Genomic DNA, 70801 nt, shown 5'->3' on the forward strand with positions numbered 1-70801 from the left:
TCTTTCCCAGCCAGCAAAGCCCTATGTTTTGCTCTTATTGATTGGATTAATCCCTGTGGATAGAGAAATTCATGTGCCAACTGGCTTAAGTTTGGTTATACTACCTATTCCTGAACCAATTACTATGGCAAGGGAACTGAGATAATGCTCACTAGTCTATGCATCAAGACCCACTGAAAAATGTAATTGTCATTAGTCGTTTAAATATCATTTATTTTTGAACTGGTTGTGTGCTTCCCAACATTTAGCTATATTCTATTTCCTGGGGATAAAATCTTTGAAGACAGTGGGAGGGAAAGCTAATCTGACCCATTCTTTCAAACAGCAAGGGATTGAGGATTTCCTTGATTTTGACACAGGCATTTGAATATGAGCAGACTATACCTGGTAAACACACTAGACAAGATTCCTGCCCTTATGGAGCTGACAGGCCACTGGGGGCTGGATGGAGGCAGGGATGGTAGCTGTCTCCAAGATAGTCACTATCTTAGAGACATCTCATATGCACATGACATTGGATCACCAAGATATGTAAGTTGGGTATCATGGCACATGCTTGTAGTTCCAGCTACTTGGGATGCTAAGGTAGGAGGATTGCCTGAGCCCAGGAGTTGGAGGCTGCAGTGAGCTATGATCACACCACTGCACTCCAGCCTGGGGGACACAGTGAGATCTTCATCTAAAAAAAAAAAAAAACGCCGGGCGTGGTGGCTCACACCTGCAATCCCAGCAATTTGGGAGGCCGAGGCGGGCAGATCACCTGAGGTCAGGAGTTCAAGACTAGCCTAACCAACATGGAGAAACCACGTCTCTACTAAAAATACAAAATTAACTGGGTGTGGTGGCACATGCCTGTAATCCCAGTTATTTGGGAGGCTGAGGCAGGTGTATCACTTGGGGCTAGGAGTTCAAGACTAGCTTGGCCAACATGGCAAAAGTCTGTCTCTACTAAAAATACAAATATTAGCCGGGTGTGGTGGCAGGTACCTGTAATCCCAGCTACTCAGGAGGCTGAGACAGGAGAATCGCTTGAACCCAGGAGGCGGAGGTTGCAGCAAGCCAAGATTGTGCCACTGCACTCCAGCCTGGGCAACAGAGCAAAACTCTGAAGAAAAAAAAAAAAATTCTCTTCAAATATAGTCACATTGGGGGTTAAAATTCCAAAACATGAGTTGGGAGCTGTGTGTATGTGGTGGGCAGAGTGGACAGAACTTGGTCCATAATGATGTCCAACTACTCTACTATGCAACTCCATAAAAGGGGAGTGGGCTCACTGAGGCCATCCTTCCAGCCATTCCCTGACAAAAGCATGAGGATTGTCAATAAAGAGCAGCCCAATTGCCAAATTGATATATTCTGAGTCGCCAGTCAGTGCCAGGTGTAACAGAAAAATCATCCCAGTGAGCCCTACCTGTTGGGCAGTTTGTTATACAGTATGAAATAATCAGAACAAGGACTGGTATTCAGTTATTAATCAAATCAATATGTGGTTACTAATTGTGACAAGTGCTATGAAGGACGAGACAGGATGCTATGAAAAAGAATAACACAGTGGGTGGGAATGGCATCCCTAACTAGTTGCAAGGGAGAAATAATTGAAGGACCTAGAGATGTTGGGCCTGAGGAAGATTTCAATGCTTTTGTGAGCTCTGGAACCATTTCTCTTCCCTTTCTGAGCTAAACTCCTTGAATAAGCAGGTGCCTCCGCTTTCCTTCCACGTGACCACTCCCTCCAGATCAGCCTCTCATAAAACTTTTCCCATCTTCCTAGGTCACAGCAATTTTTCCCTTTTTAACATTGTATTAGGCTGTGCCTGCACTGCTATAAAGAAATACCTGAGGGCCAGGTGTGGTGGCTCACGCCTGTAATGCCAGCACTTTGGGAGGCTGAGGTGGGCGGATCACTTGAGGTCAGGAGTTTGAGACCAGTCTGGCCAACATAGTGAAACGCCATCTCTACTAAAAATATAAAAAGTTAGCTGTGTGTGGTGGCACATGCCTGTAATCCCAGCTACTTGGGAAGCTAAGGCAGGAGAATCGCTGGAACTTGGGAGGCGGAGGTTGTAGTGAGCCGAGATTGTGTCACTGTACTCCATCCAGCCTTGGCAACACAGAGAGAGACTCCGTCTCAAAACAAAACAAAACAAAACAAAAAAAGAGAGACACCTGAGACTGCGTAATTTTAAGAAAAGAGTGTTAATTGGTTCATGATTCTGCAGGTTATACAGGAAGCATAGTGGCAGCTGCTTCTGCAGAGGCCTTGGGAAACTTCTGTTTTTTTTTTTTTTTTTTTTTTTTTTGAGACGGGGTTTCGCTCTTGTTGCGCAGGCTGGAGTGCAATGGCGCTGTCCTGGCTCACACCACACCTGGCTAATTTTGTGTTTTTTTAGTAGAGACCGGTTTCACCCTGTTGATCAGGCTGGTCTCGAACTCCTGACCTCAAGTGATCCACCTGCCTCGGCCTCCCAAAGTGCTGGGATTACAAGCTTGAGCCACTGCGCCTGGCCTAGGAAACTTCTAATCATGGAGGAAGACAAAGAGGGAGCAGGTACGTCGCCTGGCTAGAATGGAGGAAGGAGGCCCCACCAGACCCCACCTCCAATATTGGGGATTACATCTCAATATGAGACAGATATCCAATTTGAGTGGGGACAAATATCCAAACTATATCAAACATTTTTAGAGTTTATGCTGTAGAGCATTTAATTGACATTAAATTATAAACTGTCTCATATTGTTAATTTATTGAAGTAAAATATACATAAAGTGCACAAGCCTTCAGTGTATAAGCTAATGAATTGTTACATGTGTGTAGCCACCATCCAGATCAAGAGGAAGAATATTTTCAGCATCCAGGAAGGCTCTCTCGTGCCTCTTTCCTTCAGTATCCACTCCCAGAGGTTACTTAGAAAAAAATCACTGTTCCAAATTTCTAGAAGGATTGATTAATTCTGCCTGTTCTTGAACTTCATATACATAGATTCGTATCATAAGCACGTACTGGGTTGTTTTAAGTTGTTGTCTGTTGTTAATAAAGCTGCCCTGAACGTTCTGGTGGTATATGTCTGTTCATGGACAAACGCCCTCATTTCTAGGATTGGAATTGCTAGTAGGCATACGTTTAGTTTTTTAGATAATGCCAAAGAATGTTCCATAGTGAATGTGCTAATTAACACTTCTAGCAGCAATGCATGAGAATTCTAGTTGCTGCACATATTACACCAACACTTGGTACAGCATATGTGTTTTAAAATATTTTAACTGTTCAGGTGGATTTGTAGTGGTATCTCATTGTAGTTTTAATTTAAATTTTATATTTCCCTGGTAATCAATGATACTGAGCACATTTTCAAATTTTCTTTTGCTGGAGTGCAGTTATGCAATCATTACCCAGTGCAGCCTCAACTTCCCAGGCTCACATGATCCTCCCACCTCAGCCTCCTGAATAGCTCGGACTACAGGCACACACCACCATGCCTGGCTAATTTTTTTTTTTTTTCTAGAGATGGTGGGGTGGGGGTAATCTCACTATGTTGCCCAGGCTGGTCTGTAACTCCTGTGCTCAAGTAATCCTCCCACCTCCTGAAGTGCTGGTGGCATTACAGCATGAGCCATCATCCCTGGCCTCATATGTTCACTGACTATTTGAATGAGTCTAGTGAAGTTCCTGATCAAGTCTTTCGTCATTAAAAAAAACTATTTGTCTTTTTCTTGTTGATTTACAATAGTGCTTTGCATCTTTAGGATGAGTCCTTTCTCGGGTATGTATTTTGCAAATGTTTCCTGCAATTTGTGGCTTCCATTTTTCATTTTTTTTTTCTTTTTTCTTTTCTTTTCTTTTCTTTTTTTTTTGAGACAGAGTCTCGCTCTGTTGCCAGGCTAGAGTACAGTGGCACAATCTCAGCTCACTGCTACCTCTGCCTCCTGGGTTCAAGCGATTCTCCTGCCTCAGCCTCCTGAGTAGCTGGGACTACAGGTGTGCACCACCACACTCAGCTAATTTTTGTATTTTTAGTAGAGACAGGGTTTCACTATGTTGGCCACGATGGTCTCGATCTCTTGACCTTGTGATCCGCCTGCCTTGGCCTCCCAAAATGCTGGGATTACAGGCGTGAGCCACTGCACCCAGCCTCCATTTTTTATTTTCTTAATGCTGTTTTTGGTGAATAGAAGTTTCTAGTTTTGATGAATTTTATTCATTGACTTTATTGATTTATTTTTAAAATTTTTACATTTATTTATTTATTTATTTATTTAATAGATATGGGGTCTCGCTGTGTTGCCCAGGCCAGAGTGCAGTGGCTGTTCACAGGTGCTATCATTGTGCACTATGACCTCAATTTCCTGGGCCCAAGTGATCCTCCCACCTCAAGCCTCCTGAGTAGCTGGAACTACAGGTGGGTGCCTGGCTAACCTTTTTTTTTCATTTTGGCTACTCCTTCCTGATTTTGAAATCTTTGTGTACCTTACGTTCATTAACATATTCTCTTTCTAGAAGCTGTACTTTCCCTGTCATACTTAGGTGTATGGTCCATTATTAATTCATTTTTGATTTTGGTGTGAGGCAAAGGTCCAGATTTAATTTTTTTCCCCAATTGGTCCAGCACCTTTTATTGAAAAGTTATATCATAAATTTGTAAGTGCATTTATGTTTGTTCACCTCATTTTAACCACTGCGTCCAAAAAGGAGAAAATAGGTGCACTAATGGAAAACCAATTCACCAGATTTACTTGGTTTTTTTTTTGGACAGAGTGTCCCTCTGTCGCCCAGGCTGGAGTGCAAATGGCATGATCTCGGCTTACTGCAACCTCCTGCCTCCTGGGTTCAAGCAATTTCCCTGCCTCAGCCTCCCGAGTAGCTGGGACTACAGGTGTGCACCACCGTGCCTGGCTATTTTTTTGTATTTTTAGTACAGATGGGGTTTCACCGTGTTGGCCAGGGTGTTCTCAAACTCCTGATCTCAAGTGATACGCCCGCCTCAGCCTCCCAAAGTGCTGGGATTACAGGTGTGAGCCACCATGCCTGGCCTACTTGTTCTTTTTAACTAATTATAAAATTTATAACAACTCATATGTTGAAGTGATTTTAACAGCTTTAAAAGATTTCTGTGGCATTATCATTGACCTGTTTTTACTTTGTCTCAGTGATAGCTTTGTAGGGAAGATTAATTTTTCCTGAGCCCAGCAGAGAGAGGTGAGACTGATGGACATAAAAATAATATACTCAAGAAAATGTATTAATCAATAATGTATTTTATTATTAGAATACATCCATAAGAATCCTTTATATTTATGCATATGCTCTTCATGAATCTCTTCTTGTGGATATATTTATTTACTTATACATTTGTTAATTCAACGTATATTTATTGAATAAATTTTTGAATATGGTAATATACATTCATATTTATTATCATTATTATTATTATGAGACAGAGTTTCATTCTGTTGCCCAGGGTGGAGTGCAATGGCACCATCTCAGCTCACTGCAACCTCTGCCTCACAGGTTCAAGGGATAAGTAGTTGGGAATACAGGGGCCTGCCACCACGCCCATCTATTTTTTGTATTTTTAGTAGAGATGGGGGTTTCACTATTTTGGCCAGGCTGGTCTCGAACTCCTGACCTCAGGCAATCCGCCCGCCTTGGCCTTCCAAAGTGCTGGGATTTGGGGCGTGAGCCACCGCACCTGGCCTCATATGTATAATTTTTGGTTGAATTAATATTTATAGTTTTCATCATTATGACTTTGTAATATTTTTCACAGCTGAGCTACATGGTATACCATAATTACCTTCTTTGACAACCTTTTGTTCTTCCTGGGATTAATAATTGCCTCCTGTTCTTTGCTTACTTTTCTAAATATTTATTCCTAATTCAATACCAGCTTTCAGAGACTATTTTCTGGTCAAATGCATGAGGCAATATGTCAGTTCCATTTTCCCCCCTTGGAAACAACCGTCGTTTAGCCCTCTTTCTTCTCTTCCACCATAGACTGATTGCCTTCTAGGCTGGTAGCTCAGCAAGTGCCCTGGAATTTTTTCCTTTACCTTTCTCCTGTGTTAGATCCCTAGTCACTGGATTTCATATTTCCGTTGTCTTAGTTTAGTTCCCTGTTTAGTGGACAATTCTCCAGAAGCTTTCTGAGAAAGGATACATGGGAGATAATGTCCTGAAAATGTCCATTCACATTTGATTGGTAATTTGGCTGGGTTCAGAAATCTAGTTGTGGACACTATTTTCCTTTATTGAAATGATTTAGAACGCATTGCCTCATTGTCTTTCAGCTTTTGGTGTTGGTGTTGCTGTGGAGGAAAAAAGATGTCATTCTAATTCATAATCCTTTCTATGCAATCTTTTTGGTTTGTTTTCTTTCTGGAAACATTTAGGATCTTCACTTTATTCCTCTGACATTTCGCGATGACAAGCTTTCTTGTGGGGGTTTGCCACATGCTGTGCAGGGTAGTTGGTGGGCCTTTTAAATCTGGAGATTTAAGGTCTTTGGTTCTGAAAAATAATCTTATATTACATCTTTTTTTTTTTTTTTTTGAGACGGAGTCTCGCTCTGCCGCCCAGGCTGGAGTGCAGTGGCCGGATCTCAGCTCACTGCAAGCTCCGCCTCCCGGGTTCACGCCATTCTCCTGCCTCAGCCTCCCGAGTAGCTGGGACTACAGGCGCCCGCCACCGCGCCCGGCTAGTTTTTTGTACTTTTTAGTAGAGACGGGGTTTCACCGTGTTAGCCAGGATGGTCTCGATCTCCTGACCTCGTGATCCGCCCATCTCGGCCTCCCAAAGTGCTGGGATTACAGGCTTGAGCCACCGCGCCCGGCCTATATTACATCTTTATCTCCTTTATTCCACTTTCTCCTTCTCTTTTCCCAGAATCCCTGTTAACTTGTTGGCATATCTTCTATTACACACCCTTCTGTTTTCTTATCAATTCTCTGCCATTTTCCATCATTCACCCCAAACTTTCCAGATTTCTACAACCTTATTTAAAAATTTTAGGCCGGGCGCAGTGGCTCACGACTGTAATTCTAGCACTTTGGGAGGCTGAGGCGGGCGTATCAACTGAGGTCGGGAGTTCGAGACCAGCCTGACCAAAATGGAGAAACCCCGTCTTAACTAAAAACATAAAACTAGCCGGGCGTGGTGGCGCATGCCTGTAATCCCAGGTACTCCGGAGGCAGGAGAACCGGTTGAACCTGGGAGGCGGAGGTTGTTGTGAGCCGAGATTGCGCCACTGCACTCCAGTCTGGGCAATAAGAGCCAAACTCCGTCTCAAGAATAAAAAAAAAAAAAAAAAAAAAAAAAAGAAAAATTTAAAACTCTGGCCATTATAATATTATTAATAATATTAAGAGCTCCCCCCTCCTTTTTGTTTCATGAGTGCAGCGTATCTTCTCTTACTTTCCCAAGGATTAATTGTAATTTTTTTAAAAATCCAGGTTCCGGCTGGCGCGGTGGCTCACGCCTGTTATCCCAGCACTTTGGGAGGCCGAGGCGGGTGGATCACGAGGTCAGAAGATCGAGACCATCCTGGCTAACATGGTGAAACCCCGTCTCTACTAAAAATACCAAAAAATTAGCTGGGTGTGGTGGCGGACGCCTGTAGTCCCAGCTACTCCTGAGGCTGAGGCAGGAGAATGGCGTGAACCCTGGAGGCGGAGCTTGCAGTGAGCTGAGATCGCGGCACTGCACTCCAGGCTGGGCAACAGAGCGAGAGTCTGTCTCAAAAACAGAAACAAAAACAAACAAACGAAAATCCAGGTTCCTCCACTGTATTTGTTTCCTCTTAGGTTCTTCCTGCCCCCTTCTGTTGGTATTCATCCTTGTCTTATTGTAGAAATGTTTTCACAACCATCTGATTATCCTTGGTTGTCGTACATATTTTAAGTAAGGCACAAAACACCTGATTCTGGAAGCTCTGTGGACCTGGGCCAAGCCTGTAGACTGGAGAGTCTTTGGGGATTCTATGGAGACCCAGCCATTTCTTTGGGAGACCCTGAAATACCAGTGTTTGTCGTTGGTTTAATTTTTATTTTTTCCTCGTAAACTGACTTGGATATCTCATCTGTCTTTCTTTATGTCTGGAAAACTGTATCTCAGTTTCCCTTGACATACTCCTTCAACCTCCTGGGAGAGGTAGTGGGAGGGGAGATGAGCCTGTTTGACTAGTTCTGGGAATGTGGTGAGGGAAGAGATCTGGGGATTTCGGCTCTGTGCTGACATTTCCTTCATGCTAATCTGGTTTTGCGCCCCTGCACTTCACCCTCTTTCAACTCCTGACCAAGTTAACTCTCGTTACTCACATCGGCAGTCATTCTTCATGTTCAAGACCCCATTCATCCCCCAGTCTCCACTAACTCTCCTGCTTCACTTCCGGTCTGCATTGGCTTGCTCATTTCTTCCCTGCTGAGCTCTTTGGTTTGCTAAGCAGCATCTCCGGAACAGCCCCCATGCTATATGTTGTTTCTTGTGCTGGATGTGAGTTTTTTCTTGTCATGCTATGTGTTCTTTCTCGTTCAGGGGAGAGTCGCGGCTGGGTTGTTAGGATGCTCGCGCCCCGTACCCGGGACGTGCAGGGAAGTGTAGAAGGGGGCGAGGGGCGAGAAACGCTGAATTCTAGCCTGAATTGGGAGGAGAGCCTCGCGAGTTGAGTTACGGTTCCTGATTCCATTTAGATAGAACGTTTTGTTAACTTGTAGGAATTTAGGAATTTCCTTTTCCATTTCTTTCATTAAACCGCGAACGTAGTAATGACTTACACTGGTTGCACATTCATTACAATTGAAGATTATATTGATTTGCGAGCGCAAGTGTCCCAGGTGTCAGGATGGCCGAGTGGTCTAAGGCGCCAGACTCAAGCTTGGCTTCCCCGTGTTGAGGATTCTGGTCTCCAATGGAGGCGTGGGTTCGAATCCCACTTCTGACACATGTATTTTATTCTCCTTCCACTCTGCTTTCTCAGCCATTTCTGTGTTTTCACTCTCTCTACTTTTTCTATCCTAACTAAAATTATATACTTTCAATGAGGTCTATCCCCTTCCTTTTCGGTCTTGTTCGCTGTTTAATAGTGAATCACGTTTTGCTCTGCTTTGGTCAGTTCGTTAAAAGGCGCATTCATGAGCACTCACCCAGAGGCGTCCTGGGAGGAAACCAGACTAGGTGGGAGTAGAAAGACATGTATGCAGACTCCACTATTACATACTGGCCCTGAGCTCATAGGTTATTGGGACTGCAGATTACATGTTTTTCCTCATGGCCAGACACCATCAAAAATCTAAGTGATGAAACTGAAATTGAAAGCAGCAAGGTTCACGCTCAAGTTACCGGAAGCAGGGCAAAAATAGAGAACTATGAAAGGTTCCACCGAGATTTGAACTCGGATCGCTGGATTCAGAGTCCAGAGTGCTAACCATTACACCATGGAACCCTCGTTAGCAAAAGCCGAATACTCGATCCATCTGGGATCTCTCTTTTCTTCTACTTACTAATTGATTTAAAGTAATTTGGCAGCGGCAGTTTTTTGTTTTGGAGTGCCAAACACAGGGATGGGAGAGGGAGGGCTCACATACTGTTTCCACTGCGCCTTTCTCCCAGGTTTCTTTCCATCCTTCGGGGCAGCGCAGTATACTGATCTGGGAATATGGTTATTCCTGGAGATTTTTCTTCCGTTTCCAGCCCACGAAAAGATAAATTGAATTTTAGTCTCACGGTTTGAAAGGCAGAAAAGAGAGAAAAGAAAAATATACTATCTACTTTCTACAGTCTCATTTATTCATCGTACGATACCTACAGATGCCTCTAGAACAACCTCCGAGTATCGTGGCACTGCCCCTCAGTTGTAACCATGGGCTTGAATTTTTAAAATCTGTCTCCTGCATTCCTGCAAAATGCCTTAAGTGCAGGACTGAGTCTCACTCCTCTTTGATAGCCCACGGTCTGCTACTTTGTAGAAGCTCAATCAATGTTTGTTGCATGAATGCATAAATGAAAGAATGAGTGAATGAATGAACGAATGAATGAATACTCAGTGGGACAGCCCAACTTAGACTTTTGGGAGACTTTAGACTTCTTTTTTGCCTTCATTCGCTAGGCTAAATTTTACAAGTTCAAAAGGGAACTCCTCCTCCTCCTCCTATCTTCCTCCTATCTTCTTTCGCCTTTCCAGGTCCCGGCTCCCAGGTGGACATCTTAGCGTCCAGATGGCCCCACAAATAGGTGTCCTTTAGTATGGATGACCAAACGAGGATGTAATAGTGCTGGACGTAGTCATTTATTTTTTCAAATCTTAACTTTATTAAGATAACATGGTTCTTTACCTAGTAACTGTAAGAACAACATAAAACAGACCACATACAGGTATAAATTACTACTTTAGTCAATCTTAATATTAATTATTGGTCAATTATGCTTTTTTTTTTTTTTTTTTTCCTTGAGATGGAGTCTCGCTCTTTCATCCAGGCTGGAGTGCAGTGGCGCAACTTCGGCTCACTGCAAGCTCCACCTCCTGGGTTCACGCCATTCTCCTGGCTCAGCCTCCCGAGTTGCTGGGACTACAGGCGTCCGCCACCACGTCCGGCTAATTTTTTGTATTGTTAGTAGAGACGGGGTTTCACCATGTTAGCCGGGATGGTCTCGATCTCCTGACCTCGTGATCCGCCCGTCTCAGCCTCCCAAAGTGCTGGGATTACAGGCGTGAGCCATCGCGGCCGGCCCAGGTCAATTATGCTTAATGTGCCTCTCTAGTCTCTCAAGACTGAATTGCTAAGAAACCCTGGAATCATTTGCTGGTATTCATCCTTTCATTGTATCTCCAACCAAGCAAGGTGCCTGTTACAAAATATCTGCTCAATTAGTATGTATTGGATACATCTTTTGGAAGGTGAGGAAGGAAGCAGTGAAATTAAAAGACTTCTGGCTAGACGACTGTAAAGTGCTCCTAAGCATCTACCCACCTCCCTGCACACACAAACTCTCCATTCTATTTCCTCGAGTCTCCTAGCCTTAAAAGATGGTCTAAACTGCTCCAGATCCGGGTAAATAACGGATCAAGTCCTTCTTCCCTAAAACAGGTGTCATTCTTTTTATTCTATGAGCCTGCACCTTATTTCTTAAAAAAAAAAAAAAAAAAAAAAAAGAAAAGAAAAGAAAAGAAAGAAAAAGTAAAAAGGAAAAAGAAAATAAAAAATGGTTACTGTTTAAGATAATATCAGAATCTCAAAAGCTAACTCTTCAACTGTGTTCAACTAAGGGCCTTAAACTGCTCTCTGAGGACAGGTGAAGGGGGAAAGGCTGTAGGTGTCTGGTGACTGTTTCGTTTGTTGGTTCGTTTGTTTTTTCAGCCTTAGCACATTTATCCTTGGAGAAGACAATGGAAAATAGGGCAGATGAGCGTGCGTGGCTTATTTATTCTTGAGTCTGGAGTTAAGAAGGTTGTACTTTTTCCGTAGAATTGCCCATGGTTGGTTCACAAATCTTGCAAAGTGAATGAAAACACATGAAGGCCACCGAAGGGAATAACTAGGGTAAGAGATTTCTGAACTCCTAAATCGAGAAACAGTTGGGCACTGTTTGGGGGACTGTACATATGGGTGTTACCGGTGGCCCCTTGGGAAACAGAAGAGGAACCTACCTCACTTAGGAGGCAGTGAGAACTGCCCACACAATACTTGAAAATGGACCTCTGCTGGGTCAGAAAAGAAACCCACTCTGGCAGCGGTGGGATTCGAACCCACGCCCCCGAAGAGACTGGAGCCTTAATCCAGCGCCTTAGACCGCTCGGCCACGCTACCGCCCGCAGACTGTGTTACCGCTTGCACTTTCACCCAAGTGACTGTCGCCCCTTTCCAGTCCTTTCATTCCCATTCCCACATCGCTATAAATCCTTCCCTCGGGCCCCTTCTTCAGCATTCCTCGCTTCTCAGCACAGCCCGAGAACCCCCGATCCCCGACACTTTGCTTCCTTTTAGCTCCCAGGTGGATCCCGGACAGGATGCTGCAGGTGGTGCAGGAAGGCAATCTTGCCCCATTCGTCATCAACACAGTGAAAAGGGGTCGAAGAGACCGAGAGCGCCAGAGGACGCCACGGGCTCCACATCCGCTTGGACTCCGGGAAGTAAGCCTCTAGACTTCAGGAATGAGCAAGTCCAACCGTTTGGTTTGAGCCTATTGCTTCCAAGAAAAGCGTGGAAAAATCCTGAGACCTCCTCCCCTCGCCCTTCGTCCATTTCAGGGGACCGAGTGTCTCCACGGAACTTCACCAGGGAGGCAAAGAGTGCACTCATTATTATTTGTCTTGTCTTCGTTTCAGAGGCTATACATCTGCGAAAGCCCTAATCACAGAGGGAACGACTGCTCGTTCCTGGCCCAGAAATGAGATGAGAAATCCAAGGCCCCGTACAGGAAGGACTTTTGCAAAGTCTGGACTCAACTGCCTTTGCAGCCCTTGAAGTCTCTTTAGGAAGGGCTGTGGGAGAACGAGGTTGGTTTAGGAGTTGGCTCCTGCCTTGTACTACGTAGTTTTGTCATCCAAAGTGTTTTAGAAGTGAATTAAATCATATTTCCACCTTATTTTGAAACACTGTAATTCGGATAACTTAAAACCTTATTAATAGTCTTCATAATCACGTTGGTAGAGCCCTTGCTTACACACGAAAGACAGTTGCCTCCTTAGCGCAGTAGGCAGCGCGTCAGTCTCATAATCTGAAGGTCCTGAGTTCGAACCTCAGAGGGGGCAACGCATCCGTTTTGCCATTTTTCTTCCTCTTGACCCAAAATGAGTAAGACAACGAAGGAAGTTGGCAAATCCTTGTTCTTACTCCGCTTTCTCTGTAGAAAAGAGTACAATATGTCTGGTAAGGAAAAAAGAAAAAATCTAAGGAAATTGCTTTGATGGAACAGAACGGGTAATTGCTGCTTAATAGAACCATGTTCAGTTACAAAACAGTGATTTTCATTAAGAATTAAATCTCCAAAATTCTTCTCATCTCCCCTCCCGCCCTGCATACCCATTGGAGATAGAGCTGGTAGCATTTTCAAATGTTTTTCAGATATGCTTGGCATTTGTCTTTGTTTTAAAAACACCAGAGTCAAGAAACTTACCAGTTTTAGAGTGCTAAGAGAAGAAAGAGTGGGTGGAGGGTTGTACTAGGGGTGTGGAAGGTATAGAATCTAATTATCAATTACTGACTTGGTTATCTTTTACCATTCTTCTGGAATGGCTTACGACCAGGTTGCCACCAATAACATTCCATATGAAAAAAGAAAGGAAACAAAAAGCTAACAAAAAACTACCCCCTCAGTCTCATTGCATTGGACCTTTTCTCTTGCTTCCAGTCCTGTTGACTGGATCGAAGTCATCCAAACTACCAGATGCAGGAAGGGGTAAAAAGGGAAACAAGAAGTGAAGAAGACAGGCTGATATTTACAGCCAAGATGAGCCCCTAACTCAAATAGTAATGAACAAGACTGATAATGTGCTGCTCTTGAGTCCTCCTTTGTTCAAAGCTATGTTCATATTAATCCATTCCCTCTCAGCTTTAAAATCACCCTCATATACTTTGTTTTGTGACATTGGGGCTGGGCACCTGCAAATGACATTTCCCAAACTCCTTTGCCCACTGGCTTCCTCTTGTGTTCTGTCAGTAAGAGGAACCAGAAAGAGACTAGAAAGCAAGAGGAGAGAAGCAAGGGCTACTTTCTAAATTTTGTTCTTCCTGTCAGGTCACTCCAACAATGGCAGTTGAGTCCCATCTCTATTTGTTCTCTTCATGCATTCCGAATGTCTCACTGCCCCTTACATAAATAAGTACTAGTCCAGCTGCAGCGTGCGTCCTCTTTAGCACTCCAGGGTGCCTTTCCTCAGTGGTCTCAACCTCTTCCTTTTCATTCTTCCAGCCCCACAAGGTGGTAGCTACTTCCCAGTAGTTATTACCTCTGAGTTACTATGTTGTGCCTAGTTGAAATACCTAGTCTTATTCTTTTTTCTTTTTTTTTTGAGACAGAGTCTTGCTCCGTTGCCCAGGCTAGAGTGCAGTGGCATGGGCTCGGCTCACTGCAACCTCTGCCTCCCAGGTTCAAGCGATTCTCCTGCCTCAGCGTCCCAAATAGCTGGAATTACAGGCGCCCGCCGTGACCACGTCCAGCTAATTTTTGTATTTTTACCAGAGAAGAGGTTTCACCATATTGGCCAGGCTGGTCTTGAACTCCTGACCTCGAGTGATCTGCCCTCTTCCGCCTTCCAAAGTGCTGAGATTACAGACGTGAGCCACTGCGCCAGGCCTTATTTCTTAACTAGATCTGAACCATACATAGTGGGTGCAGGGATAGCACTCCACACAACGGAAAAAGCTTCTGCTCTCATGGAGTTTACATTTTAGTGGGGAATGATAAAGAATAAACTCAACCAGATATATAAAATGTGAGGTAGTGATACATGCCATGAAGAAAAAGAGCAAGAGAATGGAGAACAAAGGGGAGGAGACTGCTTTATAATAAAGGGTGACCAAGGAGGCCTTCCTGATAAGGAGGCATCTGAACAGAGACTTGAAGGAAGTGAGTGAGTGAGTGAGCTGTGAGGCTATCAGGGAAAAGAGAATTTCAGGCCGAGGGAACAGTAATTACAAAAGGCTTGGCCGGAATGCCATTGTCATGTTCAAGGAACGATGGAGGAGAATAGTGCAGCTGAAGATCAGTAAACAAGGGAGAACTTGATAGGAGATGAGGGGGTTAGATACACATAGACCCTACATGATGCACATAGATCATGTAGGGTCTAAGAGGTCACGATCATGTTCAGAGAGGGAATACACTGCATAGGGCAGAGAAAAGATAACAGTGAATTAAGTTGTGGAGGTCAGCCAGACCTTGAGAATATTCTGATTCAGTGAGTCTGAGATAGAATCTGTGAAACTCCTTTTTTTTTTTTTTTTTTTTTCAGATGGAGTTCGCTCTTGTTGCCCAGGCTGGAGTGCAATGGCACCATCTTGGCTCACTGCAACCTCCACCTCGTGGTTCAAGTGATTTTCCTGCCTCAGCCTCCCGAGTAGCTGGGATTACAGGCATGCGCCACCAAGCCCAGCTAATTTTGTATTTTTAGTAGAGATGGGGTTTCTCCATGTTGGTCAAGCTGGTCTCGATCTCCAGACCTCAGATGATCCGCGCACCTGGGCCTCTCAAAGTGCTGGGATTACAGGTGTGAGCCACCACAACCGGCCTGAATCTGGGTTTTTAACAGTGACTCCAGGAGATTTGAATGCCATCAGTGTGGCAACATTTTGGAAGCCCCCGTCAAGGACTTACTCAGCCTGTATTCATTTATCCCATGTTGACTGTCTCTGGAGAGATCACTTCCTCCCAAAATTCTCCTCGTTATTATTTGGTCATCCAGGCCTTGCTTACTGGTTAAAACTAGCAGCAGTTGCCTCAGGTTTTCACAAGGCTCATCAAGAGCAGAATAAATGCTCTATGCTTCCCAGAGAACTCTCAAAAGCTACAAGGTGCCGTTTCCTATTCCCGTTTATTTCTAATTTTTCTTTTTTTGTAGAGGACTACGTGCTCACAAACAGGGTGTTCCCAATAAGTCCTGCTCTTGCAAACGAAGCAGGGTGTCCCCAATAAGTCCTGCTCTTGCAAACGAAGCAGGGCGTTGGGGGCTTGTTTATGTGTAAACATGTTGAAAATCCAGAAAGTCAGGGAAAGGTCAGAAAAACAACAATGTGTCTTGTGACTTGGCAACATTCCACAAATGACTGTATAAAATAAAGCAGAGCGGGCCATTCGAGGCCGCCGCCATGTTTGTCTTGTCTTGTGTGTTCATTCCTTTGTTTAGGAAACACGCGGACCCCAACATTTTTTTTTTTTTTTGAGACGGAGTCTCGCTCTGTCGCCCTGGCTGGAGTGCAGTGGCCGGATCTCGGCTCACTGCAAGCTCCGCCTCCCGGGTTCACGCCATTCTCCTGCCTCAGCCTCCCGAGTAGCTGGGACTACAGGCGCCCGCCACCTCGCCCGGCTAGTTTTTTGTACTTTTTAGTAGAGACGGGGTTTCACCGTGTTAGCCAGGATGGTCTCGATCTCCTGACCTCGTGATCCGCCCGTCTCGGCCTCCCAAAGTGCTGGGATTACAGGCTTGAGCCACCGCACCCGGTCTCTCTTTTTTTTTTTTTTTTTTTTTTTTTTTTGAGATGAAGTCTTGCTCTGTCACCCAGGCTGGAGTGCAGTGGTGTGATGTCGGCTCACTGCAGCCTCTGCCTCCCAGGTTCAAGTGATTCTCTTGCCTCAGCCTCCTGAAGTAGCTGGGACTACAGTCATGTACCACCACACTTGGCTAATTTTTGTATTTTTAGTAGAGACGGAGGGAGTTTCATCATGTTGGCCAGGCTGGTCTGGAACTCCTGACTGCAAGTGATTCGCCCACCTCTGCCTCCCAAAATGTTGGGATTACAGGTGGGAGCCACTGGCCTTGCCCTGTTTTGCTTTATTATTGCCTTTCCCTGTAAAGAGCTTCTTTCGGTAAATAAGCAGCTGAGACATCTTGACACCTCCTGCCCTCCAGATTCCCAGGGGCAGTCTGGGCCCTAATTTTCTTTCTTCTAGCTGTTCCCCAGTTTCTCTGCACCATTCCTCCCCACTGCCACATAGTCGCTAAGCCATGTCTGGATGGCCTTCTTCTGCACAATGGCCTAATTTATGTTTTTGCATCATCTCTTCCTTCACTCTGACTCATTGTTTACATAAAGCCAGTGTACTCTTAAAAGTAATCTCATCATGTCGTTCCTTCCTGCTTAGAATTCCCAGTGGCTTCACATTGCTGCTAGGGTGCCGTCAGCTCTCTGTACTACTAGCCATAACCTCTGAGCCTGTGAGTCACTGGTCTGTCCCTGCCTTCTTGTCCACCTCAGCCCCCACCCTCATCAACACTCTCTTGAGCTCTCTGCACACAAGCTGCTCAGGACTTCTCTCAGGTGTCTGAAATTGCTCTGCTCTTTGATCTTCTTGGAATGCTGGAGTCACATTTTCGTCCAACTAGGCCTTTAGTTTTCAGTTGAAACATCACTTCCTGGGAGAAGTCTTCTCTAAGCTCCTGGAAGGGGTCATCTCCCTTTATAATCCATGCTCTTGAAGACAGGGGACGGAGTGTGATTTGCAGTGTGCATTATTTTGTCTCACCTTACTTTTCTTCCTCTGTGTTCTCTTTATCTTGATTTAAATCTATTAACATTTTTCACTTTATCTTATAGTATAGTTGTGTAGATAACCTTGAATCTGTTTTGCAATAGTAGCATAAATGCATGCCTGATCAGAAATGTACCACATGACAACCATTGTGCTAAACCTAGCCTTTGAGGAAGGGATTTCTGTTGTGAGATTTAAGGAAGTGAAGTGGTTGAGAGATTAAGAAACTTGTCTAAAGTGGCACAACCAAAGTGGTTAAATACATTGTTCTAAATGATCTATTTTACAATAATAAGATTAATAATTGTGATAACACTTAATTTTCGCGGAAATGTCAGCAGGAGTTTGCTTATATTATCTCAATGAATTTGCAAAGTTAAGTCATGAGATTATGCTTGTTTTTCTCAACATTTTGTAACCTAAACTTTTATTGAGAGCATTTATCACAATGGCTGTTTAAACAGAGTGTAATTTGTCCTTTAATTGCTGCCTTTCCCTTTTAAAGTATGAACCCCCCAAGGGCTGAGGTAGTACCTCTGCACTGCAGTAAACCCAGGGCAACAGCTGAGCGCCTTGCTCGAAATAAGTTCTCAAAACCTATTTTTGTGCGCTCTTTGTGCCAGGTAGTTGTTTTTTTTTTTTTTTCCGGAGTCTCACTATGTCACCAGGTTGAAGTGCAAGTGGCGTGATTTCGGTTCCTTGCAACCTTCGCCTCCCGGGTTGAAGCGATTCCCTTGCCTCAGCCTCCCGAGTAGCTGGGACTACAGGCGTGCGCCACCACGCCCGGCTAATTTTTTGTGTTTTAGTGGAGACGAGGTTTCACCATGTTGGCCAGGATTGTCTCGATCTCCTGACCTTGTGATCGCACGCCCCGGCCTCTCAAAGAGTTGGGATTACAGGCGTGAGCCACGGCGCCCGTGTGACAGGTATTCTTAAGGTCGCAGGCAAGACTGGAGAATAACCTTTGAAGACTAAAGACCAGACAAACCCGGCGATTACTCTGTAGTTATACATTACTTTTACAAGTAACTGTTTGGATTACGTTACACAAGGATGGGAGTTAATTTTTTCCATGAGCTGGGGACAAAAATAACTGTGAGCCATATTCAAAGAGGACAAAAGTATAGATGGGAATAAAGAAAAGGGTCGTGGACAGGGTTTAGATTGGAAGATACCGAGTTTGTGCACCTTCTTACTCACTGGAATACTCATGAAGAAGCACTTCTTCAAGAAGCCCGGATAGCTCAGTCGGTAGAGCATCAGACTTTTAATCTGAGGGTCCAGGGTTCAAGTCCCTGTTCGGGCGTAATTTGTGGTTTTTAGCACCTGATTCTCACTTCACGTTTGAAAAAGCCAAAAAGGAAAGTATCATTTCCTTTTTGGACAGATTACATATACTGCAAAATTTCACAAAACCCGTTAGAGCCCCAAATTTCAACCCACAGATAGGTAAGTAACTCTGATGCAAAATAAAAGTAGTGAGGTGAATACATGGGACCTCTACAGTGAGATAGCCCCAGATTTTCGGAAGAAAACTAGCATTTAAGGATAACCTTAGAATACGAAGTATTTAATATTTTATTATTCCTGTTACTCTGTTTACAGGTGCCAGAGTAATCTTCTGTTGTTACTTGCTTTCCAGTACAGAGTTTATTTTACATAGGAGGGAATATACTGATCAATTATCAAGAAAGTTATAATATGTTCATATTCTGGCTTGACATGTTTCTGGCATTTAGTTATTGTGAGTCAGCCCTGCAAGTCTGAAAAACTAGGTGAATTTAAAAATAGTTTCTGACGGGGCACGGTGGCTTACTACGCCTGTAATCCCAACACTTTGGGAGTCCTAGGCGGGCAGATCACCTGCGGTCAGGAGTTGGAGGCCAGCCGGATCAACATGGTGAAACAGTCTCTACTAAAAATACAAAAATTAGGCGGGCGTGGTGGCGCGCGCCTGTAATCCCAGCTACTGGGGAGGCTGAGGCAGGAGAATCGCTGGAATCCGGGAGGCAGAGGTTGCAGTGAGCCGAGATCACGCCGCTCCACTCCATCCTGGTAGACAGAGCGAGACTCAAAATAAATAATACAAATAAATAAATAAAATAAAAATAGTGTCTGATTCTGCAAAGGAGAGGAACAGACTCTGAATTGTGATGGCTCCAATAAAGATAAAGCAGTTTCTGAAGAGCTGCCTGAACAGCCAGACAACCTAGCTCTTAGGCTTCTCCCAAATCTAACAGCATTTCCTTAACTGTGGTTAGCTGCAGACTTCTGGAACCAGAGGCCTAGGGTCCAGAATACACTGTTAAGATGTTCCCTATAAAACATTTCCTTAAGCCGACCCCAGAATGAACTGTTAAGAGAGCTGTCCTGAAATACAGACCCTTAAAGTCCAGACATTTTGGAGGAGATGCCTAATGAGAGCCCTCTCTTTTTCCAGCACAAACTGGGCCAGAGAGGTATAGCCTGCAAGATGAATTTCAGTATGTGTAATGCTGGGGTAATGATTGCAAATAATCTAAGTTTGAAATGTTGATTTTGTGCAGTAAGATAGTGACAGGAAGCATGGAAAGAAAACCATAACATTTAATATGCAAATTAAGTGATTGATTTGAGAAATACTTGTTTATCAGATACTGTACTAGGCACTGAAAATATAGAAGTGGATAAAACAAATTCAGTCTCTACCGGAATTTACAATCTAGGAGGATGGGTGGGCAACAGACAATGAAGACGTTAAAAAATAAAAGAACAAGGAAACTTTATATAGCAAAAATTATATGAAGAAAATAAAACAGCTTGAGGTGACGTGATGGGAGGTTGGTGAGAGAAGGGATAGCGTGTTAGTTTCCTAGGGCTGCCATAACAAATTGAGTATCAGGTTTTCATCTGTCTATTCATTTTTTCAATAGATTAAGTTGCACCGGTAGGAGGATACTGTCCCAAGAGGGAATTGAGATCAGAGGAACTTGGACAAAACAGTATGCCTTCTGGAAAGAGATGGTACTACAAAAACTAAAAGAGATTTACTGGAACTTGATAATCCGTCGGGACTTAGAGAGTTGAGACTTCATTTGTTTGACAACATATACGGGGCCAAGCAATTATAGAGATAATTATATAATGAACAAATACGGTTAGTTTTTTAAGTTGGGGACAAAATAACAGCTGCCCCCTCTGAGGTTCGAACTCAGGACCTTCAGATTATGAGACTGACGCGCTGCCTACTGCGCTAAGGAGGCAGACAGCAAAAAGTTTTCGTCACGTGTTTTCAACACTGATTTTTACTTCATTTAAACTTTTTAATGTCTACCTTTATTTTAAATTTATAAGATAATATATTCTTATGAAACCTCTTAAAAGCTCAACAGCTCCCAAAACTTGAATCAGATGAAGAAAGTCGCTGCTGATCCGCTGCTTTTGCCCTCTTATTCTGAGCTGATGACTCCCCACTTCTCACCTCAAGTAGAAAATTTCCTAAACGTCCTGTCCAGAAACCTGACACTTAACCTGCACGGGCGTCCATCCATTTTGTCTGGAGAGAACAGGAAACCAGCCTGTTTCCTCTCTCCCTCCATACCGGTTCTTTCCCACAGGAAAAGTGATCCAGTGTTTCCCATCGGGAAGCATTGAAGCTTTTACTATCTTAAACAACAAAACAACCTCCTTTGACAGGCGTCTCCACCTGTCGCTATCTCATACGCTCAAACTTCTTGTAAGGCTATCCTAATGTACAGCAAACTTCTTGTAAGGCCGCCTGTTTTAAGAAAATACCTCCCAACTTCTTGTAAGGCCGTCTGTTTTAAGAAAATACCTCCCCAAGTCCCACTGGCTTTTCAACCCACTGCAGTCTTCCCCGATCACGCCTCCTTCTCGGTCTTGAGGAAGTCCAAAGGGATTTGGACAAATGCAACTTCATGGTGTAAAGAATATGGCGCTCTTGGTGCAAACTCTTGGGCATCTGCTAGGATGTGAGAGCGGTCGTAATAAGCAGGAAGGGGTGAAAAGCTTATCTTCTCCACTGACTTTGTTTGCCAGGGGATTATCCGAGGTTTAGCACTCAAAGACCCACCTCCCAGGAAAACCCTACCTGGGATGTGAAAAGTCTGGGCTTTCGGTTTTTGGCGATAGGTTGGAGAGATTACACACACACAAAAAGTGACAACCCCACCCTTGTTCCCACCCCTGCCCCAGGACTGAAAGTAACACTGATTTTATTGCCAATGGATAATAGGGCTTAGGTTATCCCACTTTTGTAGTTGTGGCCGTTTTTCCCCTGGCCCCTGATGGTGACAACCTTGGACCGTGCATCTCTCTGAGTGAGGCGACTTAAATGCGCGATGTTAGCGTTTGTAATCGTGAGCGTAACACTCGATCTTTGACTGTAGACTGTCGTGTCTACATAGTGCTAGTTTGTATTGAGATAGTGCTCGTTGAATTTAATTTAATTATTTATTTATTTTGAGACGGAGTTTCGTTCTTGTCGCCCAGGTTGGAGTGCAATGGCGTGATCTCGGGTCACTGCAATCGCTACCTCCAGGGTTCAAGCGATTCTCCTGCCTCAGCCTCCCGAGTAGCTGGATTACAAACCTGCACCACCACTCCCGGCTAATTTTTTGTATCTTTAGTAGAGACGGGGTTTCACCACGTTGGCCAGGCTAGTCTGGAACTCCTGACCTCAAGTGATCCGCCCGCCTTGACCTCCCAAAGTGGTGGGTTTACAGGCCTGCACCACCGCGCCCGGCCTTAGTTTAATTTTTTTTTTTTTTTTTTGAGACGGAGTCTCACTCTGTCGCCCAGGCTGGAGTGTCGCCCAGGCTGGAGTGCAGTGGCGCGATCTCGGCTCACTGCAAGCTCCGCCTCCCGGGTTCACGCCATTCTCCTGCCTCAGCCTCCCGAGTAGCTGGGACTACAGGCGCCCGCCACCTCGCCTGGCTAGTTTTTTTTATTTTTATTTTTAGTAGAGACGGAGTTTGGTCTCGATCTCCTGACCTGGTGATCCGCCCGTCTCGGCCTCCCAAAGTGCTGGGATTACAGGCTTGAGCCACCGCGCCCGGCCAGTTTAATTTTTAACATTGTGAATACTATGGCCAGATTTTTAGAGTTTAGATAACGAAAATGAGAACGATTATCAGGCGAATGCCAGCATAACTCAGATAGCACTGAAAAAGTCTAAACAGACTGTTACTTGAATGACAGATAGAAGGACTGGATTTGGAGAATATATAATCAAAACGGAGCATACTACACAAAATTCAAAACAGATTTGGATGTGAAAGTACACAGGGACACTGCATCTCTCCAGTCTGGGATGAGAGGCAAGAACTTGTGAACCAATCTAAAGAGTTTTTGTCTCCCAAAAGCGACGCCAACACTCTGTAGAGAATAGCATTGGGTTTGCTTACAAGCAGACCTTAAAGAAAATTAAAATTAAAAATAAATACAAGAAAATAGCATTGGGCAGAATATTAGAAAAGAACACACATTATTTTATGGCTTCCTTAATTACTCTATTTCCTGATGCAGAGGTTGCATCTCGTAGGTGAACAAGAGGAAATTCGGATACCACATATTGATCTCTTGCAGTGGAGAGCTGATTCTATCAGATGACCAGCTGATGTTGAAAATCATCTTTCTTGGTATGTATGAAGACTTAATGAAACCACTTGAAACATAATCATTGATACGTTCGTCAACTACAAGTTAGACCTTGCTCATCTATCTGCATATTTGGCAGACAGTGCAAATGTAAATTTTGGCAAATTCCATTCAGACTATAAACTTTTTACCAAAGAAAACGAAAAGATCTTACATGTGAACTGTTCTGCACACGTTGTTCACAACACTGCTGAGAGGCCCGGCATGAGAGCTCAGGCCTGTAATCCCAGCACTGTGGGAGGCCAAGGCGGGTGATCACCAGAGGTCAGGAGTTTGAGACCAGCCTGGCTAAAATGGTGAAACCCCGTTTCTACTAAAAATACAAAAAATCAGCGGGGCGTGGTAGCACATGCCTGTAATCCCAGCTACTCGGGAGGCCGAGGCAGGAGAATCACTTGAACCCCAGAGGCAGAGGTTGCTGTGAGCCGATATCGCGCCATTGCACTCTAGTTTGGGCAACAAGCGCGAAACTCCGTCTCAAACAAAACAAAACAAAACAAAACAAACAACACTGCTAAGAAGGACTGTGATTTGCTTACTGGTGATATTGAGGCTTTCATGGCTTATTGAGTTTTATGGTCACTTTTTAGTTTCCTCAAAATGTGCAGAAACAATAAGATTTTTCACTTTATAGAAACGAAAGGAGGTAGCCTCCTTAGAAATGTCTAAAGTTGACTATCATTATTGCTGGCCATAGGATAGATGTTAAAATGTTTACTTGGTGTAAAATCATATTTTCAAAGTGTGGGACAAGAGGAATGCTATTCTCTAATTTGAAAATATTTTAAGAGTGAGAATAGAGAAAAGAACTACCGTAAAACAGAAATTTACAGTTTCATTTGTTTGATGTTGTCAAAGAACAAAATTTCAACACATTTAGGTTAAAGATCAGATCAACTTTTTTTTTTTTTTTTTTTTAATTTTTTTTTTTTTTGAGACGGAGTCTCGCTCTGTTGCCCAGGCTGGAGTGCAGTGGCCAGATCTCAGCTCACTGCAAGCTCCGCCTCCCGGGTTCACGCCATTCTCCTGCCTCAGCCTCCCGAGTAGCTGGGACTACAGGCGCCCGCCACCTCGCCCGGCTAAGTTTTTTTTTGTATTTTAGTAGAGACGGGGTTTCACTGTGTTAGCCAGGATGGTCTCGATCTCCTCATCTCGTGATCCGCCCATCTCGGCCTCCCAAAGTGCTGCAGATCAACTTTTATTAGCAATTTATGAATCAGGCAGCATCTCATCTACGAAATAAGAAGGTGCTCTGATGAGGAGATGAGGTTTATAGGTAGAAAAGGCTGAAGAAACTACAAACAAGGAACAATAAGTGGATTGGTAATTTCAAAGTGACTTTCCTTGTAGGTTAAAGTAGAGAATACTTCCTTATCATGCTGGCTGAGGTAGACTGGACCCTTTTCTACTGGTTGCTGTGAATCTCCTGTTTTTTGGAAAACTGACCCATTTTAAAGTTCAGTTTGATCACTTGGTACCCTGCACAAGTGACTCCCTTCTGGTTTGGTCTGGTCTGTTGGAACCTAGTGCAGGAGTTCATTCCAAAACAATAGCCTCCCATTAATTTTAACAATGTTATGTTATGTAGATTGTGACATAAAGATTCATACACTAAGAAAAGATTCTTTTTTTTTTTTTAAAAGACAGCTTCAGAATGCAAGTTAAATAGGACTTTATCAATCTCTTGCTAAAAATACAATTTATTTGTAATCCAAGCTTTGTTTCCCAAGTTTATTATTTATTTATTTCATTTTATTTATGTATTTTTTTGAGATGGAGTCTCCCTCTGTTGCCCAGGCTGGAGTACTGTGGTGCGATCTCAGCTTGCTGCAACAGCCTTCTATTGCTAGTAAGTTAGATACTGAGTATTCAATGCTCAAATGCTTTTGTTGAGACGATATTTAGTGTGATTTTATCACACTAGAATGATACCAGGAATCTAAGTAATATGGGCTTGGTAAGAGAGCAGAGCTGCAATTCAAAGTGAATTTTATCTTTGACTGTATTCACTATTACCACTATATTAAAGAAAATAAAGATGTCTTAAATGTTGCAGACAGATCACAGAAAAAATATTGGAAAAAGAAACAGAAAGGGTAAAGATACTCAATTGTTTCATGGAACAGAAAGAAATGCCATTTTTTTTTCATTAAATATAGGTAATATCTGCTTAAGTAGTTTTATTGTAGTTATGTTCTTCTTTTACATTCTTATTGTATTTTACATTTTTGTATTTATGTTTTTCCTTTATTAACGTACCTTAAAGTTGAAATAATATAGCCTATGAGACTTAAATATCCAATAAAGAGTTTTAAAAAGTTAAATCACTGCATGAGAACAGATAAAAATAATAAAAACATATTGTTATATTTTTCCCAAACATATTATTTATGTAATTAGCCCTACTATAAATTACTACTAATTGCCATTATTAACTAGTCCTATTATTTTGTTTAAATAATAACAGTTATGCAATGGAAAAGCAAATATTACAGAATGATACATAATTTCAAACATCTATTTTTAAAATTTTATGTTAAAGTAATACATGTATATATTATATATTATATAATTATGTTGGATTTATGTTTTTTGGGGGGTGGAAGGGTCTGGTATGGCTATGTCTCAGTTGGCTCCCTAAAAAGTTGAACACCAAAAGCAACTGGTTCACCAAAGTTTGGGGAAACACTATTTATGAAAAGAATAAAGAATTAAGAGGTCCCAGTGAGCTTCAAGGACAACGTCTGGCTTAACAGATAAAAATGGACGGTTTCTGATAGACAATAATGGCTTATAAGTGATTGGAGGTAACAGGATGATTGCCAATGGCTATTCTTTCTTTTCAGATACTCATTCTTTGGGTCATGAGACTGCTTCTCCCTGAATAATAAAACAATTTTAGCAACACTCAAGGAAGTTATGATTTCCTTTCTGCTGTGAAAAAGATTAAAAGAGGTCATCTCGTGAACCTGAGGCTGGTATACTTCAGATCTTTCATTAACACTCAGGGATTTTGTGATAGAAGACCCTCAGGGGTCTAATGAGGAGTATGTTTTCTTTTTTTTTCTTATTTATTTATTTTATTTTATTTTTTTCGAGACAGAGCCTCTCTCTGTCGCCCATGTTGGAGTGCAGTGGTGCCATCTCGGTTCACTGCAAGCTCCGCCTCCCGGGTTCTCGCCATTCTCCTGCCTCAGCCTCCCAAGTAGCTGGGACTGCAGGCGCCCGCCGCCACGCCCAGCTAATTTTTTGTATTTTTAGTAGAGACAGGGTTTAACCGTATTAGCCAGGATGGTCTCAATCTCCTTACCTCGTGATCTGCCTGCCTCGGCCTCCCAAAGTGCTGGGATTACAGGCGCGAGCCACCGCGCCCGGCCGGAATGTGTTTTCATAAAGGGAGAATATCAACTGGGCCAAATGCCATTGAGAGGCTGAGCAAATTGAAGCCTGAAAATTGACCATTGGGAGTGAATTGGGAGCATCATGGCAGACGAGAGACAGGACTAGATTGCACCTCTGACTTGAACGGACGGAGCAGCCTGTGGAGGCCCCCATCATGAATTTTAGCTCCAGAACGACAGCAGGAATAAATCAGCAAAGCCAAGAGGACCCACGGATCCTCTGAAGGAAGCAGAAACACTTGGCTGATAATTGTTTTGTTTGAGGAGGCTGAAGATTGGGCCCCAATCCCTTCTAGTTTGTAGGGTTTCTGCTAAGAAATCTATTGTTAATCTGAAGGAAACACTCCCAAAAATCGCACTAGCTCACTAGTAGTGGATCCAAACCAAGACGAAATCCCTGATTTACCTGAAAAAGAATTCAGGAGGTTAGTTATTAAGCTAATCAGGGAGGTACCAGAGAAAAGTGAAGCTCAACACAAGGAAATCCAAAATATGATACGAGAAGTGAAGGGAGAGACCAGGTGCAGTGGTTCATATCTGTAATCCCTTGGGAGGCCAAGGTGGGCAGATCATTTGAGGTCAGGAGTTTGAGGTCAGCCTGCCTAACATGGTGAAACCCCATCTCTACTAAAAATACAAAAATTACCTGGGCGTGGTGGCATGCACCTGTAATCCCAGCTACTCAGGAGGCCGAGAGGCAGGAGAATCGCTTGAACTCGGGAGGCGGAGGTTGCAGTGAATTGAGATCATGTGGCTGTACTGCAGCCTGAGCAACACAATGAGACTTCTTCTCCGGGAAAAAAAAAAAAAAAAAAAAAAGTGAAGGGAGAACTATTCAATGAAGTAGATAGCATAAATAAAAAACAATAAAAACTTCAGGAAACATTGGACACATATATAGATATGCAAAATGCTCTGGAAAGTCTCACCAATAGAATCAAACAAGTAGAAGAAGGAAATTCAGAGCTTAAAGGCAAGGTCTTTGAATTAACCCAATCCAACAAACACAAAGAAAAAAAATAAGAAAGTATGAACAAAGTCTCCAAGAAGTCTGGGATTATGTAATGACCAAACCTAAGAATAACTGGCGTTCCAGAGTAAAGAGAAATCTAAAAGTTTGGAAAACATATTTGGGGGAATAATCGAGGAAAACTTCCCTGGTCTTGCTAGAGACCTAGAAATCCAAACACAAGAAGCACAAAAAACACCTGGAAAATTCATCATAAAAAGATCATCGCCTAGCCACATTGTCATCAGGCTATCTAAAGTTAAGGCAAAGGAAAGAATCTTCGGAGTTGTGAGACAAAACCACCAGGTAACCTATAAAGTAAAACCTTCAGATTAACAACAGATTTCTTAGCAGAAACCCTACAAGCTAGAAGGGATTGGGGCCAAATCTTCAGCCTCCTCAAACAAAACAATTATCAGCCAAGAATTTGTATCCTGCAAAACTAAGCATCATATATGAAAGAAAGATAGTCTTTTTCAGACAAACCAATGCTGAGAGAATTCGCCACTACCAAGCCACCACTACAAGAACTGCTGAAAGGTTCTCCAAATCTTGTCCGGGCGTGGTGGCTCACGCCTGTAATCCCAGCTCTTTGACAGGCTGAGGCGAGAGGATCATGAGGTCAGGAGATCCAGACCATCCTGGATAACACGGGGAAACCCGTCTCTACTAAAAATACAAAAAAATTAGCCAGGCATGGTGGCGGGCACCTGTGGTCCCAGCTACTCAGGAGGCTGAAGCAGAATGGCATGAACCCGAGAGGTGGAGTTTGCAGTGAGCCGAGATCGCGCCACTGCACTTCAGCCTGGGCGACAGAGCGAGACTCCGGCTCAAAAAAAAAAAAAAAAAGAAAAAAAAGAAAAAAAAATCTCTAACTCTTGAAACAAATCCTGAAAACACATCAAAACAGAACCTATTTAAAGCATCAATCTCACAGGACCTATAAAACAAAAATACAATTTAAAAAGCAGAAACAAAAATAAAAAAACCCGGGTACACAGGCAACAAATAGCATGATCAATGGAATACTACTTCACATCTCAATACTAACATTGAATGTAAGTGGCTTAAATGCTCCACTGAAAAGATGTAGAACTGCATAATGGATAAGAATTCATCAACCATCTGCTGTGTTCAAGAGACTCACATAACACGTAAGGACTCACATAAACTTAAGAAGCGGTGGAGGCCGGGCGCGGTGGCTCACGCCTGTAATCCCAGCACGCTGGGAGGCCAAGGTGGGCGGATCACCAGGTCAGGAGATCGAGACCATCGTGGCTAACACCGTGAGACCCCGTCTCTACTAAAAATACAAAAAATTAGCCGGGCGTGGTGGTGGGCGCCTGTAGTCCCAGCTACTCCGGAGGCTGAGGCAGGAGAATGGCGTGAACCCGGGAGGCGGAGCTTGCAGTGAGCCAAGATGGCTCCACTGCACTCCAGCCTGGGCTGAACAGTGCAAGACTCCGTCTCAACAACAACAACAACAACAACAACAACAACAAGCGGTGGAAAACGGCATTTCATTCAAACAGACAACAAAATTGAGCAGGCGTAGCTACTCTTACACCAGACAAAACAAACTTTAAAGCAACAGCAGTTAAAAAAGACAGAGAGACATTATGTAAAGGTAAAAGGCCTTGGCTAACAGGAAAATATCACAATCCTAAACGTGTGCGCACCTATCACTGAAGCTCCCAAATTTATAAAACAATTACTTAATAGCCCTAACAAATGAGATAGATGGCAGCATGGTAACAGTGGGGGACTTCAATACTCTACTGACGGTACTAGACAGCTCATCAAAACAGAAAATCAACAAAGAAGCAATGAATTTAAACTATACCTTGGAAGAAATGGACTTAACAGATATATACAAAACATTCCATTCAACAACTGCAGAATACACGTTCTATTCAACAGCTCATGAAACTTTCTCCAAGATAAACCATATGATAGGCCACAAAACAAGCCTCAATAAATTTAAGAAAATTCAAATTATATCAAGCACTTTCTCAGAGTACAGTGAAATAAAACTGGAAATCAACTCCAAAAGGAACCTTCAAAACCATGCAAATACATAGAAATTAAATAACCTGGTCCTGAATGAACATTAGGTGAAAAATGAAATCAAAATGGAAATTTAAAAATTCCTTGAACTGAACGACAGTAGTGATAACCTATTAAAACCTCTGGGAAACAGCAAAGGCAGTGCTAAGAGGAAAGTTCATAGCCCTAAACACCTACATCAAGAAGACTGAAAGAACACAAACTGACAACCTAAGGTCCCACCTCAAGGAATTAGAGAAACAAAAACAAAGCAAACTCAAACACAGCAGAAGAAAGGAAATAAACAAGATCACAGCAGAACTAAATGAAATTGAAACAAACCAAAAAAGATACAAAAGATAAATAAAACAAAAATCTGATTTTTTGAAAAGATAAATAAAATTGATAGACCTTTAGCAAGATTAACCAAGAAAAGAAGAGAGAAAATCCAAATAACTTCAATAAAAAATTAAACGGGAGATATTACAGCTGACACCACAGAAATACAAAAGATCATTCAAGGCTACTATGAATACCTCTATAAGCATAAACTAGAAAACCTGGAAGAGACGGATAAATTCCTAGAAAGACGCAACCCTCCTAGCTTAAATCAGGAAGAATCAAATATGCTGAACAAATAACAAGCAGGGAGATTAAAATGGTAATTAAAAAATTACCAGGCCAAGCTGGGCATGGTGGCTCATGCCTGTAATCCCAGCACTTTGAGAGGCTGAGGTGAGTGGATCACCTGACATCAGGAGTTCGAGACCAGCCTGGCTAACATGGGGAAATCCCGTCTCTACTAAAAATACAAAAAATTAGCCAGGCATAGTGGTGGGTGCCTGTAATCCCAGCTACTCAGGAGGCTGAGGCAACATAATCGCTCGAACCCAGGAGGCGGAGGTGTAGTGAACCGAGGTCACACCATTGCACTCCAGCTTGGGCAACAAGAGTGAGACTCCGTCTCAAAAAACAAAGAAAAGAAAAAATTACCAGGCCAGGCACGGTGGCTCATGCCTGTAATCTCTTTGGGAGGGCAAGACAGATGGATCACCTGAAGTCAGGAGTTGGAGACCAGCCTGGCCAACATGGTGAAACTCTGTCTTTACTAAAAATACAAAATTAGTTGGGCATGGTGGCAAGCCTCTGTAATCCCAATTACCCAGGAGTCTGAGGCAGGAGAATCACTGGAACCCAGGAGGTGAGGCTGCAGTGAGCCAAGATCATGCCACTGCACTCCAGCCTGGGTGACAAAGTGAAATTCCGTCTGAAAAGACAAACAAACAAACAAAAAAATTATCAACAAAAAAAAGTTCAGGACCAGATGGATTCACAGCAGAATTCTACCAGACATTCAAAGAAGAATTGGTACCAATCCTATTGACGCTATTCCACAAGATAGAGAAAGAGGGAACCCCCCCTAATTCATTCTCTGAAGTCAGTATCACCCCAATACCAAAACCAGGAAAGGACATAATCAAAAAAGAAAACTACAGAACAATATCCCTGATGAATATAGATGCTAAATTCCTGAAGAAAATACTAGCTAACCAAATCCAACAACATATCAAAAAGATAATCCACATGGTCAAGTGGGTTTCATACCAGGATGCAGGGATGGTTTAACATACACAAGTATGTGGGCAATAAATGTGATACACCACATAAACAGAATTAAAAACAAAAACCACACAATCATCTCAATAGATGCAGAAAAAGCATTCAACAATATCAAGCATCCCTTTATGATCAAAATTCTCAGCAAAATTGAGATACAAGGGACATACCTCAACGTAATAAAAGCCATCTATGACAAACCTACAGGCAACATAATCTGAATGAGGAAAAGTTGAAAGCATTCCCTCTGAGAACCTAAACAAGACAAAGATACCCACTGTCACCACTCCTCCTCAACATAGTACTGAAAGTCCTAGCCAGAGCAATCAGATAGGAGAAAGAAAAAGGCATCCAAATCAGTAAAGAGGAACTCAAACTCACTATTTGTTGATGATATGATTGTTTACCTTGAACACCCTAAAGACTCCTCCAGAAAGCTCCTAGAATGGATAAATAATTCAGTAAAGTTTCTGGATACAAAATTAATGTACACAAATCAGTAGCTCTTCTATACAGCAACAGCCACCAAGTGGAGAATCAAATCAAGAACTCAAACCCTTTTACAATAGCTGTAAAAACAATTAAAATACTTAGAAATACACCTAACCCAGGAGATGAAAGACCTCTATAAGTAAAACTACAAAACACTGCTAAAAGAAACCATAGACGACACAAACAAATGGAAACACATCTCATGATCATGGATGGATAGAATCAATATTGTGAAAATGATCATACTGCCAAAAGCAATCTATAAATTCCATACAATTCCCATCAAAATATCACCATCATTCTTCACAGAATTAGAAAAAAACAATTTAAAATTCATATGGAACCAAAAAAGAGGCCACATAACCAAAGCAAGACTAAGCAAAAAGAGCAAAGCTGGAGGCATCACATTATCTGATTTCAAACTATACTATAAGGCCATTGTCACCAAAACAGCATGGTACAGGTATAAAAATAGGCACATAGACCAATGGAACAGTAGAGATCCCAGAAATAAACCCAAATACTTACAGCCAACTGATCTCCACAAAGCAAACAAAAACATAATATGGGGAAAGGACACCTTTTCAACAAATGTGCTGGGATAATTGGTTAGTCACATGTAGGAGAATGAAACTGGCCTTTTCATGTGGCTTGGGTTTCTCACAGCATGGTGACTAGACTCTGAGAGGGAGTATCCCAAGATTTAGCATTCCAAAAAACCAAGTGAGAAGATGTGAAATTTCATATGGTTTAGCCCTGGAACTGGCACAGTATCACCTCAATGAAATAATTTTGTTATGTCAGCCAAGATTCACTGTGGGAATGGACTATAAAAGGGTGTACCTACTGAAAAATATGCTGCATTGAGGTCAGTTTTTGGAGACTGTATACTACACAAAGTAACTATTTTTTCCTTTGTGGCCTCATCTTTATCCTTTTTGTTTTGTTTTGTTTTTTGTTTTTAGATGGAGTCTCACTCTGTCACCCAAGCTGGAGTGCAGTGGCACAATCTCAGCTCACTGCAACCTCTGCCTCCAGGGTTCAAGCGATTCTCATGCCTCAGCCTCTCAAGTAGCTGGGATTATAGGCGTGTGCCACCACACCTGGCTAATTTATTTGTGTTTTTAGTGTGTGTGTGTGTGTGTGTGGGGGGGGTCTCACCATGTTGTCCAGGTTGGTCTGGAACTCCTGACCTCAGGTAATCCTCCTGTCTTGGCCTCCCAAAGTGCTGGGATTACAGGCCGGAGCAGCCACTGCTTCATCTTTTTACTTTGGTCCATGAACCTTTGATTTTCTGCTCAGCTCTACTTGAACTAGGAACTAGTAATTTTCCCAGGCATTCATACCTTTTTAGCTTTGCTTCTGCCAGGACTTGATGGTAAAAATTTTTCCATGCCCTTCTTTATGTGCCTAATTATAGCTTATCTTTAAGATATATTTCAGGTAGCACCTCATCCAGTAAGCCATTCTTGTGCAGATTAGGTGCCTGTATTGGTGATTCTGTACACAGTACCCTGCCATTACACCTATGGAAGAACTTATGAGTAAATCTTAACTCTCAGTGAGAGTTGAGATCTCATGTCTCTATTCTTTTTTAAAAATATATTTATTTAGGCCGAGTGCAATGGCTCATGACTGTAATCCCAGCACTTTGGGAGGCCCAGGCGGGCGGATCACGAGGTCATGAGATCGAGACCATCCTGGCTAACACGGTGAAACCCCGTCTCTACCAAAAATAAAAAAATTAGCCGGGCTTGGTGGCGGGTGCCTGTAGTCCCAGACTCGGGAGGGTGAGGCAGGAGAATGGCGAGAACCCGGGAGGCGGAGCTTGCAGTGAGCCGAGATGGCGCCACTGCACTCCAGCCTGGGCGACAGAGCAAGACTCCGTCTCAATAATAATAATAATAATAATAATAATAATTTATTTATTTACTTTTCTTTCTGTCTTTTCTTTTCTTTTCTCTTCAATGTTCTAATATCATAATGATGTGACAAGAACTTGTAGAACTATCAGGTCCCAAAGCATCAACAACCTTGTCACTTGCAGCATGGGCTGCTGATCAGCAACACTGGCCTAACCTGGGAGTTCCTCACAAATGCAGAATACCTAGACCCCATCCTAGACCTACAGCGTTAGAACTCCACATTTTAGCCAGATCCCCGGGTGATTTCATATACATATTGAAGTCTGTGAAACCCACTCAACACAGTCCTTCACTCTTTCCCTTATTAAATTTACAGCTATTTGTTTAATTGACTTTTTTGTAAAGGTTCCGAGGACAACATAGTAAGGGATGCTCATTCATCTCTCTGCCAGTGCTTTCTGCGGTGTCTTCAGCTAGTTCTACCAGGCATTTCTGGCAATCTGGAGCGGCAGCCGGCTGGGCGGCGACGAAACCGCTGCACAGATCCCGCCTCCCAGCACACGCAGTCGGCAGTTGCAGCCTCCAAGATCGTGGTGCCACCAAACCAAGCGCCGGACGCGGTGGCGCGCGCCTGTAATCCCAGCTCCCCGGGAGGCTGAGGTCGGCGGATCGTGGGTGCTCGGGGGTTCGGGGCTACGGCGCTGTGTGGAGCGGGCGTCCGCACCGGGCCTGGCACCAACATGGGACTCCCGGGGGAGCCCGGGGGTACCAGGTTGTCTAAGGAGGGGGGGACCAGGCCCAGGCCGGACACGGAGCAGGTCAAACTCCCCGTGTTGGGCGGCGGTGGGACCGCGCCTGCGAGCAACGCCTGCGGTTCCGCCCGGGACCGACGAGACCCGGTCTCTTTTAACTTCCCTTTTCAGGATTTCTTTTTAAAAATCAACAGCATTATTTTTGCATACAGAAGACCACGTGAGTTCACTGGTGGGACTGGTATATGCTACCCTTTGCTCGATCTTCCTTTTTTTTTTTTTCCCCCCCTCAGGGAATAGTGATTCAGTCAGTGAGAGCCGGAAGAAACTCGTTAGTGGCTTATGATCTTGGAAATTTCTCAATGTTGCGTTCTTCCTTTCTTCAAACAAGACAGTAGTCTGTATTGCACTTTGCAAATGAAGTTGCATAAGAATTTAACAAAGATTATTCGCTTGGCCAAACTTTAGTCAGGCTTCTGAATCTTCTGCTAGGCCCATCTATGCACTTCTTTGTAACGTCCAGTTTTAGCAAAGAACACTGCCAAGTCCGTTTAGCAAGAACCCCTATATCATCTATGTTTAATTAACCTCCATTTCTGATCAGGCTCCTCATTTCTCTCCACCATCCCCCAGATGATTGATGTCTGATTACCTTGGCCTGTCTTCAGCAAGAATCCTGTTAGGTTTGTTTAGCCAGAATTTCCCTTACCTCTGAGGTTTTCTCTTAGTCCCGTCCACTGACCGTCACACACTGCTCCTTGGCTATAAATTCCCACTTGCCCATGCTATATTCAGAATTGAGGCCAATCTCTTTCCCTTATTGCAAGACCTCCTTGCAGTGGTCCCTGCCTATCCAGATAGTCCTGAATAGTCTTCCTTACATTGCTTTAAGAAGTATCACTAAATAATTCTTTTAAAAAACAAATTGCATGGCATGACAACTTCATAATCTAAGACAGAGATTTGGAAAAGTTTTGAACTTCCAGCTTTTTCAGGAACTTCTCACATAAAAACCTGTACACAAGTATTCTTTTTTTTTTTTTTTTTTGAGACGGAGTCTAGCTCTGTTGCCCAGGCTGGAGTGCAGTGGTGCCATCTCGGCTCACAGCAAGCTCCCCCTCCCGGGTTCAGGCCATTCTCCTGCCTCAGCCTCCTGAGTAGCTGGGACTACAGGCACCTGCAACCACGCCCGGCTAATTTTTTGTGTTTTTAGTAGAGACGGGGTTTCCCCATGTTACCCGGGATGGTCTCCATCTTCTGACCTCGTGATCCGCCCGCCTCGGCCTCTCAAAGTGCTGGGATTACAGGCGTGAGCCACCGCGCCCGGCATGTACACAGCTATTTTTACCGGATTGGATAAAACACCTAAAGAGACATTTCACCGAAGAAGATACACAGATGGCAGATGAGCACATAAAAACGTTTTCAACATCCTTAGCATTAGGGAAATGCAAATTACAACCACAGTGAGATATCACTATGCATCTATCAAAATGACTAAAATAAAAATAGTGGCAACAACCAAATGCTGATGAGGCTGTATACATGTAGGTGGGAATGAAATGTAGCTGTTCTGGAAAACAGTTGGCAGTTTCTTAAAAAGTTAAATGTGCAAGTACCATACCACCCGGCAGCTGCACTCTTGGACATTTATCTTGGATAAACAAAGATTTATATTAACACTAAAACCAGTATACAAATGTTTATGGTGGCTTTATTTGTAAAAGTCAAAAGCTGAAAATGACTCAACTTTCCTTCAGCAGGTGAGAACGTTCAAACTGGTAAATTCATACCACAGAATACTATTGAGCAAGAAAAAAGAATGAACTGTTGATGCTGAACAACCTAGATGAATCTTTAGAGAATTACACTGAGTGCAAAATGCCAATCCTAATAGGTTACATAATGTATCATTCCATTTTTATAACGTATTTGAAATGACAAAATCATAAAAGTGAAAAAGATTAGTAGTTGCCAGAGGTTGAAGCAGGGACAGTAGGGAAGCGCGTGTGGCTGTAAAAGGGCAATAAGGAATCCTTGTGGTGATGGAAATGTTTTGCATCTTGACTTTATCAATATCAATATCCTGATTGTGATTTTGTACTATAGTTTTGCAAGATGTTACCATTGGGGGCAAGCAGGTAAAGAATCTCTCTGTATTATTTCTTATAGCTGCATGTGAATCTACGACTACCTAAAAATTAAACATTTAATTTAAAAAAAGACCAAAGTCATTAACATTGGAGGGACGGGGAGCTGAAAGGGAACAGTGAGAGAGTATGGAGAAAAATAATGGAGAGTCAAGTTGTTACAAGAGATACAAAGAAATTGCTTAGGTAGATAGGGCAAAAGAGTCCTCGGCAGAACTTCTCTTCTAACAAAAAGCAGCCCTAGAAATTATTCCCTTTCTGACAAAGAGCAGCCTGAAAGATGGAGCTGCAGACATAGATAAGGAAGCTGGAAACTTGAATAGGGGAAAGCTGGCAGCTGCACCGACAGAAAAGGTCTACCAGAAGGCCAGGCATGTCCACCATGAGGCTCCACCTTCCATTTTTTGTTAGCATGTGTATAGTAAGAAAGAAACGGGCAACATGGAGAAGCTCAGGCAGAGAACTCACCTGCATAATAACAGATTGGGGTGAGGGCTGCCAGAGGTTCACACCCTATGCAGTTGGCACACCTGGTCCTAACTGGGTTTTTCGTGCCCTGTGTAGGTCAGACGCCATCTCCCCACTAGCTCATCTGTAAAAACCCCTGCATTTCACCACATTTCAGCAACCCATTTTTCCGGGACCGCTCTCTGTAGCAGAGAGATATTTCCTTTCTTTCACCTGTTAAATTTCCACTCTTAACCTCACTCTTTGTGTGTCCAGGTCCTTGATCTCTGTGGCTGTGAGATGATGAACCTTGGGTGTCACCCCAGACAACGAGGCTCCTTCAAAGTCCCGGAGTCCAAAGGAGGGCTGCTTCATAAAGGAAGGATTGTCAATAGGTTGTTATACTGTGCAAAATTAAGTATAGGACCAAAAAGAGCCAAGACATTTGAAAGTTGGAAAGTTAATGGTAATGGTTTCCTGGGATTGGAAGGCAGACCTCCTCAGCCAATGAGCAAATAATGAGGTAAACATTGTTCTTGCAACAGATTTAGTGCTGAGTGGAAGGAAAGTGTCTGAGGATAATGCATAAGGTCATGTGTTCCATTGTTGTTGTCCAAAGATGGAGATTTAGACATTCTGTAGTTTGAATAGAGGCAGGTAAGGAGGAGAGAGATGAAAGACACAAGCATAGAGCAAAATGGAATGGGTAGAGGGGTCAAAAGCTCAGATGGAATATTAAATAGACTTGGAAACGAGAGACCATTCCTCCGAGTAGGAAGACGGGTTGAATATGCCAAGAGCTAGCAAATTGGGAGTTTAGCAAAAAAGGTGGCTGAGGGAATATGCTGGCTCCCTCCCTTTCACAGCTCAGCAGCCACCCCGCCCCTCCCCCACCTATAGCAAGGAGCCACTCTTTCAACAGCTCAGCGGGCTCTTTCTTCCAGGAACCTTTCCTTCAGTTCACCAGACGTGCCTCTCTCTATCCTTTTCCTCGGAGCAGGCTGTGCTATGGTCAAGCCATTGTGACCCTGTGACCCACACGTGTACATCCAGTAGGTATCCTGGAGCCAGAAAGTCTGGGACAACAGGAAAACTACAAAAGAAGAAAAACAATTCCTATCTTAACCGATTAGCCAACTTTGCGACCTTCTACCATTTTAACATGCTCTACCCTAACTGATCAATCAACTTCGTGACACTGTGCTCTGTGACCCTTCCTATCTTGTGATAATGTACCTTGTGACATTCTTACCCTGCCCGCAATAAACGGCCCCTAAGTGTAACTTTCCACTGCTTACCCCTAACCTATACAACTGGCTCCAATCCCACCACCCTCCGCTGACTCCCTTTTCGGACTCAGCCCGCTCGCACCCGAGTGAATAAACAGCCTCGTTACTCATACTCAGCCTGTTCAGGTTGTCTCTTCAATTAGACGCAGGCATAACAATAACAATTCACTTAATAAATATTTATTGAGGGAACATAGGTCGAAAATAAAATGTAATTGGTATTGCTCAAGATTAAACTTCTTTCAGCACGTTTAACTTTTCGTCTTTTATCTAGTGAGATGTTGAAACCCATACCTAGAGTTCTGCTACAGAAACAAACGTATCCCACAGTGTTCCTGGATTTCCTTTATGAATCTGAGAAAAATGTGCCCCCATTTTAGGTTCTAAGGAGTGTTACTGTATTGTAGAAGGAAAGTTCAGTATTTATATTGCCGTGGGCTCAAAATGTACGCGCTTTTCTGCCGAAACCCGGGATCGAACCAGGGACCTTTAGATCTTCAGTCTAACGCTCTCCCAACTGAGCTATTTCGGCTCCGCCTACGTTGTTTGGAAATTAGGCCTAATCAATTTATTACTCATGTTTTTTATTTACTATTTGGTATTTATTTTAAAAAAACCACAAAGACAAGTACTCCGAAGGAACCAAAGACAAATTAAAAAATTACTTTGTTCTTCATATGGTTCACTACTTTATGCAAAGAAAAGCAAGAAGGCAATTACAAATTAATGTTACAATTTATTCCCGGTTGAATGCACATATTGAAACAGAGCACGTTCCATCATCCAGTTACGAACCTCCCAGATTACTGTTACGGCGTTTCCACGCCCTCTGCTGTCCAAATTTTATTGGTTGTGCAAAACAAGAGGTCGGTGAATACGAGGGCATGATCTCGCACTAATTCGTTGGAAAACTAGGAAAAGTCAACTGTGTGCATGTGTGTCGAGTTCTGGCTTCATAAATGTATTTTAGTAAGGTGTTTATAACTTCCCTGGTGGTCTAGTGGTTAGGATTCGGCGCTCTCACCGCCGCGGCCCGGGTTCGATTCCCGGTCAGGGAAAGAAGCATTTTGTTTTAACCTACAAATTCTTTCATCCAGGAACGAAATCTCTGAGCAGACAGCAAATTGTGCATAAGTTAACTTTCAATTTTCATATGAGGTATTTTCTGCATAGAAACCCCGTTCTTGCTTTGGTACTCCAGGTACAAAATGACAAGCGATGTAATTTTCAGTTATTTTAAAACATTTATTAATGAATACTTAATCTAGCGTAGACCGAGTGTCCGGCATTGTTCTAAGTAAGCGCTTTAACATTTTTAACTCATTCAATTGGGTGATTCAGTAAGCGGGAAATTCCAGAGACAATCGATTAGGAGTTAGCTGAGAGTAGCATAACCTTTTGAAAAGACAGTTATGAAGATGACAGAGAAGAAATGGGGAAGTCATTTCTGGAAGATTTGATCGCTGTGTTCAAGCTTCTGAAGCTGCTAGAACCTCGGTGGTTTAGACAACCAGTCTATCTTCCTCGGATTTTTCTGTAAATTCCACGCTGCTCCAGCTGGGAGCTAGGGGATAGCCCTAGAAATACCTACACAGTAATTTAATGTTCTGGGCCAAAGCAGTTTCGGGATTGCTTCATCTCTCAAGCACTTCAACCTTTCTTCCCCTATGAACGTACAAATCATGTTTTTTCCTAAGAGAGGATAGGAGAAGGTTTAATTTCACATTAAATTAAATTAAATTAAAACCTGCTGTCACAAAACTGAGAAACAGGCGAACAATGCATTCAGCATCATCTCTGAATGCACATTTGATAAATTTACCGGTAACTACTGGAGAAAAAGCAGACTTTTGTTTCTCTCCTGTCAAGGTTTGGTGACTCTGTGCTGACTGGCTCCTGTCTGACAGTATTGAGGCATGAATCTTTGTTTCTTGGTCTGTCTAAAGAGCAGCCCCAGATGTACTGCTTATTATTTCTTTCTTATATCTGGTAAGATATGGGCACGTATGACTTCTCTACAAGTTTCCAAAGAAAAATCATGGTGCTCCTGATATTATTTCACCGTCAAATGGAAGGTGTGATTTCTTTGTTTGTTTGTTTTGAAATGGAGTCTTTCTCTGTCGCCCAGGCTGGAGAGCAGTGGCCTGATCTCAGCTCACTGCAACCTCGGTTTCCTGGGTTCAAGCAATTCTCCTGTCTCGGCCTCCTGAGTAGCTGGGATGACAGGCATTCCCGAGTAGCTGGGATTACCACTCCTGGCTAATTTTTGTATTTTTATTAGAGACGGGGGTTTCACCATGTTGGCCAGGCTGGTCTCGAACTCCTGGCCTCAAGTGACCCACACGCCTCAGCCTCCCAAAGTGCCGGGGTTACAAGCGTGAGCCACCGCCTCCGGCCAGGACGTGATGTTTTTATGATCAAGTTAAATGAAGCAGGACTTTTTCTAATTAATTGCCCTTTCTCTTCTCTTCCCCCATACATTCACAGTTTCCAAAACTTCCTTGAGATGGGACACTCTTTTGTCATCTTGTCAGTTCTCTCCTTGAATTAATAAACTTTGACACATACATAAGATCAATTTGACTAAGAAATTTTATTTTGACATAGACATAAAAGTAATATGGTTTGTAAAATTCCTGTATATACGGAAGTCTTTTAATCTAATGTTTCATAGGAATTCAACCCTCTAGGCCTGGTGGTGATCACTGCTTGAACACACGCTCTTCTCATGATATCACACGTTGTCTCCTCTATGTGCAGCAAGAATCTCTTGCTTCATTAGTTTTTATGCCTCTGCTATTGGAAAACAGTCTGGTTGGGACCCCTGTGAAAGGAACTGTCTGGGTTAATTTATCTTGATTAATGCCTCTTTTTTTTCTTTTGTTTTCCTTCATTTTCCACATAAAGCTAATTGGATTAGAGATGAAGAACTCTTCTTCCAATGCTACCATTTTCTTTCCTTCTCATATAAGCTATTACTCATTGTTCACAGGAAAAAAAAATTTCCTGATTTTGCATTTTGGCACAGTAGGTTCCGTTTATTCACCAGACTTGCTACTGATTACTCGTCAACTCAGAGAGAAAGTCGAAAAAATAAAACCAAAATATGCATCAGGACAAGAGGAGGAAAGAGAATGTGAATGACTGCTAACAACAAACAAACAAAAACAAAAACAAAAAAAAGTCAACAGCTAGGGTCAATGAATCAATCTATAAATATTGAGAGCCCGTAGGCTTGTACTACACTAGTCACTATGGAAAATGAAACACGACCAAGACACAAATCTCACCTCTCAACACCCCCCAAATCCCGATTTTCTCAACTGTAAAATGGGAATAAAAGTATTATAGTATTTACTATATAAAGTTGTGATGAGTCAATAACATAATACACAAAAGCAGTCTGCCAATTATCCAAATCCGTGTTATTAATGTTATCATCATCATCATTCTTCTCACGGGTACTTAGGGAATGAAGAAGACTGATAGTGTGAATAAGTTTTCTAGTGGGCAGAAAGAGTCACCTGCTAAAATGAAGTGTGGAAAAATACAATGGCGTGTGTGTGTGTGAGAAAGAGAGGGAGATTTGGAGGTGGGGTGGAGAAGACCCTACCTGAAGTGGGCTTTGAAGAATGAACAAGATTTTTATTAGGGAACAAAATGGAAACCAGCATGCCAGGACAAGCGATCAGGAGAAGCAAAAGCGCAGAGGTGTGAAAGCTCTTAGATTGTTCAGAACTTTGAATTCTGAACTATGTATAAACCTGGAAAATCTCGGTTACCTATGGGATGGCATCAAGATTTCAATTTCAAGCTTTCTTGTCATGCACAGTAAAGCTGGAATTAGAGTTCCTTATATATGGCAGTTGCTGACAAGTCCGTACAGGTACATACGTGCTTCCCAGAAAATTTCTCAAGTTGGTAGGTCCTGGGGAATCAGTTTAGCTCTAAAGAGAGGACTCATCGGAGATCTCCGTTCAACTTCCAGGAATCTGTGAGGATAGCTCCAAATCTCACTCTCATGCCCAGCCTATCAAACAAAGCAAACCTGTTGGACTGAAGCTGTGGGATCCGGACTGAAACAGAACCAGCGAGAAAGGCAGTCCTCCTCGATTCCTAGAGAGAACACATTCAGCCGGCAGTTGGATAGAGGATACTAGCAAGTGCCTCGCCAGGGCCGGGAACAGGGACATATTCGTGTCTGGTTTACATTCGTCCTTCTGGTGGAGGCGGGAGGGTCGCTTGAAGCCTCGGATTTCGAGATCAAACTGGACAAAAAAGCGAGACCCCCGTTTCTACCAAAAAGAGAGAGGGTTGGGGGGTGGGAGGAGAGAGAGAGAGAGAAGGGAAAAGAAAGAGAAAGAAAGAGAAAAGCTAGGCACGGTCACTTGTGCGTGTAATTCCAGTTGCTTGGAGGCTGAGGCAGGAGGATCTCTTGAGCCCAGAAGTTCGAGGCCGCAATGAGCTCTGATCGTGGCAAAGCGAGGCCCTGGCTCAAATACATACATACTTTGTTATGACTCTGTGTGCCCTTACTCTTTCCTCAGGTGCACGCTTGGGCTCATTACTGCTCAGAATTTTAGAATCACAGATCCAGCAATGACCAGGCAGCTGCAGCTGTCAGGGACCTCCACCACCTACGCAACTGATCCGCGGGGACTGTGGGAGAAACCCTCCTACTCTTTTCTTTCTCCTTTGTCCTTCTCATTCCTGACTCCTTCAGGATTCTCAGTCTTTCCTCCGGGAGGTAGGGATTCTATGGAGAGAGAGGGGTTGTGGGCGTAGTTCTGTTGCGGGTTCAATCCCGCCAGCGGCCCCCCTACAACCCAAATTGTCTTTCTCTTTTCAGACTTCTCGCCAGTCTTGTCTCGCTCCAACCTCCTACCTCCACCCCATTCCCCAGTGCATTCGTAAGTTTCTCCAAGCAGGCTGTTCCAGATCGACACTAAGTTTCAATCCCGAGCTGCGTGACCCAGCACCAGTTCAGTCACGATGATGACTTGCAATCGCTTAATCAGTTTGCCTTTCCTCCTAGCTGTGAGAGTGAGGACCGCCGGTGTCAGCGTTCATCCTGAATATTCAGTGCCCAGGCACAGAGTAGGCATTCAGTCAGTACTTGTTGAACGGGTTAATGGATTCCTGGTGCTCACTGGTTGATATCGTCACTTTCAAATAATTTCTGCCATTTTTCTATTTTGATTTCACCCTTCTAGTTTATCGTGCAGGAATGCAAACACCAGAGAGAAAATCAGTCTCTGGATTGATGCCTTTGATGGACCAAGATGCAGCTGATGAAACATTGAACACCTAGCAGGAGGGCACCGTTGCTCTGTGTCTTTGAAGGTTAAAGCTGTCAAAAAGTGGTTAGTCTCCCTCTAGTTCGGCCATCTTGTTCTCAGAGATCTAGAACTGGTAGGAGAATAGAGCCTTGATAGTGGAGAGGAGATTATTGCTGTTGTGAGGGACTGAGAGAACCAGGCAGAGAGCCCAGATTGACACAGCAAGTGAGAAAAGAGGCGCGCCTACCTTGGGGAATACGGAGGAACAAAGGAAAGTGAGACCAGGAGAAAGAGCAGGGCGTGAGCAGGCTGGGCGCCGTGGCTCACGCCTGTAATCCCAGCATTTCGGGAGGCCGAGGCAGGCTTATCACAAGATCAGGAGTTCGAGACCAGCCTGACCAATATGGTGAAACCCTGTCTGTATGAAAAATACAACAATTAGCTGGGCGTGGTGGCAGGTGCCTGTAGTCCCAGCCACTCGGGAGGCTGAGGCAGGAGAATCGCTTGAACCCGTGAGGCAGAGGTTGCAGTGAGCCGAGATAGCGCCATTGCACTCTAGCCTGGGCGACTCAGGGAGACTTTGCCTCAAAAAAAAAAAAAAAAAAAAAAAAAAAAAAAAGAGTAGGGAGTGACTATATTGCTTTTGCTTTCTTGGAAATCTTTTTTCTTAGTAATTTTCCTAAAGTAATTTCCTTAGGAAATAATGTATTGCTAAGAGTACTGCAACTTTCAGTATTAACGAGATACTTTTAGTGAATTAGCCCTTTTTTTTTTTTTTTTTGGTGGTGGTGAAGGCCATATGAAGACAAAGCAGAGGGATATTTGTAGGTGCTGACCTTGAAGGCTGGAGAGATGTGGCTATAAGTAAACAAGCAACCACCAGACGCTGGAAAAGGCCAGGATAGGATTTTACCTAGAGTTTCTAGAGCGAGCTGGACCCAGCCCACACCTTGATTTTGGCCCACATACTGATTGTGGATTTCTGGCCTCCAGACTTGTAAGAGAATATGTATCTGTTGCTTTTAGACACACAGTTTCTGATAATTTGTTACAGTAGCCGCAGGAAATTAACACCAGGCACTATGCAATAAATTCCGTATGAACAATTCAAGTATAAGAATTTGTAAGACAGCCGGGCGCGGTGGCTCAAGCCTGTAATCCCAGCACTTTGGGAGGCCGGAACGGGCAGATCACCTGAGGTCGGGAGTTTCAGACCAGCCTGACCAACATGGAGAAACCCCCATCTCTACTAAAAATACAAAATTAGCCGGGCATGGTAGCGCATGCCTGTGATCCCAGCTACTCGGGAGGCTGAGGCGGCAGAATTGCTTGAACCCAGGAGGCGGAGGTTGCGGTGAGCCGAGATCGCGCTATTGGACTCCAGCCTGGGCAGCAAGAACGAAACTCCGTCTCACAAAAAAAAAAAAAAAAAAAAAAAAAAAAAGAATTTGTAAGACAGCCTAGTTTTCATAGGCATAGGCATATTGGATAAAAACTTCTGTCAGCATTGATTTTAATGAAGATGAATGACAAAACAATAAACTCCACCGCTTGCTTTATTATGATCTTATTTCTGTCATAATTTTTTGCACAATGCGTTTTTATTTTAGGACTCAGTCAAAATTTTGGGCCAAGGAGACAGATGCGCTGTCACCTGCACTAAGAGAAACGCAAAGAACAACTTTATCAATTCATTGCATTATAGTACAGCAGCAACTATACTTCTAAATGATTCGAATCTTGGAGTTTCAAACTGAACCGTCATGTGCCTTTTCTGCGGAGACCGCGGGTCACCTTCTGAATTTTTACCTTCACAAACAGCTACAACTGCGCTCTTTCGCACGGCGCCCCCTTTTTTCGTAGATTTCCCTCGGCCAAACCACTCGAAACTCGCTCAGCAGCGTCGGGACTCCAGGCAGGCGTCACCTTCCACAGCGAACCTGCGACCCACAGCGTCCCCTGGGACTCTCGGTCCGCGAGGCCGCTTCCTCTTACATCGGTGACACAAGTGACGGGCGTCTAGGATCGGCCGGTTTCCTTCCTCACTGCTCCCATCAGTGCGACAGCAAAGTGTTGGGGGTCGGGGTGTGTCGCGGCTGAACAGCAGCCGGAAGTTCTCTGGTGGCACTGGAGGGAGCTCCAGAGAAGAAGAGGTCGTGGGGAGAAGACACACCTTAAACGCGGTAGGGGGCAACATTCCCCAATGGGGAAAAAAGATAGGCCTTAAACACCATAGGGGGCGACATTCTCTACTAGGGAGAGTGCGGAAAGGAACCCCCCCACGACCCACGGTAGCGTGGCCGAGCGGTCTAAGGCGCTGGATTAAGGCTCCAGTCTCTTCGGGGGCGTGGGTTCGAATCCCACCGCTGCCAAGCACTTTTCATTCTCACTGGGAACAGTTTTTAGGAGAATCCCTTTCCGAATGTTCAGTATGGATGGTTCTTACGTATCAATCCCATTCTTTCTCCTCTTTCACTTCTGTTTACCACGGAGCTAGAGATAACCGTCCACAGAACAATGTTCCTCTGTAATTGAGAGGACAATGTACTCCAGGCGCCTCAGATACCGCAATGAGTGACACGAGCAAAAGGAAAACTTTAATGACACATACTTCTTTATTACAAACAAACGAATGGACGTCCGACCCTCGCAATCTGCTCGTAACTAAAGACAGATTCTGCTAGTTCCTCTGAAGGATTAATTTTGTTTGTTTTTGAGGCAGAATCTCGCTCTGTCGCCCAGGCTGGAGTGCAGCGGCACGATCTCGGCTCACTGTAACCTCTGCCTCCCCGGTTCAAGCTATTTTCCTGCCTCAGTCTCCCGAGTGGCTGGGATTACAGGTGCGCACCACCACGCCCTGGCTAATTTTTGTATTTTTAGTAGAGACAGGGTTTCGCCACGTTGGTCAGGCTGGTCTTGAACTCCTATCCTCAGGTGATCCTCCCTCCTTGGCCTCCCAAAGTGCTGGGATTACAGGCTTGAACCACCGCCCGCAGCCTGAAGGATTAATTTATGTTTGGAATCAGCTGCGGTTCTTCCTCCAGCCTCTCTGTAGTGTGCTCACTTCGCGCTTGGACTAGAGAAGAGACAACTCTAGGGAAAGTGCCAGTGCCTTGCCTTACAACTGCCAGACACATCCAGCCAGGTACCTTCTCTGTGGGCTTCTCAGTACCCCCTATCTCTGTGGTTTCCAGGGGAGCCCTATCTCCTCCGAGCAGTTCTGTCTGCATACTTCCGGTCTGTCTCATTCTCTAGACCTTAGCTTGGAAGTTGTTTCTCCCTGGAAGCCTTCCCTAATCTTCTCTTCCTCCTTCCAGCTTCATAGTTAAAGTTTGGGAGGGTATGGAGAGGATGTGCAAGGGAACAGCACAGAACGTCCTTGCCCCACAGAACTCAGAGTTTAGCGGGGTTCTCATGGGGGTTCACAAGGATTAGATAAGTTACTGCCCTAATATGCGACAAACTCTACTAAAGAGGACATAGTTTTTTATGTGTAGATTTTGAATGATGTTCCAGATTTAAGAGAAAAAAAAGAAAATCATATGAATTGTATGTTAGAAAGAAGGACAATGACAGAATTGTTCCCAACTGGGATAACAGGTGCAGGCCACACTGGCTAATTTTTGTATTTTTAGTAGGGGGGGGGTTTGCCATGTTGGCCAGGCTGGTCTCAAACTCCTTACCTCAAGTGATCCTCCCTCCTGGGACTCCTAAAGTGCTGGGATAACAGGTGTGAGCCACCACGCCTGGACACCTTTACTGATTTTTGAATGCTAGTCCACCTTCTCCATGCTAGAATAATCTTTTTTTTTTTTTTTTTTTTGAGACGGAGTCTCGCTCTGCCACCCAGGCTGGAGTGCAGTGGCCGGATCTCAGCTCACTGCAAGCTCCGCCTCCCGGGTTCACGCCATTCTCCTGCCTCAGCCTCCCGAGTAGCTGGGACTACAGGCGCCCGCCACCTCGCCCGGCTAGTTTTTTGTATTTTTTAGTAGAGACAGGGTTTCACCGTGTCAGCCAGGATGGTCTCGATCTCCTGACCTCGTGATCCGCCCGTCTCGGCCTCCCAAAGTGTTGGGATTACAGGCTTGAGCCACCGCGCCCGGCCGCTAGAATAATCTTAACTTGTTCAAGACATGTCATCTTTTAAAAAATGTATATTTCTGGATTCTGTTTGTTACTGTCTCAAGATTTTTCTCACTACATTCATGAATGATAATAGCCTGTAATTATCTTTTTAAAAAAATTTCCAGCAGCCAGGCGCCGTGGCTCACGCCTGTAATCCCAGCACTTTGGGAGGCCGAGGCGGGTAGATCGCCTGAGGTCAGGAGTTCGAGACCAGCCTGGACAACATGGCGAAACCCTGTCTCTACTAAAAATACAAAAAAGTAGCCGAGCGTGGTGGCGGGCGCCTGTAATCCCAGCTACTCAAGAGGCTGAGGCAGGAGAAGCGCTTGAACCTGGGAGGCAAACGTTGCAGTGAGCCAAGATCGCACCACTTCACTCCAGCTGGGTGATAAGCGAAACTCTGTCTCAAAAAGAAAAACAAAATAATTTCCTTGTGTTGTTTGTTTTTCCTCATCATTCCTTAATGGTTTGGTATTAAGGTTACACAGGCCTCATAAAATGAGTTTAACATTGGGATTATTTTTCCTTGCATGTTTAGTAGAATTAACTGGTGAAACCATCTGAGCCTGAAGTTTTCTTTCTGGGACTGTATATCACAGGTTCTACTTAAATAATTGGTATCAGACTATTCAGATCTTCTATTTTTTTCCTGTACTAGTTTTAGAAGAGTCTTCTTAAGGAAATATACCAGATGAACCTGGAAAATCTTTTCAGCAGAAAGCAAGGAGGCTATTGAAGACTACTTTAGTCATGTTAAACAAAAAAGGCTTGTGCTGATGCCTATGAAGTAGTCTTACCAAAACCAAATCTAAAACCCCTAGATCTAACTATTAATTTTTAGGACATACAGGGACAGAGGAACATGTTAAATACTACCAAAGGTGTGCAATAATTAAAATCCAAACTGTGAAACTCAATAGCACCAACCACCTAGTTAATCATTAAATAAATTTCAAGAAAAAAGAGATATGGGGAGAACTTAAATGTTAAAAGACTCAAGATATGTACGAACTAATCACAATGTATTGACCTTATTTGAATACTTTTTTTTTTTCTTCTGAGACAGGGTCTCATTCTGTCACCCAGGCTGGAGTGTGGTGGCATGGTCACGGCTCACTGCAGCTTTGACCTCCCAATCTCCTCTCCCGAGTAGCTGGGACCACAGTCGTGCACCACCATGCCTGACTAATTTTTGAATTTTTTGTACAGACAGGGTCTTGCTATGTTGCCCAGGCTGGTCTTGAACTCCTGAGCCCAAGTGATTCTCTTGCCTTGGCCTCCCAAAGTACTGGGCTTACAGGTGTCAGCTATGGTGCCAGGCCTGTTTTTTCTCAAATGTTAAGAAAAAAATGGCATTAGAGAAATATTTGAACACCGAATGAATCTTTGATGATGTTGGCAAGTAGATGATTTTGTTTAGGTATGATAACTGTACTAGTGTTAGTTTATTTATATTTTTGGTTTGTGTTTTAGAGATGGGGGTCTTGCAATATTGCCCAGGCTAACCTCAAACTTTAGGGCTCAAGGAGTCCTCCCACTTCAGCTTCTTAAGTAGCCGGGACTACAGCATAGGCCGTCATGCCCCTGGCTCTATTATTAGTTAGTTTATTTATTTATTTATTTTGAGACGGAGTCTCACTCTGTCGCCAAGGCTGGAGTGCCGTGGTGTGATCTTGGCTCACTGCAACCTCTGCCTCCTGGGTTCAAGCAATTCTCCTGCCTCAGCCTCCCGAGTAGCTGGGATTACAGGCACCTGCCACCATGCCTGGCTAATTTTTGTATTTTCAGTAAAGACGGCGTTTCACTATGTTGGCCAGGTTAGTCTCGAACTCCTGACCTCAGGCAATCCACCCGCCTTGGCCTCCCAAAAGTGCTAGGATTACAGGCGTGAGCCACCGCGCCTGGCCCATATTATTAGTTTTTTTAAACAGTCATTATCTCCTATAGACAATTAAATACTTATGGATGAAACACAATTTCTGTCATTTACTTGAAAATAATCTTAAGCAGAGGGAATGGGTGGGGATACAGATGAAACAAGATTAACCCTGATGTAATAATTGTTGAAGTTGAATGATGTGTACATGGAGTTCATTTTTCTATTGCCTTTGCTCTTGCATGGATTTGAAATGTTCTATAATAAAATTTGTTTTTTATTTATTTATTTTTTTGAGATGGAGTTTCGCTCTTGTTGCCCAGGCTGGAGTGCAATGGCACGATCTCAGCTCACCGCAACCTCTGCCTCCTGGGTTCAAGCGATTCTCCTGCTTCAGCCTCCCGAGTAGCTGGGATTACAGGCAAGAGCCACCATGCCCAGCTAATGATCCTGAACTCCCGACCTCAGATGATCCGCCTGCCTCAGCCTCCCAAAGTGCTGGGATTACAGGCATGAGCCACTGTGCCTGGCCAATAAACTTTATTTTTTTTAATAGAGGACGACTATAAAACCTATGGGAAGCTCTGACGGCACGACTATGACTTGCTTATGTTCACTACAGGTTATCTGGCTAGGCCACTTGCTGAGAAACTCCTGATGTATCTTCAGGTCTATTCTGGTTGGATTTCTCACTGAAAACTGTCTTTTGTCTGGGAGGTGAAAGCCAGACCCTTACCTTTCTGGGAGACAAGGAAAGTAGGCTGGAGGCATCGGCATTCAGAATGCTCCTTTTCTCAAATGGAATTCCTGTCCTCGATTGTGTCTAACCCACATATCCTTTGTTTAACCTTCTTCAGAAAATAAACCTCCAATCTTCTTTGGGCTTGAGGACCTAGGACTCTGCTTGCTTCCTAAATAGCCTTTGACAGACTCTCCTCATTTTAGTCTATTCATCCTCATGTCCAGGGGTATATGGTGCCACCAATTCTTGAGTCGTTTAAGATTCTATGATGTAAAATAGATTTGTCTTTTTTTTTTTTTTTTTTTTTTTTTTTTTAGAAGTCTCACTCTGTTGCCCAGAGACTGGAGTGCAGTGGTGCAATCTCGGCTAACTGCCACCTCCCCCTCCCCCTCTCCAGTAGCTGGGACTATAGGCATGCGCCACCAAGCCCAGCTAATTTTTGTATTTTTAATAGAGAGACAGGGTTTCACCGTATTGGCCAGGCTGGTCTCAAATTGCTGATCTCAAGTGATCCTCCCATCTCGGCCACCCAAAGTGCTGGGACTACACATGTAAACCACTATGCCTGGTCAGATTTGTCCTTTACTTGCCCCCTTCAGGCTAAAATTTGGCTTTCTTAGATTCAATGTCATTACTACTTATCCATTTTTCAGTTTCCAAAATTTTGTAGTTGTTTCCTCTGTCATTCTTCCTGATTATGAATGGTTTTACTGTAGCATTAGTGTAGTTCTGAGGGGGAGCAATACCAGATACACGTAGTCAAGCTACGATCCTTACCAAGAAGTATCTTATAATCTTTCTTAAACTTAAATGAAATGGGCATTCTCTATTTCTTTTGTGAAGGTAAAGTAAAAAGAATCTCATAATATCAATGTTCCTGGTAAAAATTTTGTTTGCATGTAGAACGTAATTAGATTTAAAAAAGTGAGTTTTACCTGGTGATTTTTATATGTAAATTATAACTTAGACTAACTCTTGTTTGGTAACTCTTCAGAATTAGAACTACAGATATCTTAGGGTTTCAAGCAACATGTTTTATCATTCAACTATGAACCTGACCTTTGAATTTCTTCAGCATTATTCTTACCAAACTTATTACCTTAGGGCAGAATCTGTTCCAGTTGAGTATCTCCTAAATGTACAGATGTCCTGTAGCTTCTACTTGTGGACTGTAATTCTAGTCTGGGATAGTTGCAGAACAAGATTAACCCACTGTTCATAAAGTAGTCCTTCAAAATTTTCAAGACATATCTTTTTTACCTGGTAAAAGTCTAAAATTTACTAAAAAAATACGCTCTCAAAATGTTCATTTTGTGTGTTTAGTAAACATCAAAAGACTTCTGGAGGTCAGGCTAGTAATTTCTTTCTTTTTTTCTTTTGAGATGGAGTCTCGTTCTGTTACCCAGGCTGGAGTGCAGTGACATGATCTTGGCTCATTGCAACCTCCGCCTCCTGGGTTCCAGCGATTCTCCTGCCTCAGCCTCCTGAGTAGCTGGCACTACAGGTGTGCACCACCACGCCTGGCTAATTTTTGTATTTTTATTAGAGACAGGGTTTCACCATATTGGCCAGGCTGGTCTTGAACCCCTGACCTCGTGATCCTCCCTCCTCAGCCTCCCAAAGTGCTGAGATTACAGGCCTGAACCACCGTGCCCAGCTCTTATCTGTGATTTCTAAACCTGTTCTCTCCCTGTCTCCCTTTTCACTTTGAATCTCAGCAATCCTGATACAATATGGAGAAGTACCATTCTAGCTTTATGTTTAAAAAATTGCTAAAAATGATTGGTGTTTATAAATTAAAAACTGTTTTGTGCTGAACTGAGGTATAACTTCATGTCTGAAGGATGTGGTGCACGCATATGGGAATTGCCTAGGAAAGCCTGAGCACAGAATTTAATAGTTATGTGATCCTGGGCAAGTTTGTTAATCTTTCTGTGCCTCAAATTCCTGATCTCATAGGGATGTTGTATGGATTTAAAAAGTTTAAATGTGTAAATCCCTTAGAACAGTGCCTAGGACACAGCAAGCACTAATAAGTGTTTATTATTATTAGGAAGATTGATAAACTCTTGGAAGTAAATGTGCTCACTGAAAAAATACTGAATAAGAACGTAAAGAACAATGTCTTTGGGGAATCTCACAATTAAGGGTCAGGAAATCAGGAATAACTAATATAGGAGACAGAAGGACCAGCCTACGAGGTAGGAAAAACAGAAAGTAACACCAGAATTGTTATACTCAGGCACTGGTCAAAATACTAACTGCTGAGGTCTGAGAAACAGTTACTGGCGAGAGGGATTTCCTACTCCCATCAAGTTCATGGGTTCTCCATACTTGATGTTTTCTTTTCTTATGTCCAGTAAGATTTGAGCTCACTCTAAAAGCTTTTCCACACTCCTCACATTCATAAGGTTTCTCTCCAGTATGAACTCGCTTATGTCCAATCAGAGCTGAGCCCTGACGGAAGGACGTGCCACACTCACTGCAGGTGTATGGCTTCTCACCAGTGTGGATTCTTTTGTGTTGCCTCAGGACTGAACTATGATGGAAGGCCACTCCGCATACCTCACATTTGTGACGCTTCTCTCCAGTGTGAATTCTTTGGTGATTGGTCAAGTTTGACTTCCCACCGAAAGCTTTCCCACACTCTAAACATTTGTAAGGTTTCTCTCCAGTGTGGATTCTCTGATGGATGGTAAGGCAGTGCCGGTCTTGGAAGGTTTTCCCACAATCTCCGCATTGATAGGGCTTCTCCCCGGTGTGCTCTCGTTCATGAGCCCGGCGCTTACAGTTATGACGAAAGGCTTTCCCACACTCCTCACACCTGTAACGTTTCTCTTCAGTGTGCATCCTTCTGTGTTTGGTGAGTTCTGCCTTGATGCTGAAGTCTTTTCCACACTGGGGGCACCCATAGTGTTTCTCCCTAATATGGATTCGTTTGTGCTTGCTTAGGTCTGAGCTCCGACTGAAGGCCCTTCCACACTCGCTGCACTCATAAGGTCGTTCCCCAGTGTGGATTCTTATGTGTTTGGTGAGGTCTGAACTCCCGCTGAAGGCCTTCCCGCACTCCTCACATTCATATGGCTTCTCTCCAGTGTGGATTCTGCCATGGATGGTAAGGGAATGCTTAAACTGGAAGGCCTTCCCACAGCAGTTACATTCGTAAGGCTTCTCTCCAGTGTGGATGAGCTGATGCATACACAGACAGTTCCTGGTCTTGAAGGCCTTCCCACAGTCCCTGCACTCGTGAGGCTTCTCCCCACTGTGGGTTTTTTTATGTCGGCAAAGAGCTGATCTACTGTTGAAAGCCTTCCCACACTGGATGCAGTTAAAAGGTTTCTCCCCTGTGTGGATTATCTGGTGCACAGAAAGCTGATTTCTGGTCTTGAATGCTTTCCCACACGCATCACACACATGGGGTTTCTCAGCAGAATGAATCTGCTCATGGAGAATTAGATCTGAGTGCCAACTGAAGTTTTTGCCACACCTGGCACATTCATGGAGTTTCTGTGCTGTACTATTACATTGACTGTATTTTGAGTTTGGATTCGGGTTTTCTCTAAGCACCTTCTGGTTCTTTCTTTTTTTGCAGGTTACTTCCTCAGAGCCTTCTTTCTCTTCTCTCAGTTTCTCCCTTATAGGTGTTTTCCATTGATTCTCTAATTTGACTTCCTGAACACAAACTTCTCTAACCTCAGGATCCTGGGAATCAACTTTTAGGAGACTGTTAGATTTCATCCAGTAGGCTTCTTCATTTTCAAAAATCTGTTGTTGTGAACTTGCCTTTTCATTCTCAGGCCACATCTTATCAGTTGACACTTTAACAAGAAAATACAAATGTCAGAGGAAAGAAAATAAGTGAGATGGGAGGGGTGAAGCAATGTTAAGCTGTTTGAAGAGTAAATAACTTTTCCGTGCTGGAAAAATTACTGACGTTGTGGCCAAAAGTCAGAACAGGCTGAAATGATGAAAAGTATTGAGATATCTTATTTTTTATTTTTATTTTTTTTTGAGATTGAGTCTCTTTGCTGGCCAGGCTGGAGTACAATGGTGCAATCTCAGCTCACTGCAACCTCTGCCTCCAAGATTCAAGTGATTCTCCTGCTTCAGCCTCCCGAGTAGTTGGGATTACAGGCGCCTGCCACCATGCCCGGCTGATTTCTGTATTTTTAGTAGAGACGGGGTTTCACTACATTGGCCAGGCTGGTCTCGAACTCCTGACCTTGTGATCCACCTGTCTCAGCCTCCCAAAGTGCTGGGATTACAGGTGTGTGCCACCACGCCCGGCCTTGAAATATTTTAAACTCAGCACACTTTATAAAAAATCCTTAAAAACCTACTCCTCTATAGTCTCTTAGTTTAGTGAGTGTAAACTCTATATACCTAGTCATCTAAGCCACAAAACGAAATAATCTTCAATTCTATCTCCCTCGTATTTACCCAGCTAACATTTTACAAACTCTACCTGTGAAGAGAGTTACAGAGGAGGTGTTGAAATGCTGATGCAGTCCCTTTTCAAGGAACTGTCTGCTTTGCTCCCAAGGGTGGGCCCTGGAGAGCCGTATTTCTATTATGTGACTCAGCACATCTGGTTGGGACAGATTAGATCCGCGCAATACCTGACCCAAACCAGGCCAGATTCTCTCATCCTGGACTTTAGAATTGTGATCTGAAGGCAGGTAAGGCCAGCTTTAAGAGTAGCTCAGTCTTTAGCACTTAAATTTGAGAACTAGTGGTGGTGGGATGGTATTTGGTACAGACGAGGGAATGTTCTACCATCTGGTCTGAGAAGCAGAGGTCAATTTGTCTAGAAAGAAGAATGAAGCTGACTCACAAAGATGCAGGGAATACAGTTGGAAAGAGGGCCCTGATGGTTTCGAGTCTCTTCTAGGTCCTGACACATACCTGCCCTTAGGTCCTATGACACATCCTGAATAATAAATAAATTCATGTTTTTCTGCTTAAGCTAGCTTGGGTTAATTCTATTGCTGGCAACCGAAGACTCCAAATGCATCTTGTTAATATTATCTCTGAACTCTATCTCTTCCTCTTTATTTCCACTGCCAGGGCATTCTCACTCACTAATTGCTATATCCCTCAAACATCCTTTAGCCTGAATCCCTTCTAATCCATCCTCTACACTGCTTCCAGATTATTCTTTCTGAAAATCAAGTCTAATCATGTCACTTTTTAGCTTAAAATACTTCAGTGGCACTCCACAGTTAACCAGACAGGAAGAACGTAAAGCATACGTCAAGAGTCCTGGCTCTAGAGTGAGACTGCCTAGGTTCAAATCCTAGTATGACACTTAATAACTCTTAATACCTGTGTGAACTTGGGAGGACGCCTTCACTTCTCCTTTGCCTCAGTTGCTTTATCTATAAAATGAGCTCTAGGCTGCCTATGATAATTAAATGAGTTAATGTTTGTAAAGCACATGCCACACTGAAGTACTTTAATCAATATTAGCTGTTACTATTTCAAGTTTTGCAGTTTAAATTCCTGGAGAAAACTCCCAAAAAACAGACATCATATCGTGATCTTGCCCCTTTCTACTACTTATGAACCTCCCCAAAGCTATTCTAAGTCCCTTGCTGTACTCATACTGAACAACTCACAGTTCATATTCTTTTATTCCTCAGTGCTTTCTCACATGTTATTCCTTCTGCGTAGAATGCCTCTCACCTGTCTCAATTTATGAGCCCTGGAGTAACTGATACACAGAAGGGTGATAAATATTCTGAGCTTTTTTTTTTTTTTGAGGTGGAGTCTCACTCTGTGCCCCCGGCTTGGAGTGCAGTGGTGTGATCTCGGCTCTGTCTCCTGGGTTCAAATGATTCTGCTGCCTCAGACCCCCCAAGTAGCTGGGATTACACCCAGCACGCACCACCACACCCAGATAATTTTTGTATTTTCAGTAGAGATGGGGTTTCACCATATTGGCCAGGCTGGTCTCAAACTCCTGACCTCAGGTGATCTGCCCATCTCGGCCTCCCAAAGTGCTGAGATTACAGGCGTGAGCCACCGTGCCCAGCCTCTGAGTTTTTTTTGAAGGCCAAATTGCAAAAATCTATTAGATAGGTTGCAAAGAACCAATCAGATAATGACAGAATAACTGCCCAAATAGTTTGTCATTGTTTCAATTTTCTTTTCCTTAAGTTTCCTAAATGGGTTTCCTTTCTGGGCCCTTTGGGCTGGATGATCCACCGAGAATGTTCCATAACCATCATGTCACATGGAAAATAAGAGGGAACTGAAAAGTTTCTCTATTACTCACCTGGATAGGAGCAGCTTAGGGACTCCCTGTCCTGTGGATCCTGCACACAGGGCTCTACTCCTCGCTCCAGATGAGAGATTAAAGGAGGTTTAGGAAATGGAAATCCTGGTTGCAGAAAAGAAATAAGTGTGTAGAGTAACATATAACTTAATGCTTAGCCCTGATCCTTCTGTTTGCATATGGAAACAGGAAATAAATGTTAATTTAGAGAAAACGGGTTTTCAGGGGTCTAGTAACATGTAAAAGAACATGTTTGGGGACTTTCTCAGAAAAGTCACACTCAGAAGGAAAGAGAAGGTTCTGGGAAACAGTCATTTGGGTGTGCTTTCCTGTCTTTTATTTTATTTTGTTTTTGTTTAGGAGAATGGGAGTCTGTATAGGAAGACTATCAGTTTCAGGCACCTAGAAGGTAGTTCATGACTAGGAGTGGAATATAGAACACCTCATAAAAAAATGAGAGGCTTGAGGAAGCAAGAACCCAGAGAAAACAGAAGCTAAGTGTCTCCTTTTCACTCAGGCAGACTCTTATTCCAAATCAAAAAACAGCAGCTAAGTTAGCCAAAAATTATCTTGCTATGTAACAGAGGCAACTCAAAACTCTTAATTTTTGGGCAAGATCCTGATGATAAAGAATAGGGACTCTGACTTTCAATATGAGACCTCATATACATCAATAAATAAAGCAATTAAATAATAAAAAAAGAAGGTAGAAAGCGTTAAGTCAAGTGCAGGGAAGGTCCTTACCAAGTGATACCATGTTCCCATAATTTTCCAACATCACATGCTTATAGAGATGCCTTTGAGCGTAGGTCAGACTCTGCCACTCCCTGTTAGTGAAGTTCACAGCTACATCCTCGAATGTCACTGACTCCTGAAATAATATGCTCCTGTTATCCGGGAGAAAACACCATAGTTTCCTCAGGAAACAGGGGCAGAAGAAAGGAATTTGCAAGGAGGAGGTTTATAGATGTGAAAGGCTCTTCCCTTTTGTTGGATATTTACAAATGAGATGAAAGGGAGCTTGGGGTTTTGATAGCAAAAAAAAAAATGAAAGAGAAAACAACCCACAAGTGGTTTATCACGCAACAAAATGTTCCTTATGAGAGGGAGAACCCTGATTTAGGAGTTGCACAGCCAGAGAATGCAGTGAAAATAAGGCCATATTTTGGAGGTAGTGATGTATCTTCCAGAAGGAGGAAAGGGGCCTCAGCTCACTTGGGCCTGGCTCATCAGTGTGATATCTGCTTGCAGCAGGTTTCCTTGGCTTCCATCTTTAGTGAAGGCAGGACACTGGGCAGGTAATAGAGCTGAGGGAAGATAAGTAAGCCAAGAGTCAATTTAGCACGGTATTACTCCTGCATTCATCTTCTCTTCCTCAAATGTAGAAGCTTCTGCAGCTCTAACCTAGGGTTTTAGGCTACTGCCTTACAGTTTCCTTCCTCTTCATTATTTTTCTAGTCTCAGCTTCCAGTGTTGGGCATCAGGCCCCGGCACAGCAGCCAAGACGTCTCTTGGAAGTGCACTCTCCTCCTCTCTCAACTACTGTTTTCCTGTGCTCTCTGCCCTGGAATAAACTTTCCCCCTCGCCAAACATCTGGTAAAAAGGCCCAAATCACTTACTCCCTGGTTTGGAATAACCCTTCTTCCTGTATTTGAATACTGAAGTCATTTCTTCCAAAATACTTGGGGTAGAAGGAGAGTGAAAGAGTGTGTGTGTGTGTCTGCACATGTGCGTGTGTACATGTGTGCGTGTTGAACAAAAGCATCCAGAGATGCTTACTTCTTCTGGTAACTTAATGGCTGGTCTACCTCCAGTAGTTTGTTACAAATTTTTTTCCTTACTCTTATTAGAGAAGAATCATTCTTCCCGATTTTGCACCTCTTTCCTACTAATTCCCTAGTACCGAGCTATCCTCCCTACATCAATATAGTATAGCACACACAGCGTTTTAAAATGCAAAATAAACTTTATTAAGAATGTCCAAGTGTTCAGGTATAATTCATATGATTGGGTGAGAAGTAGTTTTTATTTTTATTTTTTTTGAGACTTCGTCTCACTCTGTTGCCCAGGCTGGAGTGCAGTGGCACCATCTCGCCTCCCTGCAAGCTCCACCTCCTGGCTTCACGCCATTCTCCTGCCTCAGCCTCCCAAGTAGCTGGGACTACAGGCACCCACCACCACTCCTGGCTAATTTTTTGTATTTTTAGTAGAGACGGGGTTTCACTGTGTTAGCCAGGAGGTCTCAATCTGCTGCCTTCGTGATCTGCCCGCCTTGGCCTCCCAGAGTGCTGGGATCACAGGCGTGAGCCGCCATGCCCGGCTGAGAAGTAGATTCATATTACTAATTAATAGGGCCTGACTTTATTCCTTGTAGGCCAGCTCAATCTTTCTGTAGCTTCAATGTTTAAGGTGCCTTGTTTTTCTTGATAGTTTATCAACACATCCCTAAGTCCAAATCTGAATAATTGCTTTCTGCTAGTAAGACACCAGTAGGGTCAAAGTAATCTATTGGTAAGATTTTAGGATCACCCTTTGGCTTTAGACCCTCAAGACTATCATTCCATTTTTACCAAAACCTGATTTTAGAACCAAGCTGATTTCTTTTCACTGAAATTGCCCAAGAAGACTTTTCTTTAGTTTCAGCTACTTACAGCTTTTGACCAAGACCAAGGCTGCATCTCAGTCGTGGTGGTTCCATACAGTTTTTTCTCTGTCTCACTCTAAAAGCTCCGAGTTCCTTTATAACTGTCTCAAAAAGTCTAAACTCACCTGGATGGCACACAACTCACAGAAGACACATGTTTGTGCCTTGTTAATGTTACATAACAGTTCTTTTCCTTATAACATTAATACACTTAAAGCTCTCAATTGGATGTTTTCAACCATTATTTTATTATGAATATTTTCAAGTACATAGAAAAATTGAAAAAATTATATAGGAAATATCCATATATCAATCACTTACATTCCAGAATTTACGTTCTGTGTATTTGCTTTATCACACACTTATTCATTTATCTATTCCTCTATTGTTCATTAATGTATTTTATTTTTTGAATAATTTCAAAGTAAGTTGAAAGCATCAGTACACTTTACCCCTAAACACTTTAACATATATATCATTAACTGGAAGTTCAATATTTGTTTACATTCTTTTTTGAGGTAAAATTTGCATATAATGAAATGCACATGTCTTAAATGTACCCTTAGAGAAACTCTGACAAAAGCATACCCCTATGTAACTCATTCCCCTCCATATACGTCCCTACTGGTTTTTACCATATCTTCTTCACAACTGGGAAAGTCTATCACTCATAGTGATTCATAAGCTTTATTTTTTAGCTTTAGCTTTAGAAATTGAAAGGTTAGTTATTCCTCTCAAGTTAAAAGTGAATTTAGGAAACAGGCTACATGAAGAAACAACATAAAACTTTTCGTTAGAGCACTATACAGATATTTTGTGGGATGAGATTAATACATTTGTATTGTATTATATGATAGGTGGCTATAGAATTTCTGATCCTGAAAATCCACCACAGCAGATTTCAAGATCTTTTGAGAAAAAAAGGACTGGGAGACTCGTGCATCCGAGTTTAGCAATAGCTATTATTTTCTATTTCTAAATTTATAAAAAAGTTATGTTCCATATTATTAATTCTCATTTGTGATCCCTTGTACAGCAGAATTTCAGGATTCTTCCTCTGGATGTTTCAACACTATATCTAGAAACACATTTTGTTTTTATTTTTTGCAGGTAACATATACTAAAAAGCTTACTTTTGAATGTGCCTACTCCTCTGTCCAAAAGTCTGTGCCTTTCTGGGTCTGGTTTTATGACTCCTGAATTGCTATATACCATCTCCTAGGTTGCACCTCCAACAGCATTTTTTTTTTTTTTTTTTGAGACAGAGTCTTACTCTGTTGCCCAGGCTGGGGTGTAGTGGCATGATCTCAGCTTGCTGCAACCTCCGCCTCCTGGGTTCAACCGATTCTTCTGCCTCAGCCTGAGTAACTGGGGTTACAGATGCATGCCACCACGCCTGGCTACTTTTTGTATTTTTAGTAGAGATGGGGTTTCATCATATTGGCCAGACTGGTCATGAACTCCTGACCTCAAGTGATCTACCCACCTAGGCCTCCCAAAGTGCTAGGATTACAGGCATGAGTCACTGCGACCGGCCCACCATCAGCTTTTATACAAATCTTAACCACTTTTCCTCCTCACATAAGCCCCCAAAGAGCACAGGGCTTCAATGGGAAAACTTTTGCTTCTTCTTTTGTCACTGCTTTATTTCATATTTCGGAGCTATCTATACATCATTTAAAAGTATCAGGGCTCCAAAAAGGTCTGCAGAAATAAAATTGTATATATTCAAATTTTACATGTTGGCAAAATTATGCTTGGGTCGGAATTACTGAATTATACCACAAGTTTTACAAGTGTAAAATATTATGTGTGAATATTTACCATATATCTCAAGTTATACAAATAGTAAATGTCTGACTGCACTGAGTCTCTCTGATAAATTGCTTTGTAGAATCTTTTATGAATTTTTTTCAAAATTTAAGATACAGACAAAAACTGAATATTTAGTTCCTCTAAGATATTGATCCAAGCCTAGTATAGAAACAAAATAAGACTTTCTATAAATGCTCATTAATGAACAGATTTTTGGGCCCCAGTGTAGCATTCTGTACCCACTCTGTGTCCTTACTCCCTTCTCAGCTGCCATGACTCCTGCCACAATCTCCTGTGTACCTCACCTCTTTCCTGAGGGAGCTGGGTATCCTGGGGGGTCCAAAGCAGCTGGCTTGGTGGTCCTGAAATCTCATCTGACAGCACAACCTATCGCAAGGCATAGAATGAATTCAGGGAAGTTATGAAGGTGAGAAAAACACACAGGAAGATGCAAGCAACCATACAGGTCTATCCATGGAAACCGTCTCCCAGAAATACCAAAAGAGGGAAGAAAATAATAGACTCAGTTCCTAATACCTTATGAAAATTAGAAATGGCATCTACAACTACAAAGCTTTAATGATCACCCGGTCAAGCAGGAAAAACAGTATCTAGGAGAAGATACCTCCAACAGTATCTACAGTCAGACACACCACCACTCACATTGCTTTCCTTCTTTCTTGGACTCACTTCTCCTTCTTCCTCCTTGTGATATATCACAGATCCTCCTCTTCTTACCTCCTGCATCTTTTTACCCAGGTTTCTTTAACAGTCTTCCACTGCTGTCCTGGTTTCTTCCTACTGGTCAGATCCAGTTCTCAAACAAGCTGTGAAGTGGCTCCAGTTGATGCCAGCCTCCTTTGGAGAACACATATTTTGGTGGTGCCAGCCAAAGGGCCCTTCTGACCCACAGGGCAGCTGCTGTTTGGCTTAATGTGTCAAACACTGCCCTGGATTTGGGTTTCATTAGCAACACTAAACCAGCTGTGATCTCACTTCTTGTTTCCTTGCATATTTGGTGAAGGGAAAAGAGGAATGTGACCACAGAAAAAAACAGGGAGTCACTGAGAACCTAAGGCAGGAAGACAAACTGAAAATGTGAACATATCTAGAATACAATCTCTATTGCTACCACCTTTTTCTGAGCCACCGTCACCTGCTATCTCCCCTCCTTTCCATTACTGTGGTAGCCTTCTAACTGGTCTCCTTTCTTCAATCCTTGCCTTCCTCCTGTCTTTCTTAATAGAGCAGTTTGAGTGGTCCGTTTACAACTTGAGTTGGATCATTTCATCTTTCTGCTGAAAACTCTCCAGTGGCTCAACCTTACTTAGAATAAAAGCTGAAGTCCTTACAGAGGTATGCAAGGCCCTACTGAATGTGCCCACTACTTCTAACTTCCTCTCCTGCTCACTCAAAATAAAAGCTGAAGTCTTAAGAGTGGCACACAAGTCTACGGGATGTGTGATTCTCAACACCTTCTACTCTTCTCCCACTCCCTCAATCTTCTTCAGCCACACCGACCTTCCTTCCTTCCATCTTAGGGCCTTTCCATTGGCTGCTCCCTTCACCTCAAGCGATCTCCACGGCTAATAATCTTGCCTCCTTCAAGTGTTTTCTTATATGTCATCTTCCCAAGGAGGTCTACGTTAACTAAGTGCCTTATTTAAGATTGCAACTTATCCCCTCCTTCCAATCCTGATGTGCCTTACCTTGCTTTACGTGAATTCTTCTTTTTCTCTATAGCACTTTATCACTTTCCAATATGGTGCATAAGTGACTTATTAATATATACACTGTTTATGGTCGTTCTACCCTCGCTAAAATGTAGGCTTTTAGGCTCCGTGAGCGCAGGAATTTTTGTCGTCTTGTTCACTGTTGTATTCTCAACGCCTAAAACAGTGTTTGCAATAGTATGTGCTGGATTCAAAATTAGCTGACTGAATGAATATATGAATGGGTGCTGTAGAGAAGAATAAAAAGAATGGGTCAGGGGTGACAAGAGCAAAACTCCGTCTCAAAAAAAACAAAAACAAACAAACAAAAAAAACCCAGAATGGGTCAGGGGCTCCTGGGAACAAGACGAGGGGAGGAGGTAGGGCAGACAGGCGGGAAAAGCTCATTTTGGGGAATGGCTTCGAGGGAGGAAACCGCAGTAGACCCCCCTCCTCAAATCTGACCCCAAAGCCCCGCCCCTGCCTGCAACCCCAGGGGCCCGGGTATTTAGGTGAGAGGTGCGGCGGCGCCAGACTCCTCTCATCTGCAAATCCCGACCCAAGCCGGCCCAAAGCACAGACCTTCCCGCAGACACTCTCCCCAAGAAAAGAGAAACAGAACTATATAGAAACTCCACTTCCTAGTCCGCCAATTATCATTTCCGGTGATTTTCTAGGAAAGGCATCAACTCTCTGGTCTAGGCGTTCCCTCAAACTCTCCGCCCTCCTCGTCGCGGCTCAGCCTTGTAGGAGTTCTCGTGCGTTTATGGCGGGTGCAAAGGCGTTGCAGAAATGTTGCACTTTTGCCCCATTTTTCCCATGTAGAGGAACCTCTAGATAGGAATGGACAGAAGTTTTGTAACAAATATGTGAAAAAGTTACTTTTAAATATTAACTAAGAAGACAAATAATTGAATTTTTTTTCAAAAGCAAAGATTATTTTAAGCCTATGCAGAAGTCGAAAGAAAAGTATAATTAACCCGCATATATCCATCATTTACATTTAAAAATACATAAAATTCTGCCACACTTGTTTCATCCATCTCCATTTTTTTCTTGCTGAAACGTTTTAAAGCAAACCCCAAATATGTTACTTTCAACTTCATTATGCATTTCTTTTAAAAAGGATATTTTCCTACAGAATCACAATACTATTATCCCATTTAACAAACGAATTCCTGGTTATCATCTAATACCAAGTCCATATTATATTTCCCTAAATATATACATATGCTTCTTACATTTGTTTTCTTTTTCATTCAAGATCTAAAGTCCATATGTTTAATTTGGGCATGTGTCTTAATTCTTTTAAAATTCACATCTGAATTAGTTCTACCTTCCATCCTTCTCTTCCGCTGCCCCTCATATAGTCAACTAATTGAACAAATTGGGACGTTGTCCTAAATGTTCTACATGCTGGCTTTGTCTATTTGTGTCCCCATTTTATTAGTTTCTCTAGCCTTATATTTCCTGTAAAACTTGATGTTACCTCTAAAGGTTTGATTAGAGTTAGGTTTAACTTTGTTGGTAAGAATCCTTAGGTGGTGCTGTATACTTTTTGCCATACATCAGGGAGCATATAATGTTTTTGATGCTAAGATTGACCAACGGGTTTAATACTTGACAGCTGAATCCCTCCATGTAAACTTTCCCACTGGTTTTTAATCTGATAGATTCAGCCACCGATGAGTTTTGCCAAAATCAACTATTTTAATAGAGGTTGTAAAATTGTAATTTTTCTAATTCAATAAGTTTTTCACATTTATTAGTTAGAATTCCTCTATAAAGAAAAACTTTCTTCTTTTTTTTTTTTTTTTTTTTTTTTTTTTTTTTTTTTTTTTTTTTTTTTTTTTGAGACGGAGTCTCGCTCTGTAGCCCAGGCTGGAGTGCAGTGGCCGGATCTCAGCTCACTGCAAGCTCCGCCTCCCGGGTTCACGCCATTCTCCGGCCTCAGCCTCCCGAGTAGCTGGGACTACAGGCGCCCGCCACCTCGCCCGGCTAGTTTTTTGTATTTCTTAGTAGAGACGGGGTTTCACCGTGTTATCCAGGATGGTCTCGATCTCCTGACCTCGTGATCCACCCGTCTCGGCCTCCCAAAGTGCTGGGATTACAGGCTTGAGCCACCGCGCCCGGCAAGAAAAACTTTCATTCATCAATTTAACAACTCAGGGCTATTCGGTTATCCTGAAATGTAGTTTGTACAGGAAAGACAGACTATTTAATTTTCAACATAATTGCCAATTTTCAGAAAAAGCAGTTGTGCCTTAGGTGCCATCAATGGTAACCATCTTACAAAATGTGATAGCCATCCTACAAAATGGCTGGCTGGGCCCTACTGTCCAGCATTCACATCCTTGTGTAGCCCCCTTCCACATTGTACCATGGTTGGTTTGTGTGACTGGATGATCTGGTAAAAGTGATGCTATGTTTTTTTTAATTTGTTTTGTTTTTTGAGACAGAGTCTTGTTCTGTTGCCCAGGCTGCAGTGCAGTGGCGCCATCTTGGCTCACTAAAATCTCCACTTCCTGGGTTTAAGTGAGTCTCCTGCCTCAGTTTCCCAAATAGCTGGGACTACAGGCATGCACCAGCATGCCCAGCTTATTTTTATATTTTTAGTAGAGATGGGGTTTCACCATGTTGGCCAGGCTGGTCTTAAGCTCCTGGCCTCAAGTGATCTGCCTGCCTTGACCTCCCAAAGTGCTGGAATTACAGGCATGAGCCACCGCACCTGGCTGATGCTACATTATCTCCAATATTAGGTTATAGAATAATCTATGACTTCTGTTTTGGTCTCTTTTTCTTTCTTAGATCACACAACCGTGAGAAAGCCAAATGCCATGTTGTAAGGAGAGGCCCATGTGGTGAGGAACTGAAGCCTCCTGCCAGCAGCCACATGAGTGAGTTTGGAAGTGGATCTTTCTATGTTAGTAAAGCCTTCAGATGACTGCAGTCCCGAATGATGTCTTGGGTGCAACCTGAGGATATACGCAGAACCACCAGCCAAGCTGCTCCCAGACTTCTGGTCTGCAGAAACAGGGGAATGGTTTTGAGTGAGGAAACTGCAACCGATGTTTGGTTCTAAGTTTTAGGATAGTGCATCAGTTGATAACTAATGCAGAATTTTGTTTTCTCTTTTTGCACATCTAATGTGCACTGATGCACAATCTTTCTGTGCAACTAATGCAAAATTTTGTTTTCTTTCTTTGTGCACAACAAGTGTTCTGCATCAGTTGATAACTAATGCAAAGTTTTGTTTTCTCTTTTTGCATATCAGTATGAACACATGGACTTAAAAAAGTATATTCAATGAGTCTCAATTGCAGTCGTTATTCTTTTTAATGTTCAAATTATTTCATCTTTGATCAGTGGGAGTCCCTTTATTTTATCTCCTGTGTCCTTTTCATCCAACTTTAAGTGTCTTTGCTTTTTTCCTTTATGGCAAGATAAATGTTTCAGACACATGTCGTATATTTCCTGCCTCAGACCTGGAATCAGCCATTTTTCCAAGGTGTTCTGGTGCTTTCAGTGGAGGCAAGGATTGCATACCTTTGTGAATAGTCATGGTTAGCTGCTTAAAAAATGTATCAAAATGAAATAAAATTTACTTACGTATGAGATTAAATCCAGGCTACCCCACTCACAATATGTGTGTATCGTACCTTAGACACACCCTAGTTTGTCTATCTACAAAATAGGTCCAGTGTAAATACCTAAATTTCAGAGCTGTTATAAGGATAAATTATATGGAAATATAATATATTAAGTTATGGAAATCACTTAACACAATGCCTGGCATCAAATTTCATGATCAGAATAATTGCAAACCTGGAAGATACTATAATGGTAATGAGGCACACTTTCTTCATTTTACACTTGAGAAAATTGAGGCCCAAGAGATTAAACACTTGCTTGAACATACAAAGGAGGATAAAATTAGAAGAGAATCTAATGACTTCACACTCTTGGATCTCATACCTAGGCTACTTTGGATATAAATGCAGCCTTTCCAGCCCAGTTGGGTCTTGTTTATTCAAAGACAAAGGAGGTAAGAAAACACTTGGCACAGTACTAATAAAGTGGTATTATGGGAAGTGCAACAACTTTATATTGAGAAGATTTGGTTCCTGATTCTGCAACTTGTTAGCTATGACACTGTGAGCAAGTTACTTAATTTCTCTGTGTCTGAATTGCTGCATCTGTAAAATAGCGAAAACAAATCCCTTATGCACAAGTTCATTGTGAGAGGGTTAATATACACATATTGTATATGAAAATGCTTGGGCCGGGCGCGGTGGCTCAAGCCTGTAATCCCAGCACTTTGGGAGGCCGAGACGGGCGGATCACGAGGTCGGGAGATCGAGACCATCCTGGCTAACATGGTGAAACCCCGTCTCTACTAAAAAATACAAAAAACTAGCCGGGCGAGGTGGCGGGCGCCTGTAGTCCCAGCTACTGGGGAGGCTGAGGCAGGAGAATGGCGTAAACCCGGGAGGCGGAGCTTGCAGTGAGCTGAGATCCGGCCACTGCACTCCAGCCTGGGCGGCAGAGCGAGACTCCATCTCAAAAAAAAAAAAAAAAAAAAAAAAAAAAAAAAAGAAAATGCTTGACCATATTACTTGCTGAATAAAAATCATTATACAAAAATAATTTCTTCAATCCCCCAATTTTATAAATTTTTTTTCTCATCTAATGGAAATTGGCATTTTAAGTAGAATGATCCCTAAGGATACTAAGTCTATAATTTTGTAAATGACTTCAGTGAATACTGTGCAAAGGCACTGTGCAAGGAGCTACAGGAGAGATGCTATGCATGGTCATGTACCCTCCAGGCTGACTGGGTATAGTCTTTCTTTCCAATGTTAATCTACTTAACAGTAATAATGTCCAGTTCACATATTTTTGTGTGATACATTCATGAAAGACTGCTATACCCTTTGCTGTTATAAAGATACTTCCACAGTAGACCCTTAGCATATACTTTAATAATCTTGTTCGATTGACAGACATTTATTTACACTATTTGTTCTTGGCTAACCACAATCGCTCATAAAATATCTCCTAAAATAATTAATACTGGAATTTTGCCAAGGATCCATGTCAAATTTTTCACCCTGTTAATTCCACAGTCCACCTTCTTACTTTTTGAAAATTTGGATATTTGTCAGACTTGGGCATTTGTTGCACTACTCAAAAATGGACTTCAGGGATCCTGTGGCCAATCCTCCTGAACTTTAGGATGCTTTAAGCTGGGCATGAAAACTTGTAGTTACCCTTTTACTATCTTCCTTATGTAAATGTTTGTCCTACTATTCTCAACTTGAAGGTCATGACACTTGATGGAGATATGAAAGCCTGATTATGTTAAGTAATTCTATGGCCCTTCTGCCATCTGTCAAAATTACAAAATTCATTTCCTGGGGCTTTTGGAAAAAAAAACAGCAAATATTTCAGGCATATTAAAGAGTAATATAAAGAACACTCAACATCTAGCTTAAGACATAAAAGATTATACACACAATTAAATCACCGTGTTTACTCCTCACCAATTCCTTCCCCCTTCCTTCCCAGGTTAACTACTATCTTGATTTTGATGTTATTATTCCTATGCATGTTTACATATTTTTAGTACATATGTGGGTAGCCACAAATATTATATAGTATAATTTACATGTTTTACAAACTGGGGGTGATACAAGCCCAGTGATTTCAACAATTGCCAGCAAACCACCAGGAGCTGGGAGAGAGGCTTGGATCAGATTCTTTTACACAGTCCTCAGAGGAACCAACTCACCAACACCTCGGTCTTGAACTTCTAGCCTCCAGACTTGCGAGAAAATAGATTTCTGATTTTAGGCCACCTAAAATCTTGTGGTACCTGGTTACAGCAGCCCTAGGACACCACTACACATCCCCACATAGCACATATATTCTCTTTTCTGTTGCCCACGTTGAAGTGCAGTGCAGTGGTGTCATCTCAGCTCACTGCAACCTCTGCCTCCCGGGTTCAAGCGATTCTCCTGCCTCAGTCTCCCGAATAGCTGGGACCACAGGCACATGCCACCACGCTCAGTTATTATTATTTTTTTTGTATTTTTGGTAGGGATGGGGTTTTGCCATGTTGGCCAGGCTGGTCTTGAACTCCTGACCTCAGTTGATCCACCTGCCTTGGCCTCCCAAAAGTGCTGGGATTATAGGCCTGAGCCACCACTCCCTGCCTAACACATATATTTTCTTTTCATGTTCTCTAAGGATTGGGATTCTTTTCATTTTCTCAGACCGGAAAGGACAGTTAGCAATGACATTGAACACTCAACATGGTATGATCTCTTGAGAAGATTAAGCAGCGATTTGGTGGCAGATTGATCACTTCGAACCCTTTTTATTAATGGGGTGGGTTTGAAGTGGGCAGAGACTCATCCTTATAGGGATTTATATGTATTCCAGGTACAGTTTTGCCTTCCCTGTCTCCAATGCCTGTGCTAATACTACCCAAGGACTCACAATGTCTGATGTATTGACATGGAACTTTGCCTTACATCTCAGACCAAGGGACTCACTTTACTGTGAAGGATGTGTTACAAAGGGCACATGATCATGGGATCTACTGGTCCTACCTTATTTTATATCACACAGAAATGGCAGCCTATTTCCCTCCAGCTTTGCCAACATAATGATTAGCAAAACCTTTTAATTATGTGAATTAATTGTGAAACTGACAACCGTGAAATCCGAACTAGATAGTAGAGAAACTGGAACTGGGAAGACCAGTTAGGAAGCTGTTTGGAAACAAAGATACACATGAGTTTTAAAGCTGTGGGCTAATGTAGATGTTGGTGTGATTACAAGTCTCTGTTAAAAGAGTTTAGGGTGGTTTTGGTTTGAGGTGGTTTTAGATTATTATTTTTGCTAAAGAATCCAGAAATGACTAAATTTCTGGATTACCCTGTCAATCACTTCTGACACTCTACCCATATGATATTCCTAAGGAAGTTGAACAAAAGGAGTGATAGCCAAATGGGACTAACTATAATAGCTAATATTTATTGAGCACTTCTTAATACTTTACTAAACATATTGTGTGTATATTTTACTTAATCTTCTATGGGGCAACAAGCAGAACTATTCAGAAATGATCCTGGGATCTCACTCTAGATTGCCCAGGAAACGAGCTAGCTAGAACTGGGGTTTCCCGCTCCTCTTGGAAAGAGAGGTTGCACCTAAATTTAGCTTCGCATGAGATCAGCTGCTTACACTCCCTAACAGGAGGGGGCTGCAACTCTCCACAGGATGCATGGTCTCCGGGTGTTGGGCATCTGGTCTTCCTCAGATGCTTCCTCAGCTCTGCTGGCATCTAAGCCCAGACTGCCTGGCAATCAAGTAGTCTGCTTGTTGTCTTACTGAAAAGTGGTGTTCAAGTTTATCCTTGAGCAGATAGAATAATTGGGTCAGGACCAGAGCCCCAACCTATTGCATGTCAAATGGCTTGTTCTTGCCCCTGGTTCACCTCTCCATGAGATCATGAGAGGATTGAGAACTCTATGCGTCTTGTGCCTGATTCTTGGTTTCTAAGTTTCCCCAGTAAATCTTATTCCCGTTCCTTAACTCATACTATGTGATATTGTAGAATTTATTGCAAGGCCCATTGTACCACATCCTTGCAGCAAATTTATGACTTACAAATTACTATTTCTATCTTAGAGATGAGGAATACGAGAGACAGAAAAAGTCACATAGCTGGTAGGTGGTAGGATTTGAAACCAAGTCATCTGATTCCTGAGCCTATGATCTCAAAAACTTTGTTAAACTAAATGGAACTACTAATTTATAAAGAGCTAGGTGAGTGCTCAGATAATCGAAGAATCACCCATGGAGAAGTTCAAATCTCATGCAGAAGTTCAGATCTCAGTTGGAGCATGTAGCCTAGATTTAACCTCCAGTGGTGCCTTTAACTTTCTCCTAAGTCTTAGGCTTGTATCAACTGCTGGCCAGCTACATGGAGGAAATAAGTTGAGAAAAGGCAGGAAGCAACATGGCTGGGTCTCCAGAGATCGAAGCTTAGCTGTGTCATGCTCTGTGGGCCCAGAGGAGAGGAAAAGCAAGACAAAGTCTTAAACTTTCCACCAGATATCAAGACCTTGTTGATGTCCTAGAACATGACCAATCAGATTAATGATGGCTGTACATTGGAAGAGTAGCTGAGAAAGGATTAAGTTGAGGCAGGCCTGGTGTGGGCAGAAGATGTTGAATGTTTCCCACTACCCCTTCCAGCCCACTGGAAGAATGTTTTTGTTTTGTTTTGTTTTTGTTTTTAAAATACACTCAAGATGAGCTCCATTAGTCATTTCCTCATCTCACTTGTTATTCCAGTTAAGCAAAACCTGAAGGACAGAAAGATCACAAACTTATTAATCTCTGGACAAACCTAGTT

General features: G+C 42.8%; 1 protein-coding gene and 9 non-coding genes across 12 annotated transcripts; 5 read left to right on the top strand and 5 right to left on the bottom strand.

The window, feature by feature from the left end:
* Positions 1–8828: 8828 nt before the first annotated feature.
* TRNAL-CAA (transfer RNA leucine (anticodon CAA)) lies at positions 8829–8933 on the top strand. The gene is made up of 2 exons: positions 8829–8866; positions 8889–8933. It is a non-coding gene; the product is annotated as a tRNA-Leu (tRNA).
* A 429-nt stretch (positions 8934–9362) lies between these two features.
* Positions 9363–9434, bottom strand: TRNAQ-CUG (transfer RNA glutamine (anticodon CUG)). The gene has a single exon. It is a non-coding gene; the product is annotated as a tRNA-Gln (tRNA).
* A 2280-nt stretch (positions 9435–11714) lies between these two features.
* TRNAL-AAG (transfer RNA leucine (anticodon AAG)) lies at positions 11715–11796 on the bottom strand. The gene has a single exon. It is a non-coding gene; the product is annotated as a tRNA-Leu (tRNA).
* Positions 11797–12667: 871 nt separating this feature from the next.
* TRNAM-CAU (transfer RNA methionine (anticodon CAU)) lies at positions 12668–12740 on the top strand. Its single transcript has one exon. It is a non-coding gene; the product is annotated as a tRNA-Met (tRNA).
* Positions 12741–18409: 5669 nt separating this feature from the next.
* Positions 18410–18482, top strand: TRNAK-UUU (transfer RNA lysine (anticodon UUU)). Its single transcript has one exon. It is a non-coding gene; the product is annotated as a tRNA-Lys (tRNA).
* Positions 18483–20345: 1863 nt separating this feature from the next.
* TRNAM-CAU (transfer RNA methionine (anticodon CAU)) lies at positions 20346–20418 on the bottom strand. The gene has a single exon. It is a non-coding gene; the product is annotated as a tRNA-Met (tRNA).
* Positions 20419–38361: 17943 nt separating this feature from the next.
* TRNAF-GAA (transfer RNA phenylalanine (anticodon GAA)) lies at positions 38362–38434 on the bottom strand. The gene has a single exon. It is a non-coding gene; the product is annotated as a tRNA-Phe (tRNA).
* Positions 38435–38888: 454 nt separating this feature from the next.
* Positions 38889–38960, top strand: TRNAE-CUC (transfer RNA glutamic acid (anticodon CUC)). The gene has a single exon. It is a non-coding gene; the product is annotated as a tRNA-Glu (tRNA).
* A 6511-nt stretch (positions 38961–45471) lies between these two features.
* Positions 45472–45553, top strand: TRNAL-AAG (transfer RNA leucine (anticodon AAG)). Its single transcript has one exon. It is a non-coding gene; the product is annotated as a tRNA-Leu (tRNA).
* Positions 45554–51948: 6395 nt separating this feature from the next.
* Positions 51949–63030, bottom strand: ZNF311 (zinc finger protein 311). Of its 3 annotated transcripts, none has more exons than XM_050788394.1 (8): positions 62956–63030; positions 62371–62621; positions 61400–61519; positions 60967–61048; positions 57417–57508; positions 56946–57072; positions 56202–56306; positions 51949–53742 (listed from the first exon to the last, which is right to left on the bottom strand). In XM_050788394.1, exons 3-8 carry the CDS (start codon positions 61406–61408, stop codon positions 52163–52165), a joined length of 1995 nt encoding a protein of 664 aa, XP_050644351.1. In that variant the 5' UTR covers positions 61409–61519; positions 62371–62621; positions 62956–63030; the 3' UTR covers positions 51949–52162. The 3 variants fall into 3 exon arrangements, with proteins under 3 accessions (XP_050644351.1, XP_050644349.1, XP_050644350.1); XM_050788392.1 differs by having other exon boundaries at positions 61325–61519; XM_050788393.1 differs by lacking the exon at positions 62956–63030 and having other exon boundaries at positions 61325–61733; positions 62371–62942.
* Positions 63031–70801: the final 7771 nt, after the last annotated feature.

This window comes from Macaca thibetana, chromosome 4 (assembly GCF_024542745.1).
Source record: "Macaca thibetana thibetana isolate TM-01 chromosome 4, ASM2454274v1, whole genome shotgun sequence".
In the NCBI taxonomy this organism is placed as follows: Eukaryota; Metazoa; Chordata; class Mammalia; order Primates; family Cercopithecidae; genus Macaca; species Macaca thibetana.

Bases quoted from the DNA above. Each gene is read 5' to 3' on its own strand.
- ZNF311 (XM_050788392.1), bottom strand. From the start codon at position 61,408: ATGCAGGAGGTAAGAAGAGGAGGATCTGTGATATATCACAAGGAGGAA. The intron at 57,509-60,966 runs GTGAGGTACACA...ATCTTCCCTCAG, and splicing joins CCAGCTCCCTCAGGAAAGAG to CTCTATTACCTGCCCAGTGT. The intron at 57,073-57,416 runs GTGAGCTGAGGC...ATATTATTTCAG, and splicing joins CACTGATGAGCCAGGCCCAA to GAGTCAGTGACATTCGAGGA.